Source organism: Trichosurus vulpecula, chromosome 5 (assembly GCF_011100635.1).
Source record: "Trichosurus vulpecula isolate mTriVul1 chromosome 5, mTriVul1.pri, whole genome shotgun sequence".
In the NCBI taxonomy this organism is placed as follows: domain Eukaryota; kingdom Metazoa; phylum Chordata; class Mammalia; order Diprotodontia; family Phalangeridae; genus Trichosurus; species Trichosurus vulpecula.
Window position 1 is genome coordinate 267,962,519 of NC_050577.1, and position 60,399 is coordinate 268,022,917.

General features: G+C 39.6%; 1 protein-coding gene and 3 pseudogenes across 1 annotated transcript; 1 reads left to right on the plus strand and 3 right to left on the minus strand.

Annotated features, from left to right (window-relative positions):
• The first annotated feature begins 30,975 nt into the window (after positions 1-30,975).
• Positions 30,976-35,928, plus strand: LOC118851625 (olfactory receptor 6C2-like). Its single transcript, XM_036761134.1, has 2 exons — positions 30,976-31,067; positions 35,082-35,928. The coding sequence occupies exons 1-2, from the start codon at positions 30,976-30,978 to the stop codon at positions 35,926-35,928; spliced, it is 939 nt and encodes a 312-aa protein (XP_036617029.1).
• Positions 35,929-41,682: 5,754 nt separating this feature from the next.
• Positions 41,683-45,569, minus strand: LOC118851301 (annotated as a pseudogene).
• Positions 45,570-52,705: 7,136 nt separating this feature from the next.
• On the minus strand, positions 52,706-53,632 carry LOC118850243 (annotated as a pseudogene).
• A 94-nt stretch (positions 53,633-53,726) lies between these two features.
• LOC118851302 lies at positions 53,727-57,104 on the minus strand (annotated as a pseudogene).
• Positions 57,105-60,399: the final 3,295 nt, after the last annotated feature.

Consider the following 60,399-nt stretch of genomic DNA (forward strand, 5'->3'; position numbering starts at 1 on the left):
ATGATGAGGATTTATGTGGGTTTATTTTATATCCTGCAACTTTGCTAAAGTTGTTTATTATTTCAAGTAGTTTTTTACTTGATTCTCTAGGATTCTCTAAATAAATCATCATATCACCTGCAAAAAGTGATAATTTAGTTTCTTGTTTTCATATTGTAATTCCTTCAATTTCTTTTTCTTCTCTTATTGCTACAGCTAACATTTCTAGTACCAAATTGAATAATAGGTGTGATAATGGACATCCTTGTTTCATCCCTGATCTTATTGGGAATGCATCTAGCTTATCCCCATTACAAATAATACTTGTTGATGGTTTTAGGTAGATGCTATTTATAATTTTAAGGAAGGTTCCACTTATTCCTATGCTTTCTAGTGTTTTTAATAGGAATGGGTGTTGTAATTTGTCAAAGGCTTTTTCTGCGTCTATTGAGATGATCATATGGTTTCTGCTGGTTTTGTTGTTGATATGGTCAATTATGCTAATAGCTCTCCTAACATTGAACCAGCCTTGCATTCCTGGAATAAATCCTACCTGGTCATCATGTATTATTCTTGTGATGAGTTGCTGCAATCTTTTTGCTAATATTTTATTTAAAATTTTTGCATCAATATTCATTAGAGAAATTGGTCTATAATTTTCTTTCTCTGTTTTGATTCTACCTGGTTTGGGTATTAGTACCATATTTGTGTCATAAAAAGAATTTGGTAGGACTCCTTCTTCACCTATTTTCCCAAATAGTCTACAAAGTATTGGAATTAGTTGGAGATTTTTTCCTAGGGAGTTCATTGATGGCCTGCTCAATTTCTTTTTCTGAGATGGGGTTATTAAGAAATTTCACTTCCTTTTCTGTTAGCCTGGGCAGTTTATGTTTTTGTAGATATTCATCCATATCTCTAAGGTTGTCAAATTTATGGGCATACAGTTGGGCAAAATAATTCCTAATTATTGTTTTGATTTCCTCTTCATTAGAGGTGACCTCACCCTTTTCATTTTTGATACTGGCAATTTCCTTTTCTTCTTTCTTTTTTTAAATCAAATTGGCCAAAGGTTTATCAATTTTATTGGTTTTTTCATAAAACCAGCTCTTTGTTTTATTTATTAATTCAATAGTTTTCTTGGTTTGAGTTTTATTCATCTCTCCTTTGATTTTCAGTATTTCTAATTTGGTATTTAATTGGGGGTTTTCAATTTGCTCTTTTTCTAGCTTTTTCAGCTGTATGCCCAGATCATTGATCTCCTTTTTCCCTATTTTATTCATGTAGGCATTTAGGGATATAAAACTTCCCCTAAGAACTGCTTTTGCTGCATCCCATAAGTTTTGGTATGTTGTTTCATTATTGCCATTCTCTTGAATGAAGTTATTGATTGTTTCTCTGATTTGTTCTTTGCCCCACTCATTCTTTAGAATTAAATTATTTAGTTTCCAATTAGTTTTTAGCTTATTTTTCCATGGCTCTTTATTAAAAATGATTCTTATTGCATCATGATCTGAAAAGGATGCATTGACTACTTCTGCTTTTCTGCACTGGATTGTGAGGTTTTTATGCCCTAGTACATGGTCAATTTTTGAGTATGTGCCATGTACTTTTGAGAAGAAAGTATATTCTTTTTTATCCCCATTCAATTTTCTCCAGAGGTCTATCATATGTGCCTTTTCTAAAATTCTGTTTACCTCCTTAATTGGATGACTATTGTATTTCTAGAGGGTTTGACATTATGTCCCACCTGCCTCCATCCCTTCAAAGAACAGCCAATGGTTAAGGGAAATTTCTCTTCCATGTAATATATTATTACTTCACAGAATATTGGAGAAACACCTATTTGATTTGCGATAATCGTTTGTGATATTTTGTATCTTTCTCAGAATATTCCAAAAACCCCACTTGGTTACTAAAGATGACTAACCTCTCCTCTAAGAATTTGTATGCCTTACCACTTGGTGCATATATGTTAAGCAATGATATTGCTTCATTGTTTATGGTGCCTTTTAGCAGGATATAATGTCCTTCCTTATCTCTTTTAATTACATCTATCTTTACTTTTGCTTTGTCTGAGATTAGGATTGCTACACCTGCTTTTTTTACTTTAGCTGAGGCACAACATATTTTACTCCAGCCTTTTACCTTTACCCTATGTGTATCCCCCTGTTTCAAATGCGTTTCTTGTAAACAGCATATTGTAGGATTATGGTTTTTAATCCATTCTGCTATCTGCTTCTGTTTTGTGAGAATGTTCATCCCCTGCACGTTCAGAGTTATGATTTCTATCTGTGTCTTTTTCTCCATCTTAATTCCCCCTGTTTATGCTTTTATTTCTCCCTTTCCCCTTCTCCTCCTCAACAAAGTTTTGCTTTTGACCACAGCCTTACTCAGTTTACCCTCCCTCTTTATTCCCCTCCCTTATCTTACCGTTACCCACTTGCTACTTCTCCTCTCCCTTCTGACCACCCCCCTCCCCTTTTTTCCCCCCTTCCCCTCCTACTTCCCTTAGGACAAGTTAGATTTCTAAACTTATCAGGGTATGTTATTCCCTTCTTGAACTAGATCAGATGACAGTAAAGCTCAAATACTGCTCTTCTCCCTCCCTTCTTTGCCTCTAGTATAATATGTTTTTGTGCCACTTCATTTGGTGTAATTTACCCTTTTCTACTACCTCCTTACTGCTTCTCTCATAGTCCTCCCTTTATATCTCTTACTTATATTTTATATCTTTATATCAGTTAATTTGTAGAGGCATTCACAACCTATGTATATCCCTTTCAATTGTCATAATAGCTGTACCATTCTCAAGACTGACATATATTTATATATATATATATATATATAAAACATACATAAGATGATATAATCCCACATAAAGATGTAAACAACCTGACCTTATTGGTTAATAAGGTTTGTGGTGTTTTTCCTCCTGGTTACCTTTTTATGTCTCTCTTGAGGTTTGTATTTGGAGATCAAATTTTCCATTGAGTTCTGGCCTTTTCATCAGGACGGTCTGGAATTCCCTTATTTCATTGAATGTCCATCGCCTTGCCTGAAAAAGTATGCTTAGTTTTGCTGGGTAGTTGATTCTTGGTTGTAGTCACAGCTCCCTTGCCCTTTGGAATATCATATTGCAATTTCTCGTCTTTTAATGTGGAAGCTGAGAGATCCTGCGTGATCCTGACTGTAGTTCCACGATATTTGAATTGCTTCTTTTTGGCTGCTTGCAGTATTTTCTCCTTGAGTTTATAGTTCTGAAATTTGGCTATAATATTTCTTGGTGTTTTCAGTTTGGTATCTCTTTCAGGGGGTGATCGGTGAATTCTTTCAATGACTATTTTGCCCTGTGGTTCTAGGACCTCTGGGCAGTTGTCTTTGATAATTTCTTCGCAGATACTGTCAAGGCTCTTTTTTTCATCGTGGATTTCTGGTAGACCAATAACTCTTAAATTGTCTCTCCTGGATCTATTTTCCAGGTCAGTTGTTTTGCCAATCAGATATTTCACATTTTTTTCTATTTTTTCGTTCTTTATATTTTGTTTTACTACTTCTTGGTGCCTCATAGATTCATTAGCTTCCCCTTGCTCAACTCTAATTTTTAATGCGTTAGTGTTTTCATTTTGCTTTTGAGTCTCCTTTTCCAATTGGTTGATTTTACCTCTCAGGGTGTCATTTTCTCTCTCTAGATTCTGAATCTCCGTAGCCATTTTGCTAATCTTATTCTTTAGGGACTTTTCCATTTTTTCCATGTTTTATTTTACCTCCCTAATTTGGTTTTTAAAATCCTTCTTTAGCTCTTCCAGCAATATTTTTTGGGCTGGAGACCAGTTCATATTACCTTTAGAGGTATCTGATGTATCTACAATATCGTTACTTCTCTCTTCCATATTGGTATTTTGATCCTGCCTGTCTCCATAAAAAGAATCTATTGTCTTTGGTTTTTTTGTGTTCTTCTTCATGTTGGTTTGCCTTTTGTTGTCTTTACAACGAATTTCTACCTTTGGGCCTCAGGGCTTTCTGTCCCAGCTTTCTTATTCTGGGGGTTGTGAGTCTAGGATTATAACCTTCAGTTTCCTGAGTTGTGGGGAGGGATCTGGTTCCCTGGCGTCTCACTCCCTATGGGTGCTCTCCAGCACTTGCTTTTCAGCAATGGTCTCAGCTGTTTGTTGTTTGAGCTGATCTCTGGCACTTCCCCTGGGGGAGCAAGATTATGTCTGGGCTCCTGGTGTTGACCCCTGCCGACTCTGCCCCTCTGGGACTAATGAGTTTCTACTATTTGTCCTGTGAAGCCCCACTACTTTCTCCTCTGTTTCAGCATTCTTTTTTTTTCCCCCGAGGAATTCTCTGGGTGAGGGGGGGAGGAATTAGAGCCGTTTACCTGGCCATTGTGAGTCCCAGAAGTTCAAAAAGCCAAGTTCCTGGGCTGCAAGCGTCAGGAGTTGGTGTTTTCCCGGCCAGTGGCGTTGGGCTGCCTCTCGTCGCTCCCACAGACTGCCGTTCTGTGTTGGGAGTCCTTCAGATCTCTGCCGGTTTTGGGCGCCCAGCTTTCTCCCAGCCTGTCTCCCTCGTGGATTTCCCGGCCGGCCACTTCCGCTTTGGTCTGGAGCAGTTCTGCACGCTGCACTCCGAGCCCTCTCCGAGCCTACAGGTTCGTGCCTTCAGCCTTTCAGGCTCCCCCGGCTCAGAAATTTTCCCCACGCAGACTGCTCTGGGTTTCTGACTCAAATCTGCTCCAATTCACTTTTTTATAGGAATCTGACATACCTTGTGAGAGAGCTCCGGTAAGATGCTGCCTTCATGCGGCCATCTTGGCTCTGCCCCCTTATGCCATCTTTAAAAAACTCTTTCTCCTTGTATTCCAGACCTACTCATTTGTAGCACCAAGTATCATAGACCTGTAAGAGATAATTAATGGTCATGTATCCCAAAAGCAATGGTAAATAATGACCATAGGAGAACATGTTAGTAAATTTGCACAAAAAAGGCTTTTTTTTTTTTGCATCTGGCACCATATACGGGAGGGAAGCATTCTGATGTTACAAATGATTATGTCCTTGATTTAAATAATAAAAAAGAATGTTATTAATGACATTTATTCACATGTAATGTTTACTCTAATCAGACCTTTGTATATATCACCAAATATTTTCAAGCCATCAAGTAGTATACTGTTTTTCTTCTGTCTAAGACAATTACTTGAGGCAAAAGCTGACTTGATTCCTGGCTCTACATACATGTAATACTTTAAGGCATTACTCTAGCCTGCAAACTGGGACCACTACTCTGGTTAACCTGGGGAAGGGATAAAAGGGGGGAAATATTTTATTTTTACTTTCATTTTATTCTACCTCATTAAATGTCTTTGTTTTGAATTAATTGTATCTGTTGCCTGACTAATAAAGGCAAACATGTATTTGGGAGCTCATAAGTTATTATGACATATGCTTTTAAGTAAAGGCACACCTACTCTGCAGTACCTGGAGGCACCCATCTAACTCATAAAATAGGTCCCAACACTCAGCTACATAAAGTTTGATGTACTCTCTAGGTTTGCATCCACTCATAACTATAATTCCTTAACTTGCACCAATATATTTAGTTTTATTACTCAGGAAGAGAAGACAATTATTTTAAATCCAAAATATGTAATAAGATAGCCCATTAGTAAAAGTAATAATAAAATATTTCTCACATAAAACTTAAACACAAATAACCACATTATCCATGGGAAGAATAAATATGTATCTAAAGGGGCCTATAGGAAGGAGACATATACAGCCCTTGAAAATGCATGGATAGGTGACTCAAGCCTCTAATGCTGCAGGACTACTGTTCTTACTTAATGATACCATTACTTAATGGTATTATTACTGCACTGTTCCCACTACATTTGCTCCCTGCTTGCCTCTGCTATGGTCATTGTGTTGAAGAATTGACTTAGTGCTCTGCATTTTTCTGGCTTATCTAAGATATTTCACTTAATTATTTATAATTTAAAAGGGAGAGATATTCAAACACAAATATAAAGTCTTAGTGTCATTGTGGTGCTTTTCTCCCAGATAGAACAAGGGAGTGATTTTATTTACTCTGTCAAAAATACGAAAATGAGTGGTTGAGAGTGAAACTGGGAGACAAATACAAATAAGGAAATTTTTGAGAGAAAACAACGCTGAAAGTTAGTCATCTTCAGTAACGAAGTGGGGTTTTTGGAATATTCTGAGAAAGATACAAAATACCACAAACGATTATCGCAAATCAAATAGGTGTTTCTCCAATATTCTGTGTAGAAGTAATAATATATTCCATGGAAGAGAAATTTCCCTTAACCATTGGCTGTTCTTTGAAGGGATGGAGGCAGGTGGGACATAATGTCAAACCCTCTAGAAATGCAATAGTCATCCAGGGCTAGACTCCTAATTCTATAATAGCTTTGAAATAGCCTTTGCCAGAGAAGTTTCTCCACAATATATATCATCTCTGCTCAATGAACACATTGTCTCTACTGTTTGCATTGCTTCTGACAAACTCTCCTTTATTAAAAGCAAAAGCAATTCAATGAATGCATAGGGTCTACTGGTCGCATTCCTTCTGACAAACCATCCTTCATTAAATGAAAAGCAATTCTGGATGATTTGTCATGGAATTTGTCATCACCAATGGGTAAAACTCAATTACATGTGTGGTTACAAGTCTCCTCTATGACTCCAGCTTCCATTTTCATCGAGATTCCTTACTTAAGTTTATCGTCTTCTTTAAGGTAAGGTTGAGCTTTCCTATGATCTTTTAGACTACAGGTTGATTTGAACTCATTGTGTTCTCTGACTTTTCCTAGATCTTTTATAATTTTTTGTTGTTCATTCATTTCAGTCATGTCTGAATCTTTGTATACCTTTTCGGAGTTTTCTTGGCAAAGATAGTAGAGTAGTTTGCTATTGCCTTCTCCAGTTAATATTACAGATAAAGAAACTGTAGTAAACAGGGTTAAGTGACTTGCCCAGGGTCTCATAGAAAGCAGGTGCTGAGACTGGTTTTCAACTCAAGAAGTTGAGTCTTCCTGGTTTCAGATTCCACCACACTGACTAGCTGCCTTCATAAGAGTCTTTAGTCTAGGCCATGGATGAGAAGAATCTTTCATAGATGGGGAAAACTTTCCCAGCTTTTCCCTTTTTCTTATTTCTTTTTATCCTTTCTTTTATTTCACTGCATGATAAGATAACCTTAATTTCACATCACCAAAAATGCAGAAGATGCAAAAGGATCAAGGGAGGCCACAAACAGAAACTGAAAGACACAAATAGTCCATTAGCTCCTCTGAGAAGGGAACTGAACATGATATTTTGGTGGATTCCAAGTCTTTTCAGTGTCTTTATACCATTCCACCCAAACTCATCCTGTAACTCTGTAATTCTGGATTCCTCCCACAAGACAAACAGTCTTTGGTGTGGCTGCACAAGCATTCTCCTTCCTAGCAGAACTCTTCCATCTGTATAAATTATTGGCTTTGCTTGTCAAATAAGACATTTCTCAGGAACTAAGTGAGTTATCCCCTTTCTCCATAGAGCAGGATGCATCAGGAAATCCACTTCCTTATACACATGAATTAGCCTTTTGGACCAAGAGAAGAATGTTACTCTGCTTCTTCCATGACCTTCCACAGGAAAGAAAGAAAGAGAATCTTTCAATAGGAATATGTTGCAGACAGAAAATGAATAGTTATTTCTGAGATGCTACTTTTATTCTGTATCACATGTACTCTTTTGAGAAAGTATTTTCATAGGGCCACCTTTATATCTGCATGGAATACATAATGGTATTTACAATCTGAGGGGTACATGCAACTCTTCCAATAAAAGCAACCTCCCCACTGGCATGCTGCACACTTCCTAAAATTTCACAATTGGAGATGTTTCCTTTGAATGAACAACTTCCTTACTGAATAAACAAGCATCCCTGAGAGGATTAAAACATAAAGTAATCAGTTAGTTTCCCAAAAAAATGAATTACCTAACAGATCATTTGTAGCCAATTAGCTTGAAACAGAAGTCAGAGAGAAAGAGGGAAGAGAGGAAGTAGGGGAAGGTAACTTTGAAAATGAGGAATTTACAACCTAGGGAGGTCAAAAATGGGATAAGGTCCAGAACTGGCCATGTGAGGTCACTAGGCTCCTGGAGATGTGGCTTACAGAAAGAGAGAGTAGGCAGATCCCAAGCCTCTTGGAGGCTACAGCTTTGGCACAGGTGGTCTCTATGTGATCTTCCTTTGAAGCACTAGTGATGGGGGGATATTTCATCTTTCATCTAATCATGACTCTAGTGAAGTTATGTCAGAGCACCTTGCTTGTGAAGGTGCCTTTAACATTGGATCTACTTTATGCGATATGGACAATTAAACCAAGGTGACTCAAAGCATCTTAGCTACCAGGGTGAAGCTTCATTTACATATATTAGATAATATATTACAACATCCAAGAAATTCTATTCCAGTAAGTAATTAGAGTCTCCTAAGGAAGCCTATTCCAAAGCAGAATGGAAAACAATAACTTAAGTGCAGATGGGAAATGTTTGTTTAGCTACTGAATATCATTAATCAGTGATTATCGAAAGGCACTTGTGGAGCACAGTGGATAGAGCATTGGCTCTGGAGTCAAAAGGACCTGAGTTGAAATCCAGCCTCAGACACTTAGTGGCTGCGTGACTTTGGGCAAGTCACAAACAAACAAACATGCCATCAAACAAACAAATAAAAATAAGGAAAGTAAGAGTGAAAGAAAGAAAAAAGAAAGAAAGGAAGGAAGGAAAGAAGGAAGGAAAGAAGAAAGGAAGGAAGAGAAGAAGGAAGGAAGGAGGAAAGGAAGGAAGGAAAGAAGAAAGGAAGGAAGGAAAGAAGTAAAGAAGGAAGGAAGGAAAAAAGAAGCAAAGAAGGAAAGAAAGAAAGAGAGAACGAAGGAAAGAAAGAAAGAAAGAAAGAAAGAAAAAGAAAACAATTGTGACCATATACTACAACAAATTGAGGGAAAATTTATAAAACCTAATTCTGCCTTAGAACAAGGTAGATAATAAAATTATCAGAGAGAGTGGGGTCCTTGGACTAATTATGCTGTTTAAAGGAGGGAAATATTTTAACTTTACTTTTTTTCTGTCCTTTCTCATTAAATGCCATGGTTTTCAATTACTTGTATCTTTTGTCTGACTAATAAGGGTAAACACATAGGTCAGGGCTCATAAGCTATTATGACCTATGCTTTTGAGTGAAGGTACACCCACTGTGTAGCACCTGGAACTACCCCTCTGACTTACAGAATGGGTCTCAAAGCCAGGCTACATGAGGTTTGAGGTACTCTCTAGGTTTGCATCAACTAAAAGTTGTCATTCCCTAACTTCCCCCAATATATTTAGTTTTATCACTCAGAAGAAAAAATAATTATTTCAAATAAAAAATATTTAATAAGACAGCACATTAATAAAAGTAGTAATACAAACTGACACAGAAATAGACCCATTATCTATTGAAATAGTAGATATAAACCTAAAGGAACATAAAGGAAGGAAACATATATAACCATTGCATCTGCATGGAGGGATAGGTGACTCAGGCCTCTAATGCTGAAGGAATACTGTCATTACTTAATGATATTATTACTGCACTCTTCCTACTACATTTGATCCCTGTGTGTCTCTACTAGGTTCATCTTGTTGAAGAATTCAGTTAGTACTCTGCTTTTTTTCTGGCTTATCTAAGACATTGCACTTTATTATTTATAATTCTAATGGGAGGGATATTCAAATACAGAGACAAGAGTCTTACTGTCATTATGGTGTTTTTCTTCCAGGTTGGGTAAGGGAGTAGTTTAAATTGCTCTGTCAAAACAAAAAATGAACGTGAATAGTTCAGAACAAAACTGGGAAGGAGAGGTATAACAGAAAGAAATATATGAGTGTATACAATGATGAGAGTTAGGCATACTCAGAAACTAAGTGGGACTTTTAGAATAATTGAGAATGCAATAATAGTAACACAATTGATTATACAAGATCAAGTAGGTGTTTTTCCATTATTCTGCCCAGAAGAAATAAAATTTTCCATAGAAGAGAATTTTCCTTTATTTACAGGTGGGACAAAATGTTAAGTTCTCTAGAAATACAATAGTCAATCAGGGCTTGAATTTAATTCCCTAATAGTTTTCAAATAGGGTTTGCCTGATCTGCTTTCTCCATCTTATGTATTTCCTCTGCTAAATGAATACATTGTCTACACTGGTTACAAATTATCCTTCATGGGGGCAGAGCCAAGATGGCAGCTGGAAAGCAGGAACTTGCATGAGCTCCCCACCAGCTTCCTCCAAAAACCTATAAAAATGGCTCTGAACAAATTCTAGAACTGCAGAACCCACAAAATAGCAGAGGGAAGCAGGGCTCCAGCTGAGGACAACCTGGATGGTTGCTGGGTGAGGTCTATCGCCCATAGAGCTGGGAGTGGATGGGAGCTGAGCCCAGCATGGGTGGTGGCACTTCCAACCAGACCAGGAGCCGGGCAGAACAGGCCCAAGAGCCCTGAATCAGTGAGCTATGGCAGTTACCAGACTTCTCAACCCACAAACACCAAAGACAACAGAGAAAGTTAGTGGGAAAAGTTGTGGGGGACAGAGTGGAAGGAGTTTGTGGTTTGGCCACCACCCCGGGGACAGTGGGGGAGATGTAGCTACAGAACTACAGCTGCAGTTGCTTTCAGCCCCAGGCCCACCTGGTGAGAGGAATTAAGTGGCAGATCAGAGCAGGAGTGCAGAACCTGCTTAAGATCCCAGTCAGGTCCTGGCTGGTGGTTCTTGGGGAAGGAAGAATGCTGGTGTGGCAGAGCTGGCTGTATAGAAATAGCTATGAAAACGACAGTGCATCCCGTCAAGCTTGGAACAAAGTACTCTTTACTCTACAAGCAGTCATACCACGACATAAAACTTAAGGGTCAAGTAAGTTGGCTGGGAACATGGCCAGGCAGCGAAAATGCACCAAGATTCAGTCTCAGACTTTGGAATCTTTCTTTGGTGACAAAGAAGACCAAAACATACAGCCAGAAGAAGTCAACAAAGTCAAAGAGCCTACAACAAAAGCCTCCAAGGAAAACATGAACTGGTCTCAGGCCATGGAAGAGTTCAAAAAGGATTTGAAAAAGCAAGTTAGAGAAGTAGAGGAAAAATTTGGAAGAGAAATGAGAAGGATGCGAGAACACCATGAAAAACAAGTCAATGACTTGCTAAAGGAGACCCCCAAAATACTGAAAAGTATACTGAAGAAAACAACACCTTAAAAGATAGACTAACTCAAATAGCAAAAGAGCTCCAAAAAGGCAATGAGGAGAAGACTGCCTTGAAAGGCAGAATTAGCCAAATGGAAAAGGAGGTCCAAAAGACCACTGAAGAAAATACTACCTTAAAATTTAGATTGGAGCAAGTGGAACCTAGTGACTGTGAGAAATCAAATTATTATAAAACAGAACCAAATGAATGAAAAAGTGGAAGAAAATGTGAAATATCTCATTGAAAAAACCACTGACCTGGAAAATACATCCAGGAGAGATAATTTAAAATTTATTGGACTACCTGAAAGCCATGATCAGAAAAAGAGCCTGGATATCATCTTTCAAGAAATTATCAAGGAGAACTGCCCTGATATTCTAGAGCCAGAGTGTAAAATAGAAATTGAAAGAATCCACTGCTTGCCTCCTCAAAAAGATCCCCCAAAGAAAACTCCTAGGGATACTTTTGCCAAATTCCAGAGCTCCCAGATCAAGGAGAAAATACTGCAAGCAGCCCAAAAGAAACAATTTGAATATTGTGAAAACACAATCAGAATAACACAAGATCTGGTATCTTCTACATTAAGGGATTGAAAGCCTTGGAATATGATATTCCGGAGGTCATTGGAGCTAGGAATAAAACCAAGAATCACCTACACAGCAAAACCGAGTATCATGCTCCAAGTCAAAATATGAATTTTCAATAAAATAGAGGACTTTCAAGCTTTCTCCGTGAAAAGACCAGAGCTGAATAGAAAATATGACTTTCAAACGCAAGAATCAAGAGAAACATGAAAAGGTAAACAAGAAAGAGAAATCACAAGGGACTTACTAAAGTTGAACTGTTTTGTTTACAGTCTTACTTGGAAAGATGATGTGTATGATTCATGAGACCTCAGTATTAGGGTAGCCGAAGGGAATATACATATGTATGTGTGTGTATGTATGTATGTGTATATATATATATATATATATATATATATATATATATATGTATATATATATATATCTGTGTGTGTGTCTGTATGTATGTGTATATATATATACATATATATGTACATATATATATGAGTATATATATATATATATATATATATATATATATATAGACAGAATACGAAAGGACGATAGGTAAAAAAATCGATTTCAGGGATGAGAGAGAAATATACTGAGAGAGGGAGAAAGAGAGAGATAGAATGGGGTAAATTTTCTTGCATAAAAGTGGCAAGAAAAAGCAGTTCTGTAGGAAGGGAAGAGGGGGCAGGTAAGGGGGAATGAGTGAATCTTGCTCTCATCAGATTTGACCTGAGGAGGGAATACCATACATTGGGTATCTTACCCTGCAGGAAAGAAGGAGAAAGAAGATAAAAAAGGGGGGATGATAGAAGGGAGGGCTGATAGGGGGAGGAGGTAATCAAAAACAAACACTTTTGAAAAGGGACAGGGTCAGGGGAGAAAATTCAATAAAGGGGGATAGGTTAGGAAGGAGTAAAATATAGTTAGTCTTTCACAACATGAGTATTGTGGAAGGGTTTTACATAATGATACGCATGTGGCCTATGTTGAATTGCTTGCCTTCTTAAGGAGGGTGGGTGGGGAGGGAAGACGGGAGAGAATTTGGAACTCAAGGTTTTAAAAACAAATGTTCAAAAAAAAAATGTTTTTCTGTGCAAGTAGGAAATAAGATACACAGGCAGTGGGGTGCAGAGATTTATCTTGTCCTATAAGAAAGGAATTGATAAGAGGATGGGAGGGGAGTGGGGTGACAGAAGGGAGGGCTTACTGGGGAATGGGGCAACCAGAATATACACCATCTTGGAGTGGGTGGGAGGGTAGAAATAGGGAGAAAATTCACAATTCAAACTCTTGTGAAAATCACTGCTGAAAACTAAATATATTAAATAAATTAAAAAAAACCACGTTATCCTTCATTAAATGTAAACGCAATTCTAGATCATTATCCAAAGAATTTGTGATCACCACTGGGCAAAGCTCCACTGCATATATGGCATATGTGATTCCAGCTTCCAATTTCATCTAGATGCCAATGGGTCATCATCTTCTTAAATTATCTCTCCTGGATCTATTTTCCAGGTCAGTGGTTTTTCCAAGGAGATATTTCACATTATCTTCCACTTTTTCATTCCTTTGGTTCTGTTTTATAATAATTTGATTTCTCACAGTCACTAGGTTCCACTTGCTCCAATCTAAATTTTAAGGTAGTATTTTCTTCAGTGGTCTTTTGGACCTCCTTTTCCATTTGACTAATTCTGCCTTTCAAGACAATCTTCTCCTCATTGGCTTTTTGGAACTGTTTTGCCATTTGAGTTAGTCTATCTTTTAAGGTGTTGTTTTCTTCAGTATATTTTTCAGTATTTTGGGGGTCTCCTTTAGCAAGTCATTGACTTGTTTTTCATGGTGTTCTCGCATCCTTCTCATTTCTCTTCCAAATTTTTCCTCTACTTCTCTAACTTGCTTTTCCAAATCCTTTTTGAGCTCTTCCATGGCCTGAGACCAGTTCATGTTTTTCGTGGAGGCTTTTGTTGTAGGCTCTTTGACTTTGTTGACTTCTTCTGGCTGTATGTTTTGGTCTTCATTGTCACCAAAGAAAGATTCCAAAGTCTGAGACTGAATCTTGGTGCTTTTTCGCTGCCTGGCCATGTTCCCAGCCAACTTACTTGGCCCTTGAGGTTTTCAGCGGGGTATGACTGCTTGTAGAGTGCAGAGTACTATGTTCCAAGCTTGGGGGGATGCGCTGTTGATTTCAGAGCTATTACAACCACCTCTGCCACACCAGCACTCCATCTTCCCCAAGAAGCCCCAACCTGGACAGGACTCAGATCTTCAGCAGGCTCTGCACTCCTGCTCTGATCTGCCACTTAATTCCTCCCACCAGGTGGGCCTGGGGCGGGAACCAACTGCAGCTGTAGTTTCTTTAGCTGGCCCACCTGAGCTGCCCCTGGGCGGTGGCTGAACCGTGAACTATATCACCTTGTCCCCAGCAGCTTTTCCCACTAACCTTCTCTGTTGTCTTTGGTGTTTGTGGGTTGAGAAGTCCGGCAACTGCCACAGCTCACTGATTCAGGGTGCTAGGGCCCTCTCTGCCCTGCTCCTGGTCTGGTTGGTTCACGCTGCCCATGCTGGGCTCTGCTGCGCTCCCAGCTCTGTGTGTGAAAGACCTCACCCAGCAACCATCCAGGCTGTCCTGGGCTGGAGCCCTGCTTCCCTCTGCTATTTTGTGGGTTCTGCAGGTCTAGAGTTGGTTCAGAGCCATTTTTATAGGTTTTTGGAGGGACTGGGTAGGGAGCTCACTCTAGTCCCTGCTTTCCAGCCACCATCTTGGCTCTGCGCCCCCATCATCTTCTTTATCGGAAGGTTGACCTTGACCTTTGCCATGCTCTTTTTGTCCACAGATTTATTTGAACTTGTTCTCTTCTTTGGCTTTCCATAGCTCTTTCACAATTTTTGTTGTTATTCAGTCATTTTAGTGGTATCTCATTCTTTGTGTTTCCATTTGGGTTTTCCTTGGCAATGATATGAAAGTGGTTTGCCATTTCCTTCTCCAGTTCATTGGAAACAGAGACAAATAGGGCTAAGGATCACATAGCTAGCAAGTGCCTGAAGCTGGTTTTGAACTCAGAACGTTGAGTCTTACTGACTCCAGGCCTTGTGCATTATTCACTGCACTGGCTAGTTGCCCCTCCCCAAAGATAACCTTTATTTCACCCCACCAAAAATGCAAAAGATACAGAGGGATCAGTGGAGGTCACCATACATACTGAAAGACACAAGTAGTCCACTAGCTCCTCTGAGGAGAAGAGAAGTGAACTTGGGATTTTGGTGGATCCCTAACCTTTTCACTGGATCCTTACACCATCCCACTCAAACTCATCCTGTCACCCTATAATTTTGAGAAGATCACTGTAAACTGATGCAGAGTGAAGTGAGCAGATCTAGATCAATATATATGACAACAATATTATAGAGCAAATCAACTTTGAAAGACTCTCAGACTCTGTCCTATGCAAAGACAAACCACAGTTTCAAAGGACTCAATGTGAAGCACACTACCTACCTCCTACCAGAGAGGTGATAGGAACGTCGTCTTTTGAACATCATCTAGGTGGAAATTTACATATTTTTGTGAGTGTTGAGGGAAAGAAAATCAATTATTAGTAGTTGGAAAAATAAATTTTAATTTAAAAAAGTCCATTTTTAATTTTAATTTTTAAAAAAAGAACACAGAGAAGGGTCACTTTTAGTTAAATGGCTAATTCTCTAACACTCTCTTTTTTAAACTTTAATTTATTGGGGACTGAGTCTCCACTTCAGAGATCTTACTCTTCTTCAAAGTGGGTATTCCTTATGTCTCTATTTGTCACTAATGAGTAGATCAGAGGTCCAGGTCTGCCAGTTTCTCAATTCCAAGAACACTTCTCTTCCATGTAAATGTGTATTTTTAGAAAAGAGGTGAGATACAGGCAGTTAAGCTATAAGGCAACTAGTTGGTGCAATGGATAGAGTATCAGTCCTGGAGTCAGAAAGGCCTGAGTTTACATCTGGCCTCAAACACTTATAAGCTATGTGATGATGGGGGATTACTTAACCCCTATTTGCCTCAGTTCTTCGTCTGTAAAACAGAGACTCACTGGAGAAGGAAATGGCAAGCTTACTCCTGTAAATTTTCCAAGAGAACCCCATGAACTTTTCCATGGGGTCATTAGAGTCAGACATGACTAAATGACTGAACACCATCAACAACAACAGAAAGTATGGATGATAGTGAACAAGAGGAAAGACATAGAGATACTTTGCCAAGTCTTATTCCTGCCATTACTATGAATATTTGGCCAGAAAAGACTACATCATTTTGAGGCTTTGAACTCCCTTACAGCAATAAGTGTTGTTGTGGTTATGGTTGTGGTTGTGGTGGTGGTGGTTGATCAGTTGTATCTGTCTTGTTTCCATTCGGAATTTTCATGGCAAAGATACTGGAGTAGTTTGTCGTTTCCTTCTCCAGCTCATTTTACAGATAAGGAACTGAGGAAAACAAAGTTAAGTGATATACCCAGTGTCACACTGCTACTAAGTATTTGAGGACAGACAGGAATTTAGGAAGATGAGTATTTCTGAATTCAGGCCCTGCCATCTACTTCCCTGCCCCACCTTGCTGCTCCTATTTCTACATCAATAAGGTACTACTTCATTATTTGGAGGCCTAAAACTTGTTGTCCCTCAATAACAATCAAACAAAGCTTAAAAAGTAAAAATGTATATTTGCACTATCCTAAGTTTTTATAATTCAGTTATAGTGTTGCCTATCACTACAGCTGTATGAACATATATTGTTTCTCTTACAAGTCATTTTAAAGGAACAATGTGAAAACAGAAAGTCTAATTTTGGGATACTTTCCTACCTCGCTGCCCCAAAGGAAAGAATTTAATATTCCATCTCTTTTAAATTTTATTTTTTGGGGAGTGGAGCCAAGATGGCAGTGTAAAAACAGCATCTTACTGGAGCTCTCTCACAAGTTCTATCAGATTCCCCTAAAATAGTGAATCTGAGCAGATTTGAGAGAGTAATAAGCCACTAGCAATCTGAGTAGGGCAAATTTCCAAGCCAGCAGAGTCCAAAAGGTTGACAGGAGACACGTGCAGGCTGGGAGAGTGCTCGGCATGCAGAGCTGCACCAGACAGCACCAAAGTGGAAGCAGTTATGGAAACCAACCAGCGAGACATGCTGGGAGAAAGCTGGGCCCCGACACCAGTGGAGATCCCCAGGCCCCCTGACACAGGATGGGAGTCTGTCAAAGGGATAAGAGGCAGCAGCACAATGCTGGCCATGAGACATCTACTCCTGAGGCTTGCAGCCCAAAGGATTGAAATGTACCTTCTTGAACTTCCAGGAGACATAATGGCCAGGTAAGCAAATCTAACCCCTCCTCCAACCAGAGAATTCCTCGGGAAAAATGCTGGAATAGAGGAGACAGAAGTGGGGTTCAGTGGCAGAGCAGTGGGAGTTCCTGAGTCCCAGGGAGGCAGAGACATCAAGGGTCAACAACAGGACTACAGACATATCTTTGCACCCCCAGGGGAAGTGGCAGACACCAATATAGACAACACACAGCTGAGAACACTGCTGAAGAGAAACAGTGCTGGATAGCAGCCCCAGTGGTAAAGTAGAATTCAGGCAGCCAGAGCCCTCCCCCACACCTCAGGAAACTGAGGGCTATAATACACAAAGCCAGTAAATAGACCCGCAATCCCCAGAAGGAGAAACCTGGGACAGAGATCCCTGAGTCCCAAAAGCAGAAATCCACTGTAAAGCCAGGAAAAAGTTAACCAACATGAAGAAGAACATGAAAAAACCGAGGACCATTGATTCATTTTATGGAGACAGGGATGATCAAAATACCAATTTGGAAGAGGGTAGCATTGACACTATACTCACATCTGATATCTCAAAAGGGAATATGAACTGGTCTCAAGACCAGAAAGCATTATTGGAAGAGATAAAGGGGGATTTTAAAAACCAAATTAGGGTGGTAAAAGAAAAAAAATGAAAAAAAAAACACTGATGAAATCAACTCTTTAAGAAATAAGATCAGTGAAATGGCTATGGAGATTCAGAATCTAAACAGAGGAAAGGTCACTCTGAAAGGTAAAATCAACTAATTGGAAAAGGAGACTCAAAAGCAAGATGAAGACTTCAACTCATTAAAAATTAGAATTGAGGTGAGTGAAAACTAATGAATCTATGAGGCATCAAGTAGTAGTAAAACAAAAAGTAAAGAATGAAAAAATAGAAGAAAATGTGAAATACCAGATTGGAAAGACAACTGACCTGAAAAATAGAGACAGGAGAGATAATCTAAGAATTATTGGCCTACTGGAAATCCATGACGAAAAAAAAGAGCCTTGTAGGTATCTTCGAAGAAATTATCAAAGATAACTGCCCAAAGATCCTAGAACCAGTCATTGAAAGACTCCACTGACCACCCCCTGAAAGAGACCCCAAATTGAAAACTCCAAGAAATATTATAGCCAAATTTCAGAATTACAAAGTCAAGGAGAAAATAATACCAGCAGCCAGAAAGCATCAATTCAAATATTGTGGAACTACAGACAGGATCTCTCAGCAACTACATTAAATGACAAGAGAAGTTGGAATATGATATTCTGAAGGGCAAAGGAGCTGGAACTACAACCAAGGATCAACTACCCAGCAAGACTGAGCATATTTTTTTCAGGCAAGGAGATGGGCATTCAACAAAATAAGGGAATTCCAGACCATCCTGATGAAAAAGCCAGAAATCAATGGAAAATTTGATCTTTAAACACAAAACTCAAGAGAGACATAAAAAGGTAAACAGGAGGAAAAAAATGACCCACAAACTTTATTAATCAATAGGGACAAATTATTTACATCTTTATATAGGATTATTCCATTTTATGTATGTTTTATATATATATGTCAATCTTGGAAATAGTACAGTTATTATGATCATTGAAAGTGATACACATAGACTGTGGATGTCTGTATAAAATAACTGATATAAGGACAAAAGCCGTAATTAAGAGATGTAAAGGGAGGGTTCTGGGAGAAGAGGTAAGGAGATAGTAGAAAAGGGTAAATTATATCAAATGAAGAAGCACAAAAATACATTATACTAGAGGGAAAGAAGGGAGGGAGAAGAGCAGTATTTTGACTTTACAGTCCTCGGATTAGGTTCAAGAAGGGAATAACATACCCTGATAAGTATAGAAATATAACTTGTCCTACAGGCAGTAGGAGGGGAAAGGGGGAAAAAAGGGAGGGGGTAGCCAGAAAGGAGGGAAGAAGTAGCAAGTGGAAAATGGGAAAATAAGGGAGGGGAATCAAAAAGGAGGGTAAACTGAGGAAAGTGGTGGTCAAAAGCAAAACTTTGTTGGGGAATGGAAGGGGAAAGGGAGAAATAAAAGCATAAACAGGGCAAAATAGGATGGAGAAAAAGACACAGATAATAATCGTAACTGTGAATGTGAATAAGATGAAATCTCCCATAAAATGCAAGCAGATAGCAGAATGGATTAAAAACCATAATCCTACAATGTGCTGTTTACAAGAAACTCATTTGAAACAGGGGGATAAACACAGAGTAAAGGTAAAAGGCTGGAGTAAAATATATTGCGCTTCAGCTAAAGTAAAAAAAACCAGGTGTAGCAATCCTAACCTCAGACAAAGCAAAATAAAGATAGATCTCATTAAAGGAGATAAGGAAGGACACTATATCTTGCTAAAATGTACCATAAACAATGAAGCAATATCATTGTTTACCATATACGCACCAAGTAGTATGGCATGCAAATACTTAGAGGACAGGTTAAGGGAGTTACAGTAAGAAATAGACAGCAAAACTATAATAATGGGAGACCTCAACCTCCCCCTCTCCAAACTAGATAAAGCTAACCTCAAAATAAACAAGAAAGAAGTTAAGGAGCTGAACAGAATTTTAGACAAGGCAGATATGATAGACCTCTGGAGAAACCTGAATGAGTATAAAAAGGAATATATATTTATTTTCCTCAGTGGTACATGGCACATACTCAAAAATTGACCATGTACTAGGGCATAAAAACCTCACAATCCAGTGCAGAAAGGCAGAATTAGTCAAAACATACTTTTCAGATCATGATGCAATAAAAATTATTTGTAATAAAGAACCATGGAAAAATAAGCTAAAAATTAATTGGAAACTAAATAATCTAATTCTGAAGAATAAGTGGGCCAAAGAACAAATCAGAGAAACAATTAACAACTTCATTCCAGAGAATGACAATAATGAGACAACATACCAAAACTTATGGGATGCAGCAAAAGCAGTTCTTAGGGGAAGTTTTATATCTCTAAATGCTTATATGAATCAAATAGACAAAAAACAAGATCAACAAATTGGTCAAGCAGTTGAAAAAGCTACAAAGGAGCAAAGTGAAAATTCCTAATTAAATACTAAATTAGAAATACTGAAAATCAAAGGAGAGATTAATAAAATTGAAACCAAGAAAATTATTGAATTAATAAATAAAACAAAGACCTGGTTTTATGAAAAAAAAACCAGAAAAGTTGATATGCCTTTGGCAAATTTAATTAAAAAAAGAAAGAAGAAAATCAAATTATTAATAATATTAGAGTCACAGAATTGTAGCTGAAGACCCCCACCAGGTATTGGAATGAAGATTATCCACCCAGACAACCAACAACCAAGGAGAAGCTGGTTACAGACTTAGTTGCTGATGATGGCTGCATACCGTAGGGGTTTGCAGGTGGTCACATAATGGTCATAAGACATGGCAGCTAAGAGAAAAAACTCTGAGGTCCCAAAAAGGATAGCAAAATATAATTGAGTAAAATATGCATTATAGGTCACAGTATAGACCCCAGTTGACATATTGTACAAAAATCTGGGAATACAGACAGTTGTGAATAACAATTCTAAGAAGAAATATTTCCTAAGGAAAAAATACATGGGGTTATTAAAGTGGGGATCCACCAAAGTTAGGGTGATGATGGTCAAGTTTGCAGTTACACTCAACATGTAGGTCAGGAACAAAAAGATAAAAAGCAGAACCTTCAGCTGTGGATCATCTGTCAATCCCTGAAAAATGAATATTGTTATCCCTTTATGGTTTCTCGTTCCTTACCTCTGTCTTTCGAGGGATCTGTATTTTAAAAAAAGAGAGAGAGACAGAGACAGAGAAACAGAGAAAGAGAGATAGAGACAAGGAGAGAGAGACAGGGAGAGACAGAGAGAGAGATTACAGCTGAGAAGAGCCATCTTAAAATAAGTCAGCAATGCAATTTGGTTATAAATGCTCAGAACTAACTCTTGGTCCATTTTTTTAATTCAATGGCTAAAAAACAATCATACCAAGATCATTGTTTTATCCACAGTGGCTTTGAGCTCTGTATCAGCTACTAAGCATGGCATTTTTGTAAAGATTTTTGTAGCCTAGCTATCTTTTTCCCCCACTCCAGTTCCTTACCTCAACCTCAATCCTTACTAATCAAGTTTACTTTGTATTATCTAAAGAGGTTGTATTGATTCCTTAAGTTTACCCACCATACGTATGTCTGGATATACCTCCTTCACTGAATCCCTGTTGTGACCTAGAAAAAAAAAAGTTAAGCAAGACCAACACAGCGACTATCTATGACGATGTATACATTGTCATACACTACTTTTTTATTTTTATTTAATTTTTTAATATTCTATTTTTATTTAATATTTTAGTTTTCAACATTGATTTCCACAAGATTTTGAGCTACAAATTTTCTCCCCTTTCTCCCCTCCCGCCCCTTTCCAAGATGGCGTATATTCTGATTGCCTCATTCCCCAGTCAGCCCTTCCCTCTTTCACCCCATTCCCCACCCCCATCCCATTTCCCTTTACTTTCTTGTAGAGCAGGATAGATCTCTATACCCCATTTCCTATATATTTTATTTCCCAGCTGCATGCAAAAAAACATTTTTTATTTTTTTAGGCATCTGCTTTTAAAACTTCGAGGTCCAAATTCTCTCCCCTCTTCCATTCACACCCCATGCCCCCTGGGAAGGCAAGCAATTCAACACAGATCACACATGTATCATTATGTAAAACATTTCCACAATGCTCATATTGTGAAAGGCTAACTATATTTCCTGGCATTCTATCCTCCCCACCTTTATTCAATGTTCTCCCTTGACCCTGTCGCTTTTCAAAGGTGTTTGCTTTTGATTACCTCCTCCCACTATGTGCCCTCCTTTCTATCATCCCCTCTTTTTTAGCCCCCTAATTTCGTATGGAGTAAGATACTGAATTGAGTGTGTATGTTATGCCCTCCTCAAGTCAAATCCGATGAGAACAAGATTCACTCATTCCCCCTTGCCTGCCCCCTCTTCCCTTTCAACAAACTGCTTTTTCTTGCCACTTTTATGTGAGATAATTTACCCCATTCTATCTCTCCCTTTCTCCCTCTCTCAATATATTCCTCTTTCATCCCTTAATTTTATTTCTTTTTTTTTAGATATCATCCTTTCATATTCAACTCATCCTGTGCCCTCTATCTATATTCCCTTCAAATTCCCTAATACTGAGAAAGGTATCATGAATTACACACATCATCTTTCCACGTAGGAATGTAAATATATCAGTTCAACTTTAGTAAGTCCCTTATAAATTCTCTTTCTTGTTTACCTTTTCCTCCTTCTCCTGATTCTTGTATTTGAAAGTCAAATTTTCTATTCAGCTCTGGTCTTTTCATTGAGAAAACTTGAAAGTCCTCTATTTTATTGAAAATCCATATTTTGCTTTGGAACATTAAACTCAGTTTTGCTGGGTAGGTGATTCTTGATTTTAATCTTAGCTCCTTTGACCTCCAGAATGTCATATTCCAAGCCCTTTGATCCCTTATTTTAGAAGGTGCTAGATCTTATATTATCCTGATTGTGTTTCCACAATATTCAAATTGTTTCTTTCTGGCTGTTTGCAGGATGTTCTACTTGACCTGCAAACTCTGGAATTTGGAGACAATATTCCTAGGAGTTTTCTTTTGGGGATCCTTTTCAAGAGGCAATCGGTGGATTCCTTCAATTTCTATTTTACCCTCTGGTTCCAGAATATCAAGGCAGTTCTCCTTGATAATTCCTTGAAAGATGATGTCTAGGCTCTTTTTTTTGATCATGTCTTTCAGGTAGTCCAATAATTTTTAAATTATCTCTCCTGGATCTATTCTCCAGGTCAGTGGTATTTCCAATTAGATATTTCACATTGTCTTCCATTTTTCACTACTTTGGTTCTATTTCATAATATTTTGATTTCTGATAAAGTCACTAGCATCCACTTGCTCCAATCTGATTTTTAAGGTGGTATTTTCTTCGGTGGTCTTTTAGATCTCCTTTTCCATTTGGATAATTCTGCCTTTCAAGGCATTCTTCTCCTCATTTTTTGTAACCCCTGTGCTAATTGCAAAGCCTGGAACATTGTGGCAGCTTCTTAAATACTTGATTGCTCGAATTGAAGATCTTTCCAATGAAATCATGGATTATATTATCATTTGTTCCTTTACATGCTTTCCTGTTGGAGCAGGAGAGTCAGCATCTTTCCACTTTGCTCTCAAACAAGACAGATACTGGTTGCAGCCACTCCATCTTCAGAGACATCAAAGCACAGATCAAAGGGTAAGTGTGATTCTTATCCACACATCAGAAGGTTGTATTTCTTCTTAAGGCAAAGCCTGTGCTATGAGTTACCCAGGATACCCCCTCTTCCAGCTCTGGGACTTTGCACTAGGATTTTCCAGAACATGGAACACAGAGACCCCCTCCCTTCCATCTCTTAGCTTCCCTCAATGCTGCTCAAATCCCACCTTCATTAAGAAGTCTTTTCTGGTCCTATCTCAACGTCCCTACTCAAGTGCCTTCCCTCTGAGATTACCTTCCATCTACTCTACATATGTCTTATATGTACAATTATTTACATGTTGTCTCTTCCATTAAAATGTCTTTTAGGATGGGGACAATGTTTTTGTCCTCCTTTGTAACCAAGCCCTAAAACTATTTTCTGACCTATACTGAGCATTAAATAAATGATATTTGACTGACTTTCTAACACATTAATAACACAGCACATTATGTAACATATAAAATATAAATGAGTATATGCCTACTCATAGTCATTTTTTTATTATGGAGGTGGAGGATCAAATAATTTTGGAAGTCACTATCATATACAATGTGTGTGGGTGTGGGGAAGCAGTGAGGGGCTTCTCTTTCTCCCTCACCTGACTCACTGCTATGGACCTAACCACTCTCTTATGCTATACGTACTTTTCCATCCCTTGTGGTACTGGCCCTACAGCTGTCTATTTTATGTCTTTTGCCAAAGATGATTACGATGGAGATTTATTACTAACTTTTGAACTTGAGTTCCCCAAGGGTCCTTTCATTTGTGAACTCAGTTGGTCCCCACACACCTGTAGCACATTGGACAGGTGAACGAAATATCCTCTGCTGCTGGTGTACAGTTGGGATGGAAACCTGACTCCCTGCCAAGACAGGTTAGATCAAGAAGTCCGAATAAAAGCAGAACCTGAGAGACCATTCTCTTTCCAAAGGTTCAGTCTTTCTTTTAGCAACGTACAGCACATCAAAATATTTCTTGCATTTAACGCAGGACAGGATTTCTGATGCAGCTTTATTTTAGAGTTGGTGATGAGAGAGAAGATTGGTATGTTTCAAAAGATGGGAACCTAGGAAGAACTCCATTTTTCTTGTTAGGGTGATGTCATGGGTTTGTGAGATAATGTGGCCAGATGTAGATGTGTGTTTTTTTCCACAAATTTGTTGCTGTTCAGGTTTGAGGCATTCCAGGGACTATTGAGCAAAAACTGCTCACTGACACCTGAAGTACATGCAGGAAAGTAAGTGTAATAATGGATGGTGATATCACTACTGCCACCCCTTTTTTAACTTGTGTGGATAGAATAGATGAGGCAGGTTCCCTATAAAGGAACACAGAAGTGACACCTGTTAATGGTAAGGAAAAAAAAGAAAGAAAGGAGGTAAGGAAGGAGGGAGGGAAGAAAGGTAGGAAAGAAGGAAGGAAGAAAAAAGGAGGGAGTGAGGGAAAAAAGCAAAACAGGGAAAAATGAAGGAAGCAAGGAAGGAAAAAAGGAAGGAGGGAAGGAAGGAAAGAAGGATGGAAGGAAGGGAGGGAGGGAGGGAGGCAGGGAGGAAGAAAGAAAGCAAAAAAACCTATCAAACACTTTGTATGTTTCAGACAGAAAATGAATAATCATTTCTGAGATGTTACCTTTATTCTGTGTCATGTGAATTTTGACATGTACTCTGTGGGGAGAGTACTTTTTTAGGGCCAGCTTCATAACTGCAGGGATTACATGCTGGTCTTTGCAATTTCAAGGGTGCATGAGAGCCTCTCACCAAAAACTCTCTCTCCATTCGCATGCTGCACATATCCTAATATTTCACAATTGTTATTTTCTTTGAATGAATAAGTTTCCCACTGAATAAATAAGCATCCCTGAGATTATTAAAACAAAGTAATTTGTTAATTGCTCAAAAGAATGAACTAGCTAAAGGACATGTGTAACCCACAGCTAGCTTGGAACAGAGCTCACAGAGAAAGAAGGAAGGGAGGGAGGAGGGGAAGGTAACTTTGATAGTGGGTCATTCAATATCCAGGGAGGGGTAAATGGAGTACGGTCCACAGTGGGCAGTACGTGGTCACAAGACTCCTAGAGATGGGGCTACAGAAAGAGGGGATAGATAGGTCCAGAGATAATCTTGGAGGCAACTATTTTGACACAGGTTGTCTCTATGTTATCTTCATTTGAAGCACTAGTGATGAGGGGATGTTTTATCTTTCATCTAATCGTGAGTCTCATCAACCTATGTCAGAAAACTTTGCTTGTGAGGATTCCTTTAACTTTTGATCCTGCATTACATGATGTGAGCACTTAGCCCAAGGTGATCCCAACATTTTGGCTGTCAGAAAGAAGCTTCATTTCACCAGGTTCAGGAGAAAAACCCCTCAGGTTTCTTGGTGGATAATATTTTACAACAGCCAAGTAAATCCTCTCCATATAACTAATTGGGGTCTTCTGAGGAAGGCTATTCCAATGTAGATTGGAAAAAAATATTAACTGAGGAACAGATGGGAAGCATTTCTTCAGCTATGGCATATCATTAATTAGTGTTTAGTGAAAAACAGTTGTGGGGCCCTGTCTATAGAGCACCAGTCCTAGAGTCAAAAGGACCTGAGTTGTAATCCAGCCTCAGACATGTACTAGCTGTGTGACCCAGGACAAGTCACTTTATCACGATTGCCTCAAAAAAAAGAAAGGAAAGGAAAGAAAGAAAAAAAAGAGAAAAAAAGACAATTGAGACCATTGTGAACAATTGCACACCAAATGGAGGGAAATTTTCTGTTTTCTGGCCTTATAATCACCTTTATAGATAAACTGAACAGAGGCAACATCACAAAAAAAGACAAAATCATAAGTGAAAGGTGGTTTTTAAATTTCTATGTGGCCAATTAGAATGCCAACAGTAATGGGATAGATGAGCTCACTGCCTGAGAACAGGGTAGATAATAAAATTATCAGATAGAGTCCCAAAAGCACAACAATCATGGCATGCTTCCACAATCCCCTTTATTTTACCACACACAAGACATCACCCAACTCCATGGAGGAAAAAGAACGCAGCTCCATGCTTAGGAAAGACAAAAACACTATTTTAAAAAGCTAACATGCAGAGTGGATTTTCCAGAATGGAAGCCAGCATCTGTATCTGAAATATTCTTTGGAATTAAATGTACACTAACTTCTGCCCTTTGATAGAAGCTGGATCACGCTTAGAGCTTCATAGTTGGGGAGTTACCTGTGTGTGATGTCAGTGGTATGGGGAGCTTTCTCTTTTACCATGTACTGCACATTTTTGAGCTTCCTCTACTGTAGTTATTTACTTTGAATGAAAATTTCCTTACAGAAAAGAAAAGCAACCCAAAGAAACTTGACACACAAGGGGAAATTTTTCAATTTTTTTTAACTGAGAGGAAGGGCAGACTGTAGGAGTAAGAAGGAGGGGCAACGTTTCCCAGAGAAGAAAGAATTGGTTAAGGTGGCACAGTGAGCCTCAGGAGTTAGAAGGAATCTGTCAGGAAGACAAAGTCAGAGACAAGTTTCCACTAGACCACAATATTGGCTCCAGAAGTCACTCTATGTGTAATCTTTCTTATAAAACCTAAGTAGAGGAGAAATTGCCTCTCCAATAATCATGGGTCCAAGAATTCAAGATTATTGTGGCAGGTTTTGTTGGTGTCTGAAACACTGGATTCTGCACTGTCTGAACTGGTCATTCTGGGCGCCAGAATCCTCACTTCTCAAGACCCAGGAGATAGTCCTCTTTGGGGTCTTAGTAGGGAATACTTTACAGCAACCAAGTAAAATCCAGTCCTACAACTAATTGGGTTCTCCTAGGAAATCCTACTCCAGGTGAGCATGTAGCAAAATTAAATGCAGATAAGAAAAAATGTTATAATGACTGAATAGAATTAACTTGTGATTAATAAAAAAAAATTTGTGACCAGATCCTGATCAGAGAAAGTTAGATTGCCTCTCCCTAACCCTAGAATCACAAGGACAGGATGAGCAGAAAGAGAGGACATCTACAGATAAGCAAACTGTCTCTGGCAAAAGGTGTTGATTGACTATGGTTACTTATTATTATTATTTACTCTGATTTAAAAAATGGCCTGTTTCTGTCTGAAATGAAACTGGAGTATACAATCATCAGAACAAGGATCCTGAAATACAGGGGGATCTCCATCAGGGAACTTATCAAAACACACAAGCTGCCACCTCTATGTAGGAAAAGAGAGAATACTAGGTTTCACTCTCCAATATCTAGAACTTTTGAAGAAATAAATGTGCCTCAACTTCCCTGTCCTACTTAACTAAAGACAAAAAGATTTATATTTTCTTTATGGCTATTCCTGTCTCTAAACATGGCCTCCATTGTTGTATATAGATATTGGTTAACATACAGTTACTTTAAAAGATAGGAAAAGGGATAACGGGAGAAATGTCAATTAGTCAATATTCATCACTAAGGTCAATCGTCTGCAGAAGCAAAGTAAATAGCAGTCTTCATTGTGGAGTTATGCATGCGTTATCTCCAATTCCAAAAACACCAATGCCATTTCCAAATAAAAATGATAATAACATATCACCTTCTAAAAGTTAAGCTAGTGTTTGGAAGGGGCCATTGTAAGCTACCATTTACTGTGGTTTCCTTTATTAGATCTTCTATTACTTCACTGCAAAAAGAAGTAATTAAATAGGGAGCCCAGTGCCAGGATATGGTGGAGGTACTAGGTAGTGGAAAGGAGAAAATGCATTAGAAGCCATGGAAAAGCATTAGGAGACAGTTTGGAGAGTGGAGAGAAGTAACCTTAAACTCTAATAGGAACCTTTTTTAATTGGACATTTTCTTAAGCTAAATCTTGCCTTCCCTTCTCTGAAAAGACTCACAGATAAAAAGTCCAGAGGACATCCAGGAGGTACAGAAGAGGGCTGCTGATGAGCTAAGGTAATAGAATTGGTGTTCAGTCATGTTCAATTCTTGAGGACCCAATGGACCATACTGTCAATGGGGTTTTCATGTAAAAGAAACTGAAATGATTTGCCATTTCTTTCCATAGTGGATCCCTTTGTCTATCAAAGAGAGGTTAAGTGACTTGTCCAGGGTCTCACCACCAAGATGGGTCTGAGGATGGATTTGAACTCAGCTCCTCCTGACTCCATGCCCTGCCCTCTTTCCACTGAGCCACCAACTATCTCTAAGGTAAGAGAGAAACATGTGTAAAAGTTTGTTCACAATCAAAATAATATGGCAACTAGACATGAGGGGGCAAAAAAGAAGAAGAAAAGCATTAGGGCTGAGGGTTTGCCGAGGTGGGTGGAGATTAAAGAGCCTGGCAGTTGTCCAGGGGAGAGTAACTTTCTTCGCTCCCAATAGAATTTGAACAAAGGTGTGAAGGAAACAACTTGAGTGGTCATGGAGACCTTGTGAATCTAACTGGGAGTGGAGAGATGCTTTCTTTCTAAGCAGAAACTTGATTAGAATTATTTGGCTTAGGGCAAATGGGTCTGTGGCCTTCGGATATCCTCATCTGGGATGGCATGGCAACAGGTGGGCTCCCTGCTTGGTTATGGGTGTCTCTTCTCTAGGAGATTGTGCTTCCTCCTAGCAAAGTTACTGTCCCCCATCATCACTTTGTGGTCCTCCAGCAACATGCTGCACAGTTGTCCCCCTCCTTCCTGGGTGCTATTAACATTTTCCCCTATCCTGAGTGTTCTTTCCTCCCCCACTATGAATTGACCTAAAACCCAAAGCAGTTCATAATGCAAGCTTCTTTAGGAAGACTTTCCTCTCCCTTCATATCAGCACCCATGGTAAAATTCTCTTCTACTCCACCACCACACTTTCCAATAAGACTTTTGCTCCAGACATCATAATGGCTCTGCTTCCCATTATGGACCCAGAGAATAGATATCCTCTGAATGGGATTGCTAGTCAGGGCTGTAGAGCCATGTCTTGGTGAAATATTGTTTGAGAAATGTGTGGTCAGAGAGAGTAGAAGGGAACTAGGAGATCAGGTCTCCTATGTTTTAGACATTGAAAGTAATGAGCATGGATATAGGATAGTGCATGGTAGACTCAGTCAGGTGCAGGTGGCTTAAGGTAGTTATTTCTAATGGACTTCTGTTGCTCTAGTTACATGTTGAGATGTGGAGAGAATGTTTGCCAGGCATGGTGGGCACTGATGCTTTCCACTAAACCTTCATCCTCAACACTAATTGTTGCTCTAAGTTCCAGCCCTGATTTCTTCTACCACCATCTCCCCTCCACTCAACAATCTCAGCATTACTTATGTTATAAGAGATAAACCTAGGATAGATAATATGTCCATGATGCTCTTTTATGAGTTCTGTCACCATAAGAGAAGATGGAGCCTCCTCAAGAAGAATCCCAATGGACTTACAGCATGCGTGGCCTGGTTTTGAATAGGGAAAAGAGCCCAGAAGTGGTCTGAAGTTATAGAGAAGAAATTGAGATTTTAGAGGAGATATACATATACACAGAATTGCCAGTGGAACCAGTTAGTTAAGTTCAAAGTGTGTACCTTGCACAAAAATGTAACACCAAGAACTATTTCCCTGTTTAAGCAATATTTCACAAGATAAGAATTAAAAATTAGCAATAATAATTAAAAATGCTGAAAATATTAAGTAAAAGAAATTCAAATTAAAAGAACTCATTAAGACTGTGAGGTTTGATCTCACACAAAGGCAAAGGTAAAAAAAACCTTAAACTACACAATTTGGAAGGGATCTGGAAAACCAAGCACACTAATGTTTGATTGCTAGAAGTAAAAATTGGTCAAATGAATCCATAAAATATTGGAAATTTTCTCACAAAAGTGAAGAAAACATTCATAGTGTGTGAACCAATGATCTCACCACTATGAATAAATCCAAAAGAGGTCAAAGACAGAAAGAGTCACCACATATATTCCAAGATATCATGGTACTTTCTGTGGTACCAACAAAGTGGACATAAAGCAAGTGTCTGACAGTTGGGGAATGACAGAAAACTTTGTGGGATGTGAACAGAAGTATATTTAGCATCCACCCTCATAGACACTCACTGTGTTGGTCTTCCTTAACTTTTTGTTTTTGGTCACAAAGTGATTCAATGAAGGAAGTGTATCTGGAAATAAGTATGATGGGAAAATAAAAGGAATCAGCAAAACCGTTTTTAGACAATACAAAGTAAAGTTGATTGGGAAGGATTGGGGTGGAAACAAGTAACTGGGGGGAGGAAAAGAAAGGTGGTTAGGGGACAAAATTCTTTACAAAAGTGTTATGCTCAGTAGCTGATAGACAGCTCAAAGTCATTGAGGATAATGCAATGATGTGGATATAATCATTGTTTTTATCCAGTGAATGAAAAAATGAAAAAAAGACCAAGTTCTGAGCATTTATATCCACATTGCCTTTCTGACTTATTATGAGCGCTCTTCTCAGCTGCAACATCTCTCTCTCTCTCTCTCTCTCTCTCTCTGTTTTGCCTACAGATCCATTGAAAGACAGAGGTCACAAATGAGAAACCATACAGAGATAACATTATTCATTCTCAGGGGATTGACAGATGACCCACACCTGAAGGTTCTGATTTTTATCTTTCTGTTTCTGACCTACTGTAGCCAGAATGGCCTTTGTTTTCTTTGAATGACTCAGCTTACCTCATTGAGCCTCTGGACACTGTGGCTTGCTCTTCCGGGGCAGGAGGCCCGGGGAGCATGCCGGGAAGCAGACAACTTCCTGTGTGATGAGTCATGGGGCTGGCTGAGGGGAGGTGTTGGCGGCTATGCTAGGGGGAGGGGCCAACTCAGGAACCAATCGGCCCTGGTCATTTGGGCGGAGCTTGATGATGTCAAAAACCCTATAAGAGGGGAGAAGACAGCTTGAAGATTCCTCTCTCTTCCTTTTCCGGTTGGAGCCAGCGACAGTTACAACGACAGTTACAGAGGCAGTTACGACAGTTACGTCAGTTACAGCCACAGCTGAAGCAGGAGCTGCCAGTAGCAGAGCTAACCTACGGGAGAAAGCTGAACAAAGACTTCAGGCCATTACAGCGACAGTTACAGCGACAGTTGGAGCCAGAGGCAGTTACGACAGTTACGTCAGTTACAGCCACAAGTTCAGCCACAGCTGAAGCAGGAGCTGCCAGCAGCAGAGCTGACCTACGGGAGGAAGCTGAACAAAGACTTCAGGCCAGTGGGTAATCTTATTACCATCGAGGGGGAAGCATGATTTTGCTTTACGCAATCATGCTTCTCTGTAGCCTCCTGGTTACTCTTGCAAGGCGTACTTATTGGGCCTGGAAGATTTTGATCAACATATCAAAATGGGGCTTCTGGTTCATGGGTTGGTTACTGTGGAGCCTAAATAAATGTTTTGATTCTTCTGCCTTCTACTTTGAGAGTTTCTTATATCCGGCGGTTCCGAACCTTTCAGACATGTTTATGATCCTCTTTGAGATTATAAACTCGGCCCTCCTGATACATTTGGCGTCACGAACAGGATCGCTAGGTATAAGATCTCTATTTAGAAGCAGAACAATTTCAGAGGAAGAGATGAATATCCCAGGATGGGAGGATCCATTTTATTCCTCCCTAGCAAAAGAATTGGCTAAAAAAGCTGGACCCTGTGAAAACTGGGAACCAAGGCTACGGAGAGGAGATCCTAGGGATTTGGAAAAGTGTTTACAAGAAGTTGGGATTCAGTCAGGGGCATCACTATCTAGGCAAAGCTGGATAGTGTTATCAGCCTACCGGCTAGTATACGAAAGATTGAGATTAAGTGAAAGACATGGGGGCACTCCTACCCCACAGGAAGAAGGGGAATCTCAGATAGCAGAAGACCAAACTGACTCAAATGAGAACTTTTCTATTAATGTGGCTAAGAGCAACAGGAGACCAAAAAAGCCCAGAGTGCATTTCAACCCAGCCCAGAAAGAGCCTGACTGCCTGCTTCGTCCTAGCCATGGTGGCAGAGGAAGTGAGTGGGGAGAGAATGAGACAATGTTAGGGGCTGAGGCACAAAACACTACTGGGGTTCAGGATGTGCCTCACACAGAGAATAGGAGATGGTTAAATGATCAGACAAGGGCTCGACCCATACAAAGGAGGAAGACAGAAACCCGAGGTGAAGATTCAGTTACAAGGGAAATTCAGGAAGATTTCTCACCGCAAGAGGTCACAGATATTTTGAGTAGATTCAGCCAAAGAATAGGAGAACCATTGATATCTTGGATGGTAAGACTCAGTGATCAAGGGGCCGGTGGAATATCAGTAGATGGGACAGACTGCATGAGATTCATAGGTATCAGCCATGATCCTCTAGTTCAACAAGCTTTTAGGGAACATCATCAGCAAGGAGATGGTGATAGCAGGACTACTCTGTTGGCATTAGCCGCTGTGGGATGCAATAAGAGATATGCTACTGATTCTATGTGGCCCACTGAGCACAGACCCTGGTATTCACCTAGAGATTGTATCATGAGACTAAAGGAGGAGGTAATGAAGACTGCCATTATGACAGGAACTGCAGACAAATATTACAATGATTCAATGGAACTGCCTCATAGGAATTTAATAATTAGGACAGCTCCCCCTGCTTATAAACAACTAATTTTGAATTTATTACTTGGAGAAGTAGGGAGCCGTCTTACAACAGTGATAAATAAGATTTTACAGTTACATGACTTAGGTGACTGGGGAGGGGATAGATCTCCTCGAGAGAGAAGGGTGAATAACCAGCAAACTTGGCGCCAAAGGAGAGTAACAAGGAAAGAAATGTTTACTGCTTTATTGAGAGCAGGGGTAGGTTTTGAAATGATAGATGGAATTCCAACCAATGAATTATACAGAATGTATAGAGGACTTGATAACACGAGAAATAGGGAAATAAGAACTGCTCCTGCAAGCCCACAAGCCACTCAGAGTGAAGGTGACCTTGTGTGATCAACGGATGAAAACTTGTACATCTGGGGAAAGGCTGGGAGGACAATCTTAGTCTATATCTAGGGTGGGATCCTCTTGGCTTCCTCATTATGTTCCTTTTGAAAAGAAACATTTCCCACCTGAGTTTGGCTCTGATGTTGGATCTTTGCATAACTGAAATCTCAACCAAACTTGAGATGATTTTATTTGAAGAATTATAGTCCATACTAGACTATTCTTTTTGTCCTTTGTTTTGGCTAACCTTGTTGCTAGTTTTGTTTCCTTCAGGCTTAAGCACCCTGCACTTTCCGGTGACTGCCTAAGCATGTAGCATTCTTGGAATTCCTGCCAGCTCGTTAAAGAAATGACCTCTGGAATGGGACTTTTTGGGGGCAGGGCCATCTCTACATCCAATTTCAGCATGAAGAAGCTATGGAAAATGAGACCTTCACCCCTCACCCCAAGATTTTGAGCCCCAATCGTTCAAGGGGGGTGGAAATGATGATAGTGTTCTGTTTACTTATTTTGTGTTATCCTTGCTGTGTTGTTTTATTGTTATGATATTATTGATCCTATGTAATGGATACAAGGATTTAGGGGTGGACATTTGAATTATTAATAATTATTTTGGGGATGATTGATTGAAGAGATTATCTTGCTGGGACCTAGGGGTGGATCACATTTGAATCGTTAACCAATGTTTAGGAATGTCACCAAATGATATGTTTTGCTTTATAATGAATGATATGTTTTAGTTTCCTTTGTAATTGAATCACAATGTATGTTCTAGGATACATGGCTGATTAGATTATGTATCCTATAACAAGGGGTGGAGTGTAGCCAGAATGGCCTTTGTTTTCTTTGAATGACTCAGCTTACCTCATTGAGCCTCTGGACACTGTGGCTTGCTCTTCCGGGGCAGGAGGCCCGGGGAGCATGCCGGGAAGCAGACAACTTCCTGTGTGATGAGTCATGGGGCTGGCTGAGGGGAGGTGTTGGCGGCTATGCTAGGGGGAGGGGCCAACTCAGGAACCAATCGGCCCTGGTCATTTGGGCGGAGCTTGATGATGTCAAAAACCCTATAAGAGGGGAGAAGACAGCTTGAAGATTCCTCTCTCTTCCTTTTCCGGTTGGAGCCAGCGACAGTTACAACGACAGTTACAGAGGCAGTTACGACAGTTACGTCAGTTACAGCCACAGCTGAAGCAGGAGCTGCCAGTAGCAGAGCTAACCTACGGGAGAAAGCTGAACAAAGACTTCAGGCCATTACAGCGACAGTTACAGCGACAGTTGGAGCCAGAGGCAGTTACGACAGTTACGTCAGTTACAGCCACAAGTTCAGCCACAGCTGAAGCAGGAGCTGCCAGCAGCAGAGCTGACCTACGGGAGGAAGCTGAACAAAGACTTCAGGCCAGTGGGTAATCTTATTACCATCGAGGGGGAAGCATGATTTTGCTTTACGCAATCATGCTTCTCTGTAGCCTCCTGGTTACTCTTGCAAGGCGTACTTATTGGGCCTGGAAGATTTTGATCAACATATCAAAATGGGGCTTCTGGTTCATGGGTTGGTTACTGTGGAGCCTAAATAAATGTTTTGATTCTTCTGCCTTCTACTTTGAGAGTTTCTTATATCCGGCGGTTCCGAACCTTTCAGACATGTTTATGATCCTCTTTGAGATTATAAACTCGGCCCTCCTGATACACCTACATGTTGAGTGTAACTGCAAACTTGACCATCATCACCCTCACTTTGCTGGATCCCCACCTTAAAACCCCCATGTATTTTTTCCTTAGGAACTATTCCTTCTTAGAATTGTCATTCACAACTGTCTGTATTCCTAGATTCCTGTACCACATGTCAACTGGGGACTATTCTGTGACTTATAATGGATGTTTCACTCAATTATTTTTTGGTATCTTATTTGGGGCCTCAGAATTTTTCCTCTTGGCTGCCATGTCTTATGACCGTTATATAGCTATCTGCAAACCCCTACACTATGCAACTATCATAAACAACAGATTCTGTAACCAGCTTCTCCTGGGTTGTTGGTTTTCTGGATTGATGATCATTGTTCCAGTACTTAGTGGGGGTCTTCAGCTAGAATTCTGTGACTCCAATATTATTGACCATTTTGCCTGTGATATATCACCATTGCTCGAGATATCATGCTCAGATACACAGTTCCTAGAAAGAATAATTTTAGCATGTGCTGTGTTGACACTCATCATCACCTTAGTGTTAGTGGTTCTATCTTATGCCTATATTGTCAGGACTATTCTGAGATTCCCCTCAGCTGAACAAAGGAAAAAAGCCTTTTCTATTTGTTCCTCCCATATGATTGTTGTCTCCATGACTTATGGAACTTGCATCTTCATCTATATTAAACCTTCTGCAAAAGAAGGAGTGTCTTTGAATAAGGTGGTGTTAGTACTTGCAACCTCAGTGGCACCAGTAATCAATCCCTTTATTTACACCCTGAGAAATAAACAAGTGTTACAAGCTTTTAGAGATGCATTCAAAAGGATTGTATTGATTTCAAAGCTATGAGATGCAAGAGACATTCAGATGTAATTATTGAAAGAAAACTTGAATAGCTGTGAACTCTTTGTTCTGTGTCCTATGACCCAATTTTATTCTCTTACTAATGTCATTTTACCCACAGACCCAAATCTCATGGCTCCTTTTCTCTCTTATCCAGAAATCCTTACTTCTTGAGGTTTTCCCCTCCCAACTCTATTCCTTTTTCAAAGATCTTCACTTGCTTTCAACCACCTCACTCACCACTACATTTCTACAAAATCCGTGGAAGTTATTTTTAGAACCAAATACCTATGAGACACTTATTACCAAGAATTTTCCAGCCCCTTGCTAAATAGCCAATATAAGTTTATTAAGTATCTATTACATACCAGGTACTGTGCTAAGCACGAAGATACAGATATGAAAATACAAAGACAATCTTTGCTCCACAAAAAGTCAAAATCTATTTAGGAAGACAACACACACAAAAGAAAGCTGAAAAGTAGGAGGGAAAGGAAAGGTAGCTTGCATGAGAACATGATGGAGAAGTCAGTTAGAGAAGTCCCAAAGAAGTGCAGTCAAGTGAAAAATGTTTCAGCTCAGGTTTCTACTTAATTGGAGGTTTGGAGTTCATGGATCCACCATCCAATCAGTCAGAGAATGAGAATGGGGCTGAAGTGGACTACAAAGGCTGATGAGAATCTTCAAGATAATGAAGTCTTTCCAGTAATGAGCTTCCCAGGGCATGTTGAAGATGTCGGTCAGGGAATACTGAAAATAATGCAGCCAAGTTAGAAATCAATTTTGCCTGGTGATTCATTTTATAAAACACAAAAGCCCAAATACTGAGATTTCCCGCGTGAACACTGAAATTGGCCCCATGCCAACTGTCATATGTAGCTTTAGGCTTAAAACAATGGAGGGTGAAAGCTAAAGCCTCAAAATAAAAGAAGTCTTCACGGATGAAAGTCTGTAATTAATGTAAAGTTATTTTATTACATACTAAAATTATTCTCATCTATCTGCCTTCTTTGACTTCTGCTTTCCATTATGTTGGATAAATGGTTTAACTGAAACCAGTGACTTCTAAGAGCTGTCTTACAAATTCTGTCAGATATCTCTAAAAAAGTGAATCTGAGCAGATTTGAGAGAGTTAGAAGCCACTAATAGACTGATTGTGGCAGATTTCCAAGAAAGTCTGCAGGGACAACAGGATGGATCTGTGGTGAGGGAGAGTGCTGGGCACGTGGACTTGCCCCCAGCCACACCAAAGTGGGAGCAGCTGCAGAACTCAGCCAGTGAACTGGGCTGTGAGAGCCCTGGGTACGGGAAACTAAACAATAACTTAGTGGGAGCAGTAGCAGTACCAGGGTGGAAGTGATGGCTATGGCAGTAATCCCCAGGCCTCTCAGCCTAGGACAGGAGGCTGTCAGAGGTACAGAAGACACCAGCACAAAGCCTGTGGACACAGCTCCCACTACTCCTGAGACTTCCAGCCCACAGTCTACAGGTATGAAACTTACCTTCTTGAACGTCTGGGTGTCATGATGACCAGGTAAAACAGCTCTCATCCCTCCCTTTCTCAGGCAGAGAATACTCCCCTGGGAGAAACCCTATAATACAAAAGTTTCAGTAGTACTGAGTAGGGCCTCAGTAACCCTTTAGCTCAGGAAACTGGGGAAACAGCCCCTCTTGTGGTGGCAGAAAGGGACTAGTGCAGCAAGAGATGTGTCCCAGCAGGCCCCATCTCAGCAGAACAGTGGGAATTCCTGAGCCCCAGGGGAGCGGAGTGAACAAACTTCAAAACCAGGACCCCAGATGTGCCTTCACACAGCTAGGGGAAGTGGCAGACACTAGCAAAGAGAACTGCTAAGACCACCCATGCTGTAGCACAGCCCTAAGGGAAGAGGAAACTTCCAGCAGCCAGACCACCCCCCCCAAACACACCTCACACAGTAGCTTCAGTGCAGCCCAGAGCAACTCAGAAAGGCATCACCTGGCATCGACCTTGGCACCTCAGCCAGCACCAGCTCAGAGAAGCTGCATTATATAGCCTCTAGCTGACAAAACTGGAGGCCACAGCACACGAAACCATTAACCAGGCCCACAGTTCCCAGGACAAGAAGTTTCTGACAGAGCCCCCAGGACCCCACAAGTAGAGGTCCACTTTAAAAGTCAGGAAGAACAATCACCATGAAGAAGCAATCCAGAAAACCAAGTTCTATTGATTTTTATTAGGGAGGCAGGGAAGATCAAAATACCACTTCAGAAGAGCACAGCATTGACACTATAGCCACACCCAAAACCCAAAAGGGAATGTGAATTGGTCTCAAGCCAAAAAGCATTCCCGGAAGAGCTCAAGGAGGATGTTAAAAACCAAATTACAGAGGGAAAAGAAAGATAATGGAAAAAAAATCACTGATGAGAACAAATCTTTAAAAAGTAAAATTGGTGAGATGGTTAAGGAGGTTCAGAATACAATTTGAGACAATGACTCCTTGAAAAGTAAAATTATCCAAATTGAAAAGGAGGTACAGAAGCTAATGAAGAAAACAATTCATTAAAAATGAGAATTGGGCAAGTAGAAGCTAATGACTCTATGAGGCATCAAGAATCAGTCAAACAAAATCTAAACAATAAAAAGAAATAGAAGAAAACATGAAATATCTTTTTTGTTTGTTTTAATTTAATATATTTAGTTTTCAGAATTGATTTTCACAAGAGTTTGAATTACAAATTTTCTCCCCATTTCTGCCCTCCACCCACTCCAAGATGGTGTATATTCTGGTCGCCCCATTCCCCAGTCAGGCCTCCCTTCTGTCACCCTACTCTTCTCCCATCCCCTTTTCCCTTCCTTTCTTGTAGGGCAAGATAAACTTCTATGCCCCATTGTCTGTGTATCTTATTTCCTAGTTGCATGCAAAAGCATTTTGTTTTATTTTTGAACATCTGTTTTTTAAAAACTTGAGTTCCAAATTCTCTCCCCTCTTCCCTCCCCACCCACCCTCCCTAAGAAGGCAAGCAATTCGACATAGGCCACATGCATATCATTATGTAAAACCCTTCCACAATACTCATGTTGTGAAAGACTAACTATATTTTACTCCTTCCTAACCTATCCCCCTTTATTGAATTTACTCCCTTGACCCTGTCCCTTTTTGAAAATGTTTGTTTTTAATTACCTCCTCCCCTATCTGCCTTCCCTCCTATCATCCCCCCCTTTTTATCTTGTTCCTCCTTCTTTCCTGTGGGGTAAGATGCCCTATTGAGCATGTATGATATTCCCACCTCAGGTCAAATCTGATGAGAGCAAGATTCAATCATTCCCTCTCACCTGCTCCCTCTTCCCTTCCTACAGAACTGCTTTTTCTTGCTACTTTTATGCGAGATAATATACCCCATTCTATCTCTCCCTTTCTCCCTCTCTCAATATATTCCTCTCTCTTCCTTTAATTTGATTTTATTGTTTTAGATATCATCCCTTCATATTCAACTAACCCTGTGCCCTCTCTCTCTCTCTCTCTCTCTCTCTCTGTATATATATATATATATATATATATATATATATATATATATATATATATATATATATATATATATATATATATATATAATATACACACACACACACATAAATACACACACACACACACACACACACACACATATATATATATATATATATATATATATATATATATGCATATTCCCTTCAGCTACCCCAATACTGAGGTCTCATGAATCATATGCATCATTTTTCCATGTAGGAATGTAAACAACACAGTTCAACTTTAGTTAGTCCCTTCTGATTTCTCTTTCTTGTTTACCTTTTCATGCTTCTCTTGATTCTTGTGTTTGAAAGTCAAATTTTCTATTCAGCTCTGATCTTTTCACTGAAAAAGCTTGAAAGTCCTCTATTTTATTGAAAATCCATATTTTGCCTTGAAGCATTATACTCAGTTTTGCTGGGTAGGTGATTCTTGGTTTTAATTCTAGCTCCATTGACCTCCACAATATCATATTCCAAGTCCTTTGATCCCTTAATGTAGAAGGTGCTACATCTTGTGTTATTCTGATTGTGTTTCCACAGTACTCAAATTGTTTCTTTCTGTCTGCTTGCAGTATTTTCTCCTTGATCTCGGAGCTCTGGAATTTGGAGACAATATTCCTAGGAGTTTTCTTTTTGGGATCTTTGTCAGGAGGCTATTGGTGGATTCTTTAAATTTCTATTTTACCCTCTGGCTCTAGAATATCTGAGGAATTTTCCTTGATAATTTCTTGAAAGATGATATCTAGGCTCTTTTTTTGATCATGGCTTTCAGGTAGTCCAGTAATTTTTAAATTCTCCCTCCTGGATCTTTTTTCCAGGTCAGTGGTTTTTCCCATGAGATATTTCACTTTGCTTTTCCACTTTTTCATTCCTATGGTTCTGTTTTACAATATCTTGATTTCTCATAAAGTCACTAGCTTCCACTTGCTCCAATCTCATTTTTAAGGTAGTATTTTCTTCAGTGGTCTCTTGGACCTCCTTTTCCATTTGGCTAATTCAGCCTTTCAAGGCATTCTTCTTCTCATTGGCTTTTCAGAGCTCTTTTGCCATTTGAGTTATTCTATTTTTTGAGGTGTTATTTTCTTCAGTATTTTTTTCAGTATTTTTTGTGTCTCCTTTAGCAAGTCCTTTACTTGTTTTTCATGGTTTTCTTGCATCATTCACATTTCTCTTCCCAATTTTTCCTCTGCTTCTCTGACTCGCTTTTCCAAATCCTTTTTGACCTCTTCCATGGCCTGAGACCAGTTCATGTTTTTCTTGGAGGCTTTTATGTAGGCTCTTTGACTTTGTTACTTCTTCTTGTTGTATGTTTTGGTCTTCTTTGTCACCAAAGAAAGATTCCAAAGTCTGAGACTGAATCTGAATTCATTTTTGTTGCCTGGCCATGTTCCCAGCCAACTTACTTGACCCTTGATTTTTCGTCGGGATATGACTGCTTGTATAGTAAAGAGTACATTGTTCCAAACTTGAGGTGATGCACTGTTGTTTTCTGAGCTATTTCTATAAAGCCAGCTCTGCCACACCAGCACTCCTCCTTCCCCAAGAACCGCCAACCCAGACCTGAGGCAAATCTTAAGCAGGCTCTGAGTCCTGTTCTGATCTGCCACTTAATTCCTCTCACTAGGTGGGCCTGGGGCCAGAAGCAACTGTAGCTGTAGTTTTGTAGCTGCACCTCCTCCACCAACCCCGAGGTGGTGGCCCAACTGCGAACTTCTTCTTTTCCTCTGTCCCCTGCAGCTTTTCCCACTAACCTTCTCTGTTGTCTTTGGTTTTTGTGGGTTGAGAGGTCTGGTAACTGCCACAGCTCACTGATTCAGTGCTCTAGGGCCCATTCTGCCCAGCTCCTCGTCTTGTTGGTCTTGCTGCCGCCCATGCTGGGCTCCCAGCTATGTTTGCAATAGATCTCACCCAGTGACCATCCAGGGTGAGCTGGCTTGGAGGCTTTCTTCCCTCTGCTACTTCGTGGGTGCTGCAGTTCTAGAATTTCTTCAGAGCCGTTTTTTTATAGGGTTTTGGAGGGACCTGGCAGGGAGCTCACACAAGTCCCTGCTTTTGAGTCGCCATCTTGGCTCTGCCCTTGAGCTGAGAAACATGAAATATCTGATTGGAAAAACATGGAAAATAGATCCAGAAAAGATCTTTTTTTTTCATATTCCATTTGGTTTATTTTTTAGTGTCCACAACTCATTAATGAGAGAGTGGGAGGTTCAGGAGACTCCAGTTCTGACTCCTCATGCCTGAAACTCAAACTTGAAGTATTGTGGATCAAAATAGTGAATCTGGACATAGCCATCCTCCCTGGCACTGTTGTAGCTCTTGCCATCAGGATGGAAAGCAACACTGTTGTTGGGGCCAAAGTGGCCCTTGACTTTTCCAAACTCCTCTTCAAAGGTAAGATGGAGGAACCTGGCCCCAAACTTGCCAATTCTGGTGGAGGTTGTGCTTACATCCATGGCCTCCTGCCCACCACCCAGGACTACGTGGTTGTAGATGGGAGAGAGAGCAGCTGAGTTGACAGGTTGCTGCGTTCTGGATGTTTTTTGGTGCTCAAGGGTCGTGGAATCAAAGAGCTTGGCTGTATTGTCCTTATATGCAGTGACAAACATTGTCATGTCTCAGGATGTCTGAATGTCATTGATCTGCCTGGAGTGCTCCTTGGCATTCACCATCACTTCTCCATACTTGGCACTCTACTGGTTGAGCTCCCCATTTTCATGGCCAGCAATGATGCACTCCCCCAAAGGTTCCCACGCAGCACTTGTGATCTTAGCATTAGGATTACAGGGGGTCTTCATGTACGGTGCATTGCTATCGATCTGGCTGGGGTCCCACAGATCAAAGAAACTGACAAAGCACTGGTAACCAATCTGCTTGTCTGTGGAGAACATGATGATGTTGCCTCCAAAATCAAATCCACATGTGCGGACAGCTGAGTTTGTCTTCAGCAGAGCCAGCTGCTTCCCTGTCTCACAATCCCAGAAGCAGCAGCTGTTGTCAGCAGAGCAGGTAAGGACATGTTTGGTGTCCCAGTCAGCATCCACACACCACACAGCTCCAGTGTACCCACTGTAGGTGCCCAGTCTCTCTGCATTTACCAAATACCATACATTGACAATAGGGTCCTTGGCCACAGTGAAGAGCAAGTCTCTCTCGAGGTTGTATTTGGTGATGGATCGCTCATAGCCTGGAGCAGGATCAGCTTCATTGTGGTGGCTGCAGCGACTCCCTGAACAAATCTTTAAAAAGTAAAATTGATGAGATGGTTAAGGAGGTTCAGAATACAATTTGAGACAATGACTCCTTGAAAAGTAAAATTATCCAAATGGAAAAGGAGGTACAGAAGCTAATGAAGAAAACAATTCATTAAAAATGAGAAATGGGCAAGTAGAAGCTAATGACTCTATGAGGCATCAAGAATCAGTCAAACAAAATGTAAAGAATAAAAAAAAATAGAAGAAAACATGAAATATCTGACTGGAAAAAACCTGGAAAATAGATCCAGGAGAGATAATCTAAGAATTATTCATCTACCAGAAAGCCATGATGAGAAAAAAGAGTGTGGAAAGTTTCTTCCAAGAAATAAGCAAGGAAAATGGCTCTGAGGTCCAAGAACCAGAAGGTAAAATAGTCATGGAAAGAATCCACCAATCACCTTCTGAAAGAGATCCCAAACTGAAAACTACAAGTGATATTGTAGCCAATTTCCAAAATTATCAGGTCAAGGACAAAATACTGCAAGCAGCCAGAAAGAAACAATTCAAATGTCAGTGAACTAGAGTCAGGATCACGAAGGACCTTCCAGCTTCTACATTAAAAGAGAAGAGGAATTGGAATATGATATTTGGATAGACAAAGGAGCTTGTACTACAACCAAAGAACAACTACCTAGCAAAATTGAGCATAATATTTCAGGCAAGTGTTTCAACAATCCGGCTAGCAGCTTCTGTGGGGGTGTAAGATCCACCCACAGCCAGCACCCGGAAAGCTGCTAATAGCACAGATTCTTTGGATCTGCTTAACTAAGGAAAGCAAGGTGAAGGGGTTGACAATTTTACTTTAATCCAACATACAGACAGCATTCACTTAGTTCAGGGGAAAAAACCAGCAGCCTGAACTTCAGAACAAAATACAAACTAATAACAAACATCAACAGGCAGACCCAATACAATTCATAGTTACCAACATCTAGGTTCAGCCTGGGAGCTCAGAACAAGGGCTGGCCCAGAGTCACACGTGCCACCACTGCTGTGAGTTAGAGAGATCCAAAGAACAGACAGCCAACCCCTGGTTTTTATATCTTTTTCAGCGTCAGGGGTGAGTCACACATGCAACTCACCCATGTGACCTAGAATTGCCACAAAGAGGCAGACTTAAACCCATGTGGTCTAAAAGCCTCTGCTCTCCCAGACATGTAAACCAGGCCCTCCCTGGAGTTATCCCCACCTTGGGTCCCACTTTAGCTGCCAATCCACACCCACTTAAGGTTTTACACCTAATAGGGGTTTGGGCCTGGGGCTTAGCACCTAGCTAAATGAATTACTCAAAAGGGAACAAAAGCCAAACTGTTCAAGGGCACTTGTTGAACTAAGTGCTAAGGAGCCCATTTTTGCTTACCAACACAGCAAGGAGATGGATATTCAATGAAAGAAGGGAATTCAAGACCTTCCTGATGAAAAGAACAGAGCTCAATGAAAAATTTGATCTGCAAATACAAAACTCAAGAGTGAAATAAAAAGGTAAACAGGGTGTATGTGTGGGGAACCTTGTTATTCAATAGGGGCAAATTGTGACATCTAAATATAGGATTATATTGTTTAATATATTTTATATATGTATGTCAGTCTTGAGAGTGGAACGGTTATGGCAACAATTAAAAGGGATATACATAAACTGAGGCTGTCAGTATAAAGTAACTGATGTGATGTTTAGAAACATAATGAAGGGGTACAAAGGGATTGTTCTGGGAGAAGAGTTAAGGAGAAGGTAGAAAAGGGTAAATTACATGAAATGCAGAGGCACAAAACATATTATAGAAGAGAGAAAGAAAAGGAGGGAGAAGAGCAGTGTTAGACATTTACTTTCATTGGATTTGGTTCAAGGTGGGAATAACATACTCTGATAAGTACAGAAATTAAACTCGTCCTACAGATAGTATGAGGGGACAAGGGAAATAAAAGGGGGGTCTAGAAGGGAGGGAAGAAATAGTAAGGGGAAAAGGGTAAGATAAAGGAGGGGTGTCAATAGGGAGGTTAAATTGAGGAGGGAAGTGGTGAAAAGCAAAACTCTTTTAAGGAGTGGAAGGGAGAAATAAAAGCATAAATGAAGGGGGGAATAGGATGGAGAAAAAGACACAGATAGTAATCATAACTGTGAATGTGAATAGGATGAAATCGCCCATAAAACAGAGGCAGATAGCAGAAAGCATTAAAAAGTATAATCCTACAATATATTGTTTGCAAGAAATACATTTGAAACAGGGAGATACACACAGGATAAAAGTAAAAGGCTGGAGTAACATATATTATGCCTCAACTGAAGTAAAAAAAAATCAGGAGTAGAAATCCTAATCTCAGAAAAAGCATAAGAAAAGATAGATCTAATTAAATGCCATAAGGAAGGGCACTATATCCTGCTAAAAGGCACCATACACATTGAAGCAATATCATTACTTAACATGTATGCACCAAGTGGTATAGCATACGCATTCTTAGAGAAGAAGTTAAGGGAATTACAGGAAGAAATAGACACCAAAACTATACAAGTGGAGGACCTCCACCTGCCTCTCTCTGAACCTGATAAATCTAAACTCAAGATAAACAAGAAAGAAGTTAAGGAGGTCAATGGAATTTTAGAATGGTAGATATGAGAGACCTCTGGGGAAAAATAAAACTGAATGGGGATAGAAAGGAATATATTTTTTTCTCAACAGTACATGGCACATACTCAAAAACTGACCATATACTAGGGCATTAAAACCTCACAATCCAGTCTGTTGGAACTCAGAGCCTGTGGCCATGGGAGCAGCTAGCCCGGAGGCCTCCAACTCACGGTCTAAAGGTTTGAAACTCACCTTCTTGAACTTCTGTGAGCCATGATGGCCAGCTAAACTAGCCGTCATCTGTCCCTTGAATAAACCCAGAGAATAATACCTCAGGAGAAACAGAGGAGCCAGAAAGGAGGCTTCAGTAGAGAGAGAAATGGGGGAGAGGGCCCTTGTTGTGGTGGCCAAAGGACACAACTGCAGGAAGAGAGGTGTCCCAGCAGCCTTCACCTCAGTAGAACAATGAGAATAACTGAGCCCCAGGGGGCTGGAGCTAACAAACGTCAATGTCAGGAATCCAGACTTGGCTTAGTACAGCCGGGGAAGTAGCAGATACCAGCATATACAAGAGCTGAGACCACCTAGGCTGTAGAACACTTCTGGGGAAGAGCAACCTCCCAGGAGCCAGATCACCACTCCCCCACACCTCACGTAACCAGAGGCCATAGCACATAAAGCTAGATCCCAATGCAATACACTTGGGACAGAGCCCCCTGAGCCCCAGAAGCAGAGTTCCATTTTATAAACCAGAAGAAAGAAAACACCATGGAAAAGAACAGTAAGAAGCTTTCAAACACCATTGATTCACATTATGGAGACAGGGAAGATCAAAATACCAGTTCAGAAGAGGACAGCATGGACACTATAACCACATATGAAACCTCAAAAGGGAAAGTGAACTGGTCTCCAGACCAAAAAACATTCCTGGAAGAACTCAAGGAGGACTTTAAAAAGCAAATTAAGGAGATAAAAGAAAAAATGAAAAACATTGAAAAAAATCAATGAGAAAAACAAATCTTTAAAAGTAAAATTGGGAAATGGTTAAGGAAAATCAGACTATAAATGGAGAAAATGTCTCCTTGAAAAGTAAAATCAACCAAATGGAAAAGGAGATAGAGAGGATAAAGGAAGAAAATGAAACATTAAAAATTAGAATTGGGAAAGTAGAAGCTAATGACTCCATGAGATATCAAGAATCAGTCAAACAAAATCTAAAGAATGAAAAAAATAGAAGAAAATGTGAAGTATCTAATTGGAGAAACAACCGACCTGAAAAATAGATCCAGAAGAGAGAATCTGAGAATTATTGGTCTGCCTGAAAGCTATGATGAAAAAAAGAGTCTGGACAATATTGTCCATGAAAACCTTAAGGAAAAATGCCCGGAGGTCCTAGAACCAGAGGGTAAAATTGTCATTGAAAGTATCCATCTATCACCCCCTGAAAAAGATCCCAAATTGAAAACTCCAAGAAATATTATAACCAAATTCCAGAACTACCAGGTTGAGGAGAAAATACTGCAAACAGCTAGAAAGAAAAAAAATCAAATATCACAGAACTACAGTGAGGTTCATGCAGGATCTTTCAGCTTCTGTATTAGATGACAGAAGAAATTGGAATATGATATGCCCAAAGGAAAAAGAGCTTGGACTACAACCTAGGATCAACCGTCCAGAAAAATTGAGCATAATTTTCCAGGCAAGGAGATGGACATTGAATAAAATAAGGGAATTCGAGACCTTCCTGTTGAAAAGGCCAGATCTCAATGGAAAATTTGATCTCCAATACAAAACTCAAGAGAGACATAAAAAGGTAAATGGGGAAAAATCCCTAGTTAATAAATAAAGCTAATTAGTTACATCTTTATATAAGATTATTTTGTTTTATATATGTTTTATGTGTGTGTGTATGTATATATATATATGTCAATCTTGAAAATGGTATTCTTTTTATGACAATTGAAAGGGATATTCATAGACCGTGGATATCAGTATAAAATAACTGATATAATGATAAAAATATAATTAAGACATATAAGGGAATGGTTCAGGGACAAAAGGCAAAGAGGTAGTAGAAAAGAGTAAATTACATCACATGAAGAGGCACAAAAACATATTGTAGTAGAAGGAAAGAAGGGAGGGAGAAGAGCAGTATTTGAGCTTTACTCTTACCAGATTTGGTAAAAGAAGGGAGTAACATATCCTGATAAGTATAGAAATCTAACTTGTCCTACAGGCAGTAGGAGGTGAAAGGGGAAAAAATGGAAGGGGGTGGTCAGTAGGAAAGGAAGAAGTAGCAAGGGGAAAATGGTAAGATAAGGGAGGGGAATCAAGAGGGAGGGCAAACTGAGGAAGGTGGTGGTCAAAAGCAAAACTCTTGAGGAGTGGAAGGGGAAAGGGAGAAATTAAAGCATAAACAGAGTGGAAATAGGATGGAGAAAAAGATACATATAGTAATCATAACTGTGAATGTGAATGAGATGAACTCTTCCATAAAACAGAAATAGACAGCAGAATGGATTAAGAACCATAATCATATACTATACTGTTTACAAGAAACATATTTGAAACTGGGGGATACACACAAGGTAAAGATAAAAGGCTGGAGTAGAATATATTGTGCTTCAGTTAAAGCAAAAAAAAAAGCAGTGGTAGCAATCTTAATCTCAGACAAAGCAAAAGCAAAGATAGATCTAATTAAAAGAGATAAGGAAGGAAACTAAATTATACTAAAAGTAACCATAAACAATGAAGCGATATCATTACTTAACAGATATGTACCATGTGGTATAGCATGCAAATTCTTAGAGGAGAGGTTAAGGTTTTACAGGAAGAAAGAGACAGCAAAACTTTAATAATGGGAGACCTCAATCTCCCCTTCTCTGAACATGATAAATCTAACCTCAAAATAAACAAGAAAGAAGTTAAGGAGGTGAATAGAATTTTAGAAATGGCAAATATGAAAGAACTCTGGAGAAAACTGAATGGGAATAAAAAGGAACACATTTTATTCTCAGCTTTACATGGCACATACTCAACAATTGACCATGTACTAAGGCATAACAACCTCACAATGCAGTGCAGAAAGGCAGAAGTAGTGAAAGCATAATTTTCAGATCATGATGCAAAAAAAAAAGTAAAAATCACCATGGAAAATAAGCTAAAAATTAATTGGAAACTAAATAATCTAATTCTAAAGAACAAGTGGGCCAAAGAACAAATAATAGAAACAATTAATAACTTCATTCAAGAGAATGACAATAATGAGACAACATACCAAAACTTATGGGATGCAGCAAAAGCAGTTGGAAGGGGAAGTTTTATATCACTAAAAGCTTACATGAATGAAATAGATAAAAAGGAGATCAATGAATAGGGCACACAACTGAAAAAGTAGAAAAAGAATAAATTGAGAATCCCTAATTAAATACCAAATTATAAATACTGAAAATCAAATGAGAAATACATAAAATTGAAATTGATAACTATGATTAATAAATAAAGCAAAGAACTGGTTCTATGAAAAAACAATAAAATTGATAAACCATTGATCAATTTGTTCAAGAAAAAGAAAGAAGAAAATCAAATTACCAGTATCAAAAATGAAAAGGGTGAATTCACCTCCAATGAAGAGAAAATTAAAACAATAACTAAGAATTATTTTGCACAATTGTGTGCCCATAAATTTGACAACCTTAGGGATATGGATGAATATCTACAAAAATAGAAATTGCCATGGTTAACAGAAGAGATAGTAATATACCTAAATAACTCCATCTCACAAAAAAGAAATTTAGCAAGCCATCAATGAACTCCTTAGTAAAAAAATCTCCAGGGCCAGATCGTTTTTCATGTGAATTTTAACAAACATTTAAAGAACAATTAATTCCTATACTTTACAGACTATTTGAAGAAAATAGGTGAAAAAGTCCTACCAAAATATTTTTGTGACACAAATATCATAGTAATGCCCAAAACAGGAAGAGTCAAAACAGAGAAAGGAAATTAAAGACCAATTTCCCTAATAAATATTGATGCAAAAATTAAAAAAAATATTAACATAAATATTGCAGCAACTTATCAGGCGAATAATACACTACGACCAGGTAGGATTTATTCCAGGAATGCAAGGCTGGCTTAGTATTAAGAAAACTATCAGCATAATTGATTATATCAACAACAAAACTAGCAGAAACCATATGATCATCTTAATAGCTGCAGAAAAAGCCTTTGACAAAATACAACCCCCATAGAAAGCATAGGAATAAATGGAGACTTCCTTAAAATTATAAATAGCATCTACCTAAAACCCTCAACAGTCATGGTTTGTAATGGGGATAAGCTAGATGCATTCCCAATGAGATCAGGGATGAAAGAAGGATGTCCATTATCACCCCTATTATTCAATTAGGTACTAGAAATGTTAGCTGTAGCAGTAAGACAAGAAAAAGAAATTGAAGGGATTAAAATAGGCAAAGAAGAAACTAAATTATCACTTTTTGCAGATGATATGATGATTTACTTAGAGAATCCTAGAGAATCAAGTAGAAAAATACATTATATAATAAGTAACTTTAGCAAAGTTACAGGATATAAAATAAACCCACATAAATCCTCGGCATTCCTATACATTAGTAACAAAGCCCAACAGCAAGAGATAGAAAGAGAAATTCCATTTACAGCTATTGTAGACACTATAAAATATCTTGGAGTCTATCTGCCAAGACAAACCCAAGTACTATATGAACACAACTACAAAACACTGCTCACACAAATAAAGTCAGATCTAAATAAATGGAAAAAAATATCAGTTGCTCATGGCTAGGTGGAGGTAATATAATAAAAATGACAATTTTACCTAAATTAATCCATCTATTCAGTGCCATACCAATCGAACTACCAAAAAATAATTTTACAGAACTGGATAAAATAATAAGAAAATTCATCTGGAAGAGCAAGAGGTCTCGGATATCTAGGGCATTAATGAAAAGAAGTGCTAGGGAAGGTGGCATACCCACTCCAGATATTAAATTGTGCTATAAAGCAGCAGTCATCAAAACTGTCTTGTACTGGCTAAGAAACAGTCGTGGATCAGTGAAATAGGTTAGGTACCCAAGATGGAGAAGTCAAGACTATAGCAATCTACTCTTCGATAAACCCAAAAAACCATCTTCTGGGCTAATAATTCACTATTTCACAAACACTGAATGGGAAATTTGTGAAATGGTAGGGCAGAAACTGGGCCTAGACCAATATCTTACACCATATATCAAAATAAATCAAAATGGATTCATGATTTAGGAATACAGGCTGATACAATAAGCTATTTGGGAGAGCAAGGAATAGTTTACCTATCAGATTTATGGGAAAGGAAATTTCATAACACAACAAGTGACAGAGAGAATTACAGAATGCAAAATGCTTAATTTTGGATATGTTAAATTTAAAAGTTTCTTTTTTGTATAAAAAAGTCAATGCAACCAACATTAGGAGGGAAGCAGAAAATTGGGAGAAAATCTTTACAAGTGTCTCTGATAAAGGCCTCATCTCTAAAATATACAGGGAACTGAGCACAATTTATAGGAATAAAAGTCATTCTCCAATTGAAAAATGGTCAAAGTATCCCCAGGCAGTTTTCAGAGGAAGAAATTAAAGATATCCATAGGCATATGAAAAAATGCTCGAAATCACTACTGATTAGAGACATGCAAATCAAATCAACTCTAAGATACCACATCTCTCCTGTCAGATTGGCTGACATGACAAAACAGGAAAATGATAAATGCTGGAGAGGATGTGGGAAAATTGGAACATCATTACATCACTGGTGGAGTTGTGAACTCATCTAGACATTCTGGAGAGCAATTTGGAACTATGCCCAAAGGGCTATAAAAATGTGCATACCCTTTGACCCAGCAATACCACTTCAAGGGTTGAATCCCAAAGAGATCACACAAGTGGGGAAAGGAACCATATGTACAAACATACTTATAGCAGCTCTTTTTGTAGTAGCAAAGAATTGGAAATCAAAGGTATGCCCATTAGTTGGGGAATGGCTAAACATATTTTGGTATATGAGTATAATGGAATACTATTATGCTATAAGAAATGGGGACGATATGGACTTCATAATAACCTGGAAAGACCTACATGATATGATGCTGAGTGAGCGGAGCAGAACCAGGAGAACATTGTACACAACCACAGACATGTGGAATCTGTGATGACTAATCTTGGTAAACCTCACTCTTCTCAGCAATACAAGGTTCAAAGACAGCTCCAAAGGACTCTTGAGGCAGAGAGCTATCTACATCCCGAGAAAGAACTAAGGAGACTGAATGCAGATTGAGGCAAACTGTTTGTTCTCCTTTTTCTTTTATTTTTTTTCCTCTTTTTGTTTTTGGGGTTTTGGGGGGTTTGTTTCTTCTTTTTCATGAGTCATTCCATTGGTCATAATTCTTCTTTACAACTTGACTATTGTGTAAATAAATACAATGTGAAGTTATACGTAGAAGATATATTATATTCCATGCCATCTTGGGGTGGCGGGGAACATAATGCATGCTAATGGTTTTAGACAGATAATGTTTATCATTTTAAGAAACACTCCCTGTAATCCTATGCTCCCTATTTTTAATAGGATAAGGTACTGTATTTTGTCAAAACCTTTTTCCACATCTATTGAGATAATCATATTATTTTTGTTGGTTTTCTTATTGGCTATGGGAGCCAACTATATCCTGTTTAGGCCTCTTAGACCTCTGCAAGGCAGGGTCAATTGAGAATGGCCCTATGCATGGCAAGGCCAGTTTTAGGATAAGAAGATTTGGCAAAGAAAACCCCCCCTTTGTAGCTGATTATCTACATGGGAGATGACAGAAATGTTTCAGCCTGGTTATCTATATGCGAGACAAAATAAATGTTTCAATTTAATTAGCCTTGAGTAAAAATAGTGTCTTGCTCCCAGGAACAAGGAGATAAGAAAACTTAACCAATACTTTATTGTACTCTTCTTTGAAGTCTGGATGACTCAGGAATTAACCTGTAAAATATACTGTCAGTAACTCCATTAAAATCAGTCTATAGCTTGACTATATGACTTGCCTAGCCCCATGTCTTTGTCTTTTAGTGTCAATTACTTCATCATATATTCATGCCACTGTGGGCACAATTGACATAGTAAATTATGTTGATAGTTTTCCTAACATTGAAGCAGCCTTGCATTCCTGTTATAAATCATACATGGTCACAGTATACAATCCTTGTGATATATTGCTGTAAACACCTTGCTAATATTTTGTTCAAATTTTTTGAAGTGATATTCATTAGGGAAATTGATCCACAATTTTCTTTTTTATGTTTTAGCTCTTCATAGTTAAGATATCAGCAACATATTTGCCTTGTGAAAGGAGTTTGGTAGGACTCTCACCTGCCTCTTATACCTTTGAAATCAATACAATTCTTTTGAATATGTCTCTAAAAGCTTGTATCACTTGTTTATTCCTCAGTCTGTAAATAAAGGGGTTCATTACTGGTGCCACTAAGGTTACAAGTAGTGTTACAACCCTATCCAAAGCCACCCCTTCTTTTTCAAAAGATCTGATATAGATGAAGATACAGGTTTCAAAATCATGTTGATGAAAATCCTGTGGGAGGAACAAGTGGAAAAGACTTTTATCTTTTTTTGGCCAGAAGGAAATCTCAGACAATACAGGCATAAGATAGAACCACTAACAGCAAGGTGATGATGAGTGTCCACACAGGAGAGGGTAAAATTATTCTTTCTAGTACCTGTGTAGCAGAACACATGATCTCTAGCAATGGTGACACATCACAGGCAAAATGGTAAATAATATTGGAGTCACAGAATTCTAGCTCAAGACCCATACCAACTATTGGAAGGATAGTCATCAATGCAGACAGCCAACAACTGAGGAGGAGCTGGTTACAGACTTTGTTGTTTATGATGCTCGTATACTGCAAGGGTTTGCAGATGGTTACATAACGATCATCAGACATGGCAGCCAAAAGAAGAAATTCTGAAGCCCCAAGGAGGATATCAAAAAATAATTGAGTGAAACATGCGTTATAGGACACAGTATAGTCCCCAGCTGACATGTTGTACAGGACTCTAGGAATACAGACAGTTGTGAGTGACAATTCTAAGACGAAATAGTTCCTAACAAAGAAATACATGGGCGATTTAAGATGAGGATCCACCAAGTGAGAGTGATGATAGTCAAATACCCAGTTACACTCAGCATGTAGGATAGAAACAGAAAGATAAAAAGCAGAACCTTCAGATGTGGGTCATCTGTTAGTCCCCTGAGAATGAATAGTGTTTTTCCTGTATGGTTTCTCATTTGAAACTTTTTTATTTTACCTCTGAAAAATTTATTGAGAATCCAGCAGCCCCAAGTTGGTCTGGAAACATTAGGCAGCTTCTTCCTTCACGACTCAGTCTTTTTCGAGTGGTCCCATGAATGCTTTCTTCTCTTCCACAGTATGGAACCGACCATGGCCAAATTTGGAGGTGGTGTCAATAAATTTCAGGTCAATCTTCTCCAGGGCATGATGTTTGGTCTGTACCAGCAGAGACTTTTGCAAGGTGAGGACATGCTTCTTGGTCCTGACGACACAGCCTTTCAGCATGATAAAGTCATTGGTCACCTCACCATAGTGGACAAAGCCTCCCAGAGGGTTGATGCTCTTGTCAGACAGATCATAATTGGTGGAGGCGTTGTTCTTGATCAGCTTACCATCCTTGATCTGATAGCCCTGGCCAATCTTGTAGATCTTTTTGTTGATCTCAGTGTGATGATGGTAGCCCTTCTGACCGGTTCGAGCCACAGAGAAGGTTACATGGGTCGGATGCCAAGCTCCAATACATGCCACCTTACACAGGCCTTGGTGGGTTTTCCGGGAAGTTTCTTTGTGTGCCAGCGGCTAGTGACACCTTTGTAACCCTTGCCCTTGGTCACTCCAATGACATCAATCATCTCGTCCTGCCCAAACACAGTGGACACCGGCACCTACTTCTCCAGCTTCTCACGGGCCCAGTCAAGTTTCTCAGCCACACTGCCACCATTCACCTGGATCTCCATCAGGTGAGACTTCTACTGCCTCAGAAGGAGCAGCCGCATCTGGGTGTGGGCAATTATGCGGATCACCTGGTAGTACTTCTTCATGCTGTTGAATTCTTTCTCCAACTGCTTTTTGCCATCATCATCCTGCCACTTTTTGCAGGACTTGGTGAAGGCCTTCTTCTTGGACTTATGCCAGTTCTTATAGAACTGCCTCTTACACTCATCACTGATGTGCTCAGCAAAGATGGTTTTGAAGTTCCGCAGGCCTCATGGGGTTTGCACATAGCCCACAATGCCTACAATGACCATGGGGGGCATTTTCATGATGGTGATGGCCTCAACCACTTCCTTTTTGTTGACCTTTGAGCCAGGCCTGTCCACTTCTCGAACGATGTGGGTCATGCCTGCCTTATATCCCAGAAAAGCTGTCAGGTGGATAAGCTTGGTGGGGTCATCTTTGGGGAAGCTCTTCACCTCTTCCCAGTGCCTGCTGCTTCTCTTCCGAGGTAGGAAGCCCAGAGACCCATGCTTGGGAGCGGAGAACTTCCTGTGGGACACGATCCTGTAGCACTGGCCACTGCTGCCAAAGAGAGTAAAAGCTCATTTGAAACTTTTAATGGATCTGTAAGAGAGAGATAGAGAGAAAGAGAGAGAGAGAGAGAGACAGAGAGAGAGAGAGAGACAGAGAGAGAGACAGACAGAGACAGAGAGAGACAGAGAGATTGGAGATGAGAAAAGCCATCTTAAAATAAGTTAGCAATAAAATTTGGATATGAAAGCTCAGAAGTCACTCTCAGGCCCTTTTTTCCTTCACTAACTAAAAAAAATTCATGCTGACATTATGTTATTCTCAATGGCTTCAAGCTGTTTATCAACTCCTGAGTATAGCATTTTTGTAAAGACTTCTGTCCCAAATACATTTTTCTCTTTTTCCCCCACTTTCTTGTCTTCCTCCCATTCCTTCAAAATCAACTTTACTTTGTATTGTCAAAATGTTTTGTGCTGATTCCTTTTGTTTTCCCACCAAACTTATTTCCAGATACGCCTTCTTTACCGAATGCCTTTGTGACCTAGAACAAAAAGTTAAGCAAGACCAACACAGTGACCATCTATGACAGTGTATGCCAAATACACTTCTGTTCACATCCCACAATGTTTTCAGCCATTTCCCAACTGTTAAACACTCGCTTCATATCCATTTTTTGATACCACGGAAAATACCATGATATCTTGGAATATATGTGGTGACTCTTTCTGTCTTTGAAGTCCTTTGCATATATTCATAGTGGTGAGATCACTGGCTCACAGACTATGAATATTTTTTTCCCTTTTGTCAGAAAATTTCAAATATTCTATGGATCCTTTTGACCAATCTTTACTTCTAGTAATGAAACATTAATGTGCTTATTTTTCTAGATCCCTTCCAAATTGTGCAGTTTCATTTTTTTGGCATTTGCCACTATATGTTCTGTGTGAGACCAAACCTCAGAGTATTAATTTTTTTTTAAATTTCACTTTCTTTTATTTAATATTCTCTAGCTTTTTAGCAGTTATTGTTAATTTTCAATTTTTATCTTGTAAACTGATGGCTAAACAGGAGAAATTGTTCTTGATGTTATATATTTGCAATGTGTTCAGTCTTTGAACTTAACTAACTGATTCTGTGGGTAGTTCTGTGCATTCATGCACCTCATCTAAAAGCCCAATTTTTTCTCTTCACCTTCACACCCCTTCTGAGCTCTTTTCTTTATCATAAAACCAGGCTTTGATACAATCAAACCACATGACTTTTACATTGTTCTAGGTCCTTGTGATGTTCTACCTTCTCTTAATGTGACAGAGCTGAGAACAGAGCATCCCAGATATACTATCTGTCCAGGGTTTTTCAATTATAACAAAGGCAATGCTGAGATTGTTGGGGGTGGGCAGTTGAGGGAAGGAGCCATCAAGGCTGGAATTCAGAGCAACAATAAATGTTGAATTTGAAGTCTTAGTGGAAAGCATCAGTGCCCACCAGCCCCAACAACCATTCTCTCCACATCCCAATATCCTTTTAGGACATGTAGATAAAGAAGCTGTAGTCCATTAGGAATATCTTTCTGAAGCCACCCTCACCTGACTGAGTCTACCATGCACTATCCTGCATCCATGCTCATTGCTGCCATGTCTAATACCTAGGAGACCTGGCCTCCTAGTTCTGTTCTACTCTTTCTGACTACATGTTCTCTCAAAAAATACTTCATATAGCCTCACAGTCCCAGACTAACAAGGAAAGTTAGAGGAAATCAATCCTCTAGATCCATAATGGGAAGCAAAAGCATTATGGTATCTGAATCAAATTTCTTATTGGAAAGTGTGGTGGTGGAGCAAAGGACAGTCTTATCACAGATGCTAGTGTGAAAGGAGGGGAAAGTCTTCCTACGGAAGGTTAAATTATTAAATGCTTTGGGAATTTGGCCACTGCAGAGGAGGGGAGAGGAAAGAACCCTTAGGAGAGGTGGACAATGTTAATAGGACTCAGGAAGGGGAGGGAGGTGAAGTCGTGCAGCATGTTGCTGGAGGAAGCCTAGGTGATATGGAGAACAGTAATTGTGCAGGGAGAAAGCACAATCTCCTAGAGAGGAGGTACCGCAGTTAGGGAGGAAGCACACCTATTTCCCCCATACCCTTCCCAGATGAAGACATCCAAGGGCACATGCCCATTTGCCCTAACACCATTCACTTTAAGCAAGTCTCTGCTAGCAGTCATCTCTCCACTCCCAATCAGATTCACAAGACCTCGACAAACACTCAAGTGGTTTCCTCAACAGTATTGCTCCAATATTTTTAGGGAGCAAAGAAAATCACTCTCTTTTCACAACTGTACGGGTATTTCCTGCCCACCACCAGCTTCAGACTCTCAGCTCTAATGCTCTTTTTTGCCTCCTGTCTTCTTGTCATGTTATTTTTAATTGTGAACCAACTTTTCTTCATGATTCTCTCTTACCTTAGAAACAGTTCAGTAGATACAGAGCTGGGCCTGGAGTCAGAAAGAATTGAGTTCAAATCAAACCTCAGACTTTTCCTAGTTGTGTGACCCTGGATGAGTCAGTTAACCTCTGTTTTCCTTGACAAAAAGATCAACTAGAGAAGGAAATGAGAAAACATTACAGTTACTTTTACAAGAAAACCCCGTTGACAGTATGGTCCATTGGGTCCTGATTATTGGAGAGGCAATTTCTGTTTTGCTTAGGTTTTGTAGGAAAGATTACACACAGAGTGACTTATGGAGCCAGAATTGTGAGCCAGTGAGAACTTGTCACTGACTTTGTCTTCCTGACAAACTCCCTCCTCTGACTACTGGGGCTCACCATGCCACCTTAAATAATTCTTTCTCCTCTGGGGAGCATTGCCCTTCCTTCTTCCTCTAGCAGTTTCCCCTTCCTCTCAGTAACTATATTCTTAAGCTTGAAAAATTGTCCCTTCATGTGTGAAGTCTCTTTGGGTTGCTTTCTTTTTTAGTGAGGAAATTTTACTCAAAGGAAATAACTGTGATGAAGGAAGTTCAAGAAATGCACAGCATATGGTAAAAGAGAAAGTTCCCTGTACCATTGACATCACACAGGTGACTCACCTAGCTATGAAGCTCTAGGCCTGACCCAGATTCCATCAAAGGGCACGAGTCAGTGTCTATATAATCCTGAAGAATATCTCAGATACAGATGCTGGGTTTCATTCTGGAAAATCCATAGTGCCTGCTGGATTTTAAAAATAGACTTTTTGTCTGTCCTAAGCATGGAGTTCTTTTTTCCTCAATGGAGCTAGAGGATGGCCTGGCTATGGCACAATAAAGGGGCTTCTGGAAGCATGCCCTTATTCTCGGGCTTTGGGTCCCTATATCTGATAACTATATTATCTACCCTGTTCTCAGGCAGAATGGGACCATCTGTCTTGTTGGCATTGCAATTGGCCACGGAGGTAGTTAGGCATCACCTTTAACTGATGATTTGGTCTTTTACTTAATGTTGCTTCTATTATTCTATCTGTATATGTGATTATAAAGCAAGAGAAAGAAAATTTCCCTCCATTTGGTGTAGGACCTGGTCACGATTTTCTTTTTTTCCTTTCCTTTCCTTTCCTTTCCTTTCCTTTCCTTTCCTTTCCTTTCCTTTCCTTTCCTTTCCTTTCCTTTCTTTTCCTTTCCTTTCCTTTCCTTTCCTTTCCTTTCCTTTCCTTTCCTTTCCTTTCCTTTCCTTTCCTTTCCTTTCCTTTCCTTTCCTTTCCTTTCCTTTCCTTTCCTTTCCTTTCCTTTCCTTTCCTTTCCTTTCCTTTCCTTTCCTTTCCTTTCCTTTCCTTTCCTTTCCTTTCCTTTCCTTTCCGTTTCTCTTCTTTCTTTTTTTTTTTTTTGGAGGCAATCAGGGTAAAGTGACTTGCCCAAGGTCACAAGCTAGTATGTATGTGAGGCTGGATTTCAAATCAGGTTCTTTTCACTCTAGGACCAGTGCTCTATCCACTGTGTCCCACAATTTTTTTTCAATAATCACTAATTGTTGATATTCAGTACTAAACAAATGTTTCCCAACAGTACTTCAGTTAATTTTTTTTCCATTCTGATAGGGATAGGTTTTACTTGGGTGTCATCATACATTATCCACTAAGAAACCTGAAGGGTTTTCCCACTGAACTTGGTGAAGTGGAGCTTCACTCTGGCAGCTAAATTGTTGGAATCACCTTAGGCTAAGTGCCCATGTCACATAATGCAGGAAAAATGTTAACAGAACCCTTACAAGCAAGACGCTCTTACCTAGGTTGATTAGAGCAAGGATTAGATGAAAGATGAAATATGCCCATATCACTGGTACTTCAAAGGAAGATCACATAGAAACCACGTGGATCAAAACTATAGCCTCCAAGAGGATTATCTCTGGACTTGCCTGTTCCCTCTTTCTGTAAGCCCCATCTTCAGGAGCCTTGTGACCTCACACTGTCCACTGTGCGCCCTACTCCATTTCCCCTGTCCTTGGATATTGAATGACCCTCATTCAAAGTTCCCTTTCCAATTCTCTCTCCCTTCTCTCTTTCCCTCTGAGCTCTGTTCCAAGCTAGATATTGGTTAAAAAGTTTCTTTTAGCTAGTCCATTCTTTTGTGCAAATAAGAGATTACTTTTTGGGTGGAGCCAAGATGGTGACTGGAAAGCAAGGACTTGCATAAGCTCCCCGCCATTCCCTCCAAACACCTATAAAAAATGGCACTGAACAAATTCTAGAGCTGCAGAACCCACGAAATAGCAAAGGGAAGCAGGACTCCAGCCCAGGACACCTGGATGGTCCCTCATCACACTGAGTGGGGAACCGAGTGGAGAACAGCCCATTGTGGGCTGTGCCAGGACCAACCAAAAAGGGAGCCAGGCAGAATAGGTGTAGCATCTTGAATCAGTGAACTGTGCCAATTACCAGGCTTCTCAAACAACAAATGCCAAAGACAACAGAGAGGTTAGAGGGAAAAGCTACTGGTACAGAGTGAAAGGAGTTTGCAGTGCTCCACTGCTCCAGAGACAGCAGAAGTGGTGCAGCTCTGAGGCTGCTTCCAGGGCCACAGCTGCAGTTACTTCTGGCCCCAGCCCCATGTGGTGGGAGGAATTAAGCAGCGTATTAAAGTAGGAGTGCAGAGCCTGTTTGGATCTCAGTCGCCATCCAGGTTGGTGGTTCTTGGGGGAGTAGGAGTGCTGGTGTGGCAGAGCTTGCTGTGTAAAAGTAGCTCTGAAAATAGCAGCAAAGACCCTCAAGCTTGAAACAAAGTACTCTCTACTCTATAAGCAGTGCAAAAAAAAAAAAACTCAAAGGTCAAGTACCTGGCTGGGAACATGAACAGGCAGTGAAAACGGTCTGAGATTCAGACTCAGACTTTGGAATCTTTTTTTAGTGACAAAGAAGAACAAAACACAGAGCCAGAAGAAGTAAAGAGAGCCAAAGAGGCTACATCAAAAGCCTCCAAGAAAAATATGGACTGGGCTCAGGCCATGGAAGAGCTCAAAGAGGAGTTGGAAAAGCAAGTAAGAGAAGTA

Excerpts from the sequence above, each read along its gene's own strand:
- LOC118851625 (XM_036761134.1), top strand. The coding sequence starts at position 30,976 with ATGAGAAACCATACAGAGATAACATTATTCATTCTCAGGGGATTGACA. Across the intron at positions 31,068-35,081 it reads ATTTTTATCTTTCTGTTTCT|CACCTACATGTTGAGTGTAA; the intron begins GACCTACTGTAG and ends GCCCTCCTGATA.